A 72,089-nucleotide genomic window follows, 5' to 3' on the forward strand; every position below is an offset into this window, starting at 1 on the left:
ACACTGGGGAAGAGAAATTCTGGCCTCATCAGTGTATCTAAAGTTCTGCTGCATCATGACAGGGTGATATATTCAAAGTTTTTCATGCTTCTAAGTAGCTTAACCTCACTGAGTTGGTGAGCAACTCCACTACAATTCATGTTAATTATATATCCATATGTTTTGCCAATTTTAAAACAGTTATTACATTTTATTTGTCCCTGTGCCATGCATTTGTCTTCAAAATGTTGTACAAACTCCTAAAAAAACGCAAGTGCATATGTGAATATAACGTTTTCATAGTTCAATTAAAAAAAAATACTGCATGCATGATAAATCTGATAATGATTCTTGCTGTTGTGTGGAAAGGAATTTCTGATACTTCTTACATCCATCGCTACGAAAGGTTTGTGAACAGCTTTATCACAGAAGAATTAAGATTATGGTCTGAATGTGCCTTTGCAGATAATCTAAGAAACTGCATTTATCATTCTAAGGCATTTAGAATGATGAAGTCCATAGTAAAACCTATGCAGTTCTTCCTTTTAGTTATTTAATATTCTTTCATTTACCCCACCCTTCCTATGACATCTGGGAGTAACGAAAAAGGAATAGCATATATTTCTTAAAGTAGTCAATGAAGCACATAGTCTATTCAACACACAGAAAACGTTGCTTGACAGATTTGAGTGTAAGTGTTGTAGTTTTATGTGAAGAAACTGTATGAATTTAGACACATATTTATAGTTTATCTTCAAAACGACTCCATAACATAAGGAAGTACCAATCAACATCATTTTATAAATGGAAACTAAGGCACAGAATGTTAGATTGAATAATGGTTGTTTATGTACTTTACATCAAGGAGCCACTGAATAAAAACAGTTTTCTGATCCAAGTTTATGATCATTCAGGGGAGTGTAACCACTGGGTTACAGAGCTGTGCACTTTTCGTGCTTTCTGTGGCCCAATGTTTAGGAAATTATTATCTAGTCTTGCAGTTAGGACACTTTCCATGGATCTAGAGGAACAAGCTGAACCTAGGTCTAAGAACAGACAACAAATACTTTTTGATTTCCAAAACTCAATTTTTTTCAAAGTCTAATTTCAAAAAAAAAAAGCAAAACAAACCCCACCAACTTTAATGTCAACATTTTCAGGTGTACTATGTCATTTCCATGAAATCTAATTTGCTGATTAGGAAAGATGTTTTGGTCAAATGGTTTTGTCTACATCTAGATCAGCGTGCACATATAGCATATAAACAAATAGTGATTGCCCCACCAAAGTCCCTTCCAATTGACTTCACCACGTACTGAGTTTCATGCAAACACGGGAAATGTTTTAGGGCTTTGTGTCTTGATTTGGATTGTTATATAACAATCATTTGAAGTAATTAGTCTGTTTTAGGAGGTTAAATGACAGGTCTTTCTCCAAGTTGAATATAAATCATAACATATTCTCAGGATCATTCAACTTCAGGCAAAATACTGGAAGCTTGATATTACCTTTAAAAATTTTGTTCCATTTGAATGCGCTCTTTTACTGTCTTCTCATTTTTGTTGTCCTCTAACCCTGAATTCATTATCTTAGTGAGTACTCTCCTGCATTTTAAACTTCACTGGATCTGCAATGTTTCCTTTCATCCATGTCAAAAATATTAGTTACACTTCCTGCTACAAGTCATACTTCCTCTGATTTAAATTCATTTTGGCACTTATCTTTTTTGTTTGGCCTGTAATAATTTTAAGTTGTTGTGCACATTTTCATGTGAGATTAAGTTCTGCCAGGCAACACTGGTTATTTAATTTTTCATTCAGGATCAAGCTTTCTACTTTACTGTTGCAAATATTCAACCCTTTCTTATAAGTCAGAAGATTATAACACAAAGGCAGTCTATTTGATGGATAAAATATTAGTATCTTTCTCAGAATTCAAACAAACTTTCATTCTGTATACTAATATATTATAATGAATGAATTGCAATTCCTGGAGATTTAGGTGGTGTTTGCAGTTTTGGGACCGTTTTTCCTCTAAATTTGTTTGAATAGAAGTATCATTTTGGTTCTATTGTTTCTTTTAACAGAGGTGACAATAGTTAACAGTCTTACTATTTGCATATAGATTATCTCATATCAGATACAAAAGCTGTTACACAGAATAAGTTATCTTTCCCACACTACAATATCCCTTGAACATCTACATTTATAATAGCCACACTCAGAGCACTTTATGTGGGTGAAGGAGAAGAAAGAAGTAAAGCTTGACAATTTATATCAGTAAACCTGTTAAGAAGAAGAAGATTGGTCTGCAAATTAAATGTCTGTATGCTTTCTTTCTGGTATAAAGAACTGGAAATAAACCTCCATCTGTTCCTTTTAATGATTATTATAAGAAAATAAGACGGTAGTAGAGAATTAAGATATTTAGGACAATTTTCTTGGTTTTATAGAAAGTACAAATTTTATGAACAACATTTATGACTCTGAACCCTTAAGATGGATCTTCTCTTTCCTACAACACTGCTGCATCCAGGGCAGGAGCATCAATATCAATGGTCTGTGAACATTTTAACATTGGTTTTTTCATACAATTCACCTAAAGCCTTAACGTAGAAAAGCAATTCAGAATGTGCTTAAACCCTACTGAATTCCATGAGATTTATACATGGACTTTAAGAAAAGAACATGCCTAAGTGCATAACTTAGAACTTCAGACCATGTTAGGATTGCATGTGCTATGCCTCTGCTGTTCTCCTCTGAGGGTGGCAAGACAAGAGACAGCACACAATTTATCAAGAATAGCAAATACTATTTTTCACTACGATCAAGGCTGATTCCTGTTGGCATTACTAAGCTGGATACTGAATACCTTCTCATTCAAATTGTTCCTGGGACCTGGGTAAGTTCTCCCTGTCAGTCCAGGTACCCCCTACTCCCATGGTTCAGTGCCTCAGAATGTTCTGGAAGACATACGTTCATCAAGAAGAATTTGATCTTGTCTGGCTTTAGAGTAATCTTTAACTGGTCATTTAACAGGAAGCTCAGACTATAAGCGTATTAAGTCCACAACTTTTTCTTACCCCTAGCTAGTGGCTAAACTGTTAAATGCCAGGAGAGAACATCACCTCTACCATTAATCTTTCTTCAAGCTACATTTTGAAAGGAAGGAGGTAAATTTGCACAGTTGAGAGGTGAATTTGGTCACTTGGTAACCCAAGACTTCCACGTCACAGCAAGGACCACTTAAAGGATACTAACTAGCATGTTAACTCTCTAGGCCTGGAGTGGAGGCTGGATAAGATAAAGAAGCAGAAAAGAGGTCTGTACACTTCAGGTATGTGATTCTTACGCTCATGTGGTTCCCTGAGTAGTACAGTAAATTTAAAAAAAACCAAACAAAACCACACCGCACATATGGCCTTTCCTGCAAAAGTATATTCTCTTTTGTGTCATATAGTTGTCAGGCTATAGCACACAGTCATCTCAATGGTGCTGTGTTGGCATCCTGGAAACGCTGCCACCAGCCCCTAAGTGTGTTCTCCAGCACTTGTTGGGTGCAGTGTGTATGCAGCAATCCCGGGAGAATCTCCAAGGGCTGGGCATGCTCTGCAATGAGCCTCTGGCACACCACTACTTCCCAAGGAGTGTGTTTGGCGTTCAAAACATAAGTTTTTACTGTGAAATGATCTCCACCACGTAGTCAGGTGTGCTGGACATTTCTGCCTTTTCCTCATAAATACATGCCATAAAATTACAGCTTATTTTGACTGAAATGGTAGTACCATTTAGGTGCTGAGCACTCTCAGCTTCTAACTACACAGACCTGCAGTATCAAGTGTCCTCAAGTCATATTATATATTATATATTAAATATAATAATCTTCTTTTGGCTGCCCATAAAACCACTTCACTAAACCTGTCAAATTAGTGTGACTAGAAGGAAAATTCTTTTTATCGTGTGGAGATTTTCTTGTATCATATGTCTGAGATGTATGTTACCAGAAAATATTTTAATAGATAAAAAATACCTTAATATAGCCTAATATCTTTGTACTACATGCTCTTGGACAAGCAAAATTAGAGCTATATATCACTAAGTCTCATTAATTGTAAGCATTTACGGTTTTGGCTTGGGTTTTTTTTGTTGTTTAGCTTATTGCGTCAGGTTGGCAGATCTTTTTTAAGGTTGGCAAAGAGTTTTGAACTCTGGGCTTTTTGAAGAGAAATGTTATTTCCTACTGCAATTATCTGTAGGTAGTATGTTTACCTTGGATGACCTATGCTTATTTTATTGCTTAAGGTTACATTTTCTATCCAGTTCATAAACTAAAGGTATCAGGGCTATTCCCCTCCTCAGGTAAGTTGTTCCGTCTAGACAGAGACATATACAACTTTCACTGAATTTTGATGGCCTGATATCTTTGCTGCCAATAACCTTGTTTGAAAGTGTTTAAGAATTAAGCTGAACTCTGCAACGTACACTGAATAGGAACCAATTGCTCACTCCCGTAAGCAAAGTGAACTTTCATGCTCCATTAGAAAACAGTAGTTACTGCATTCACGTAAGAAGCGCCTCTCTGTAGTGCCTCTGCTGGTCTCTGGAGCCTTATGCCAGGGAGCTGAGGAAAGACAGGGTGGGTGAGCTTAGTCATGGCCAGCAGTTGTCCCCACAATAAATGACATTCTAAGGCAGCTGTGGCCTTTGAACCTTTTGGTTTCAGCCCCGTCTGAGCTTTTAAAGGATTGCAGCAGGGTTTCTGTTAGCAAAAGGAAAAGTGAATTGAGCATGTGCCTCTCAACGCATGCAGTCTGATACCACTTTTTCAATACTGCTCTAGTTCTTCTGTGTAAGATTTGATTGACATCAGAATCAGATGGCTCGTTGTGGAAGACAGCAATTTTTCTTCTTGACATTATGGCAATCTGTAAGCAACCATCATTATCAGCATCAAGGGCAGCAGTAACTACAGTGTAATTATCTGTGCACCGTTGTTTCAGGTGGCTCCAGTTGCCTGCCAAAAGCGTTCAAAAACCTTTTCTTTATAATTCTTGCATAAATGACCATTCAAATACCACCACTACCTTTATGGTCACAGTAGTGCATCCATTTCTGACAAAACAAAGAAAGAAAATAAGCACTGTGGTGATGCAGAGTGTTCAAGCCTTCTTGAAGGTAAAATATTAGTCACTAAAATAGTTCTCTTTCTTCAACAAATTAATTATCACTGGTGAACAGGTAGTTGAAAAATAATATAGAGAATGTTTCTAACACTACATTTGGGAGAAACTATAATGGGAGTGACTTTCTAGTTATCATTTTGTTTCTTTTATATTACCATGCCGCTTTAGATTTCAGTCAGTTTTCAAGGTTCACGCATCGTATGGTCATTAAAAAAGTTTGTTGCACTCCCATGCAAGTTATTCCTTTTCATACTTTTCATAGAAAACATTGATGTACAATTTTGCAATTATTCTCAGATATAAAGAATACCCAGAGGCAAATTTACCTCTTTGTTAACATAACATAACATAACATAACATAACATAACATAACATAACATAACATAACAAACATAACATAACACAACCTCTTTCCCAAAGTAAAATCCAGGCTTTATAGTAACACCATTAAAAACAATAGGCAAAGTGCATTTTTAAGTGTACTGCAGAATTAGAAGAGGAAATCAGTATACATGATACATAAGGAACAATAGAGAACTGAGTTACAACATATTACTAAGAATTATGTAATAAAAAATTGTTTATTTGGATGAGGTAGATTGGCAAGACAAATAATTTCTGCAGTTAAACTTAGTGGCATTATTTGAGAGAATAGAGAGAAGAATAATAGGAATTAATTTCCAATTTCAAATCATTATATAGCTACCAGCATCTTAATAACAGCTGAGCATAGGAACAGCTTAAAATCTAAAATTAACTAAATTGTCCTCAGAACAATGTGATGCTTTAAATAGCAGGATAATAACAGTAGTAGAAATAATTAATGGTTTTAAAGACATAGCAGAGAGTAAAGCTATTGGTCCAGATGGATTCTTGAAAGAAACTTCAAAGTCAATACCACCAAGCTATCCATACTTTTAAACTGGTTATTTAATATTTTTCTATCTAAAATTATATGATGTTGGTAAAATTATATGCAATAGGAAGGACTGTAGCACTGACAAACAGGTCAGCCAAATGCTGTTTTTGTCATCATGCAATTATTGTCAGGTTTCTAGTAAAATTCAAAAAATATTCATTTTTAAAATGTTTACATTCCTTAATAGAATGAAAACAAAAATAAACAAAACAAAACAAACAATTCTTCTAATATTCTCTGCAATGAAATTGTGATAAAGTCAAAAAGAACTTCAGAAATATCTTTTAGTTGCCTCAAAAAATCAGGAAATTAACTGATAGATTGATATCTATTGCTGCACTTGAAGAAGTTCCTACTTCTGTGCAAGTAACCCTCAGGATATAACTTCCTCTCAGGAAATTGGCCTGATGTTGCCCCATATTCTGGGAAATAGAATCACATTTCTATCCCTTATCCCATTCTGCCTTCTATTACACTTGCACTTCACAATCAATGCAGAAAAAGGGCTAATTTGCTTATGTCTTTCTATTGTTTTGTTTTCACGTACTCATTTTGTGTGCCGTGATAAACTATTTTTTTTAAAGCAGAAACACACCTCAGTGTCATCCTTTATTTCAATTTTTTCTTCTGTAATTGTGACCAGAAACTCTCTAAATTTTTGCATAGTACTACGAGACTTTGGGTTCTCCTGTAGTTAAGTTGTACATGGCAGCACACAACACAGTGCGACATCCTAAGTACCAGCAGTGCAACATTTCTTTCTTGCTTATTTCTTTAAGCAACATGGAGAAGCTCCTCAGCTGACTAAGTTTAAAGGACAAAGGCCTACATTTTCACTTCCAGGTGCCTAAATTCAGGTATTTAGGTTCATGTTTAAAAGTCTCTGAAAGTAGTCTCTGAGTGACTTCTTAGATCCGTAAGCATAGTTTCTACACATATATATAGGTACCCACGCATTTAAGCGTGTACATATATAGATGTGCATACACATACATATATGCACATATATATACCCATACATATCTATTTATGATACATGTATTTTATATAACAGGAGTTTTTTATTTTTAATAGCTTAACAATTAATGTGCTAGAAAAAACTGTAATAATGACAAAAGTTATTTAACTTCCCCTTCGTTACCTTTATTTTCCTGTGGGGTTTCCCCCCCTGGAAAATATGTGAGGTACTATAACTTGATAATTCTATGCAAACATGGTTTTTCACAATGATGTTTCTGCTGTATCTTGCAAAACTCGAAGAAACCTTGCATTCTTCTTCAATATGATATGTATCTTAGAAATAAAATAGCAAATAAAATGAAAGATCACAACTAGGTATAATCTTGTCCTTAACTTTCAGATGCCTCTTCAGATCAGACATCACAGAGATTTTGAAGCTGTTCACAAAATCACAGAATGGTTGAGATTGGAAGGGACCTCAGGAGGCCTTGCCAGTGGCCTCACAATAATCACAATTATTATGTTATTCAACAAGGGATACATGTTGTTTCTCTGATGCAAGGCATGGAAGGAGGATTACACAGAATGTTCAATTTCTGGTCTTAAGTGCCATACTTGTTTTGTTTTGTGTTGTTTTTCTTTTTCCTCACCTAATTTTATTTCCCTTTGCTGTCAGTAGCAATATCTCCTGATGCAAAGTAGTGGAGACTAACAGGAATTTTCCTTCTTGGCATTGTCAGGGTTTGTGTTCTGCTAAAGTGAAAAGGGAAATAACATATAAGGGCAGTCTTCTGTCTACCAACAAAGCAGTAGACACAGATTTCCTCTAGTCCTCGGGGAAATAGCAGAATCATCCTTCTTTGCCCTGTTAGCATTGCCAAGGTCAGCTTGTGATCCTGATTGTGTGATGCAGAAGTTATGAAGGTGTACAGCCTTTTCCTCTCTCCCATTGAAACTGGGTTTCATTCGACCCTGAAGCAGTGACTTCTGAGCTAGCATCCTCTGAGCTAATGCTAGAATGGTAACTGTAGATGGGTGAATGCTGAGTCCAGCAATGTGGTAAGTTCGATAGGGGACAACTCCAGAATTTCTGCGCTGCAATCCATTGCGTAGTGTAAACAAGCTGTCAGCAATTCTGGCAAAAGGATGCATTGCTTGTAGAATATATGTTTTCATTTTATTATTGCCTCTATCTGCAGATTTGCATGAGGAGTTTCATTTACAAGAAGTTAGAAAGGGAGAAAGAAAATCAGCTTAGAGCAGTAATACTCTGCATTTTCTTAGATATCCTGAATGTCTGAGAAAACCTGAAACTATCCTAGGTTTTTATAGCATAACTCCCCTATTTTTAACTTGAAAATGTAACACTCAAGTTTAATGATATTTTTTAAAAAACAAATCCTAACCATAAAATCTATTTTTTCTTCCTTTGTAAACTGAAGAAATTGAAAGTATATTCATATAAGACAAAAAAGCTGTAATTAACTTCACCATCTCTCCACACACCTATTCTGATAATTCCGATAAGCAATTTCTTTGAGGACTACAGAGCACTGAAATAGCAACTTCACACATTCGAGGTTTAACAGCCTAAAGTAGAAGACTGAACAATCTGCCAATTCATCTAATTAACACTGTTGATTCAGATTCAATTAGGATTTCCTAGGGGCAGGTGAAGTATTCCACATGTTGCTTGAGTTCACTGTTCCTCACCTCTGATGCCTCTTCTTGATATAATAGCAGGAAAATGCCCTCAAAAAATAATCTGTGTGGAAGTAAAGCCAGGCTAGAAGTAGGTTTGCTGAATATCAAATTATATAAAACAATCAGTCTGTAGTAACTGAATTTCTCAAAAAAAAAAAAAAAAGGTAAAAGTTATGCTGACCACTCCTAGGGATAGGAGTGCACTAGTAAATTAGTCTTGTAAAATCCACCTCAAACCATCTTATATAAAATCTGAAGTTAAAGCTAATGTAAAATGTAACAGTTCACTTGGATGGAGTTTACAGTGATTAAAAACCTCGGGTGTTTTCCCTAACTCTACTGCTTCATTCAGATGTAGTGATGGTTTTGAGCATTTCAGAGTAATGAACATGAAAGCTAAGCTTCTTCTGAAATAATTTGGTTTGCATTTTTATGGTATCGTTTAGATCTTAAGATAAATCTGACAGACAAGAGTCATAATTATCAATCTGCTAAGAGTGTGATTCCTTTGAAGAGTAGATTCATAGCTTCTGATTCAATTAGAATAAATCATAATGAACACATTATACAAGACCAGAGTATGAAAATTAAAAACACACCTTCTGGTTCAGACGTAATTGTTCCCCAAAACCCTCACACGAGAATAAAATAATTTAAACAAACCCAGAAAACAACAAAACATGTCACAGATTCTTATTGAATAGTTGACTATCACTGACGGGAAAGAAAAAAAAAAAGAAAGAAAAGAAACAATTTCACTTGATTCTCCTATCTACACACATCTATATTCCTTTGATGTGCTCATTAAGTTAGAAAAAAATATTTCAGAGGCATGGAGGGCCTTTAAAAATCACTACTTTTCCTCATGAGATCAAAGATATGTTTGCTTTTCTGTAAGTGGTATTTTGTATAACTCTTTTTCTTTATTGTCATAGTTACACTCTGCTGTTTGGAACCCGGCTGGATGCCAGGTGCACACCAAAGCTGCTCTGTCACTACCCACCTCAGTTGGACAGGGGGAGACAATATACAGCAAAAGGCTCATGGGTCAAGATAAGGACAGGGAGATCACCCAGCAATTACTGTCACAGGCAAAACAGACTTGACTTGATGAAAATTAATTGAATTTATTGCCAATTAGAAGTCAGAGTAGGGTAAGCAGAAGTAAACCCCATACCTTAAAACACCTTCCCCCCACCGCTCCCTTCTTCCTGGGCCCAATTTCACTCCTGATTTCTCTGCCTTGTCTCCCTGAGCAGTGCAGGGAGGTGGGAATGGAGGTTGTGGTCAGTTTATCAGGTCTCTGCTTCTCCTTCCTCCTGAGGGGGAGGATTTCTCACACTCTTCCCCTCCTCCAGTGTGAGTCCTTCCCACAGGAGACGGTTCTCCATGAACTTCTCCAGAGTCAGACCTTCTCACAGGGTGCAGTCCTTCAGGAACAGACTGCTCCAGCGCAGGCTCTCCACAGGGTCACAGCTTCCTTCAGGCGCATCCACCTGCTCTGGTGTGGGGTCCTCCAGGGGCTGCAAGTGGATGTCTGCTCCACCATTAATCTCCATGGACTTCAGGGGGACAGCGTGCTTCACCATGGTCTCTAGCATGGGCTGCAGGGGAATCTCTGCTCTGGTGCCTTGAGCATCTCCTCCCCCTCCTTCTTCACCAACCTTAGTGTCTGCAGGATTGCTGCTCTCACATATTCTCACTCCTCTCTCCTGGCTGCTGCCATGCAGTTTTGTTCCCTTCTTAAATATGTTATCGCAGAGGCACTAACACAATCGCTGATGGGCTCAGCCTTGGCCAAGGGTGGGCCCATCTTGGACCGAGCTGGCATTGGCTCTATTGGACATGAGGAATGCTTCTAGCAGCTTTAGCCCCCACTTATACCAACACCTTACCACACAAATGCAATGCATATACAATGCCATTGCGTAAATGGATGATGGGGTGATGTTTTCTCGTTCCTGAAGTGGTGTAACAGATCAGAAATAACTACTAGTTATAGAGATGTTCCTTTCGAGTTTGCATTTCTGTTTGTGAGATTCCAAACTGTCTACCCTGCAGCAAATTGGCAGTGTTGCATTTTATACAGAAAAAATCACCAACGTCTCTACAAAGGAATCAGACCATGGATAGAATGCAGTTTCATTTTTGTCACATATATGAAAGACACAATTAATTAAATTTTGTGAATTCTTGAAGTGGCTAGTCAGCTTTTCATCAAGGTACTATTAACTGTAAATCTGTCTGGAAATCTGTGCAGCTGAACAAGCAACAAATTGCAATCAGTTACAAAGGCATGTAGACTGGAGGGGAGCATGGGGGATGTGCTCACACAAGTATTATTTCAGGAGATGACAGTGTTTGTAGAATTTTAAGGAAAAATGGGAAAACAGCATTTTTGGTATAAAGACATCAGCACATTGATTCTTCAGGTGGGTTTTTGTTTTGTTTTATGAATTAATTTCTACACTAAGAATAAAAATCCCTCCCTCCACTAACACTCTTCTTCCCTCCTGAGCAGTAAAGAAAAAATCAAACAATATTCTTTTTCATTTGTGTTTCAGTACACATAGATAGTAAATAATGAACCCAACTTTGCCATATGCTAAAATTCTGCACTTCCACAGGTATGTAAAAGTTCTGCAGCATTTTCACTTTTTTCCCACCTCTGTTTGCTGCTGTAGGTTGACACACTCCACTGAAGTGGTGATTTTTTGGAAGCAGAATTGGTAAGTGCCACACAGCCCTTTGACTTTTTTGTAGTTTTGAATATGCCTGCCTCACCTCATAAAATAATTTGCAGTCTTCATTTCATATGAGTAAAAGTATATTTTAAATTTTTAGAGAAATATGTCATACAATAAAACCAAAACTGTCTCATGTGGTTACACCACAGGAACAGCCAACAATATATTCCTTGTGCCTAACTGGAAAAAGAGGGCCACGCTAGGTCTTCTTAGGAGGAGGTGCTTAGGAGGGCAGTGCACATTGCTCATATTAATCGGTTTATCTGGCATAGGTACATATTTAAAAGAAAACAACGGACAGGACTGGCATGGTTTTCCTTGTTTTGATGACAATATATTAATCTGCAGGTGTGAAAAAGCAGCTATCTTTATCCCTCCACTCTCCACCACTTGATTCTTAAACTCAATAATTTATTTTAAGCAAGCTGTCAGAAATGTGTGGACATCTCATTGATATTAAGCTTCAACAAGTTTTGTCTATAGAAGTGGCCTGGGAGATGATCTGTATGTTGTCACATATGTGCCCAACTAAAGCAAAGCTTATGGCAGGAGTTCACTTTTTGTGAGAAAGAATCCACACCAGCAGAGTGCTTTAATGTATCCCTGCTGCAAGGAACTCATCAGTCAGGGCTCACAAATCAACCCTGAGACACAAATCTATAGGAAACCAGGGTTCATTAATTCTGGTGCTCATGAAACTGCTTGGCTTGCAAAAGAACTCTAATAAAGCCTACTTGTATCTTCAGTCTTTTAATGACATTTCTTTTTGGGTGTGTATATGTCCATAAACATACCACATTAAAGAATTTTAACTATTGACAGGCCATATTCAATATGATGTTATTGTTAGAACTAACATAATTTTAACTATTTATCATTGTGTTGGTTTTTGGCTGAGATAGAGTTAATTTTCTTCACAGTAGTTAGTATGGCGCTATGGTTTGGATTTCTGCTGGAAACAGTGTTGATCATACAGTGGTGTTTTAGTTACCGCTGAGCAGTGCTCACACAGAGTCAAGGCCTTTTCTGCTCCTCACACCACCCCACGAGTGAGTAGGCTGGGGGTGCACAAGAATCTGGGAGGGGACAAAGCCGGGACAGCTGATCCCAACTCACCAAAGGGATATTCCATACCGTATGATGTCATGTTCAGCAATAAAAAGCTGGAGGAAGAGGAAGGCAGGAGGAGACATTTGGAATGATAGTGTTTGTCTTCACAAGTAATCATTACATGTGATGGAGCCCTGCTTTCCTGGAGATGGCTGAACACCTGCCTGCCCATGGGAAGCAGTGAATGAATTCCTTGTTTTGCTTTGCTTGTGTGCGTTGCTTTTGTTTTAGCTGATAAACTCTTTATCTCAACCCACAAGTTTTCTCACTTTTACTCTTCTGATTCTCTTCCCCATCCTGGTGCGGGGGAGTGAGCATAAGCAAGTGTCTCTGTGGTGCTTAGTTGCTGTCTGGAGTTAAACTAAGACATTCATCATGATATCGTTTGTGTCATTTGACCATTAAAAGCTTCCCACTCCTTGAATCTTCTTATCACAGTAGCGGCTGGCTTTTTCACATAACAGAACCCTAGTCATCAAAATGTTCCCACATCTTCTTCACTTAATATGCTCATTAAAGTGTTAGAGTTGAGTCTGCTCACATACATAAGTCTGAGTACATCCTAACGTCTTTGAATGATTGAGGTCCTCGTATTCCTAAATAAACACTGATAATGTGATGTTGAGACAGCATAGAATTCTCTTTTTCAAACATTACCAATCTGAGAATTTCAAACACAGTGCTTTTTTTTTAATATAATGATTTCTGCATTAAAAAAAAAAATAAGTAAAGACATTGACACAATATTGGATAAGAAATTAGGTTGCTTGCTGTTTGTCCAACACCAAGGTTTTCCCATGACTATTTTATCTTCTCACAAGCTGGCTGGATAAGTAAATGCACATTGTAATCTCTGCATTAGTAAAGTGATGAATCAGATTTCTGGATGGATCAATTTGTTGTCCTTGCGATTTGATCCATCTCAATTACTGATGAACAAGTTTCATTCTGTGTTTTAGATAATAATTACTGAAACAAAGCATGAAGCACTGAAGAAACATTGCCACAGGAAAAAAAAAACCCTCCCAGCTGGTTCCCCCTCCCTCCTTAGAAAGGTGACCAAGAAGGGAGTGGAGTAAGTCCCTAAAAAATGAACAGAAATTAAACATGTTTTATTGCAGGGCTGAGGCTGCTGAAATTGCACTAAAACAAGTTGCCATTGATCTTGATTCTTCCAGTCTGAGTCTGCAAGATGCAGGATCAAGGCCATTTTCTAAACTTCTTAGACTTGCCCCAGCTTTCTAATATTGTGCACAGTACACTCAAAACACTCAGGGATTGCTACACTTGTACATTAAAACCACTACTAAACCAGTCCCTAAGCACCATGTCTACCTGTCTTTAAATACGCCCAAGGTTGGCGACTCCACCATTTCCCTGGGCAGGCTGTTCCAATGCTTGATAACCATTTCTGTGAAGAAATTTTTCATAATATCCATCCTAAATCTCCCCTGGTGCAGTTTGAGGCCATTTCCTCTTGTCCTATCACTTGTTACCAGTGATAGGTAAGAGACCCAGCCCCACTTTGTTACAACCTCCTTTCAGGTAGCTGTAGAGGGCGATAAAGCCCTCAGCCTCCTTTTCTCCAGATTAACCAACCCTACTTCCCTCAGACGCTCCTCATAAGGCTTGTTTTCTAGACCCCTCACCAGCTTCATTGCCCTTCTCTGGACATGCTCCAGCACCTCAATGTCTTTCTTGTAGTGAGGGGCCCAAAACTGGACACAGTACTCGAGGTGGTGCCTCACCAGTGCCGAATACGGCGAGACAATCATTCCCTTGTCCTGCTCACCACGCTATTCCTGATACAGGCCAGGATGCTGATGCTGTTGGCCTTCTTGGCCACCTGGGCACACTGCTGGCTCATATTCAGATGACAGTCAACCGACATCCCCAGGTGCTTTTCTGCCAGGCAGCTCTCCAGCCATTCCTCCCCAAGCTTTTAACGCTGCATGGGGTTATTTTGGCCCAAGTGCAGGACCCGGCACTTGGTCTTGCTGAACCACTGGCCTCAGCCCATCGATGCAGCCTATCCAGATCCCTCTGCAATGCCCTTCTACCATCAAGTAGGTTGACACTCTCACCCAATTTGGTGTCATCTGCAAATTTACTGAAAGTGCACTTGGTCCCCTTGTCCAGGTTGTTGATAAAGATATGAAACAGAATTGTCCCCAATACTGAGCCCTGGGGAACACCACTTGTGATCGGCTGCTGACTGGATTTAACCCCATTCTCCACAACTCTCTGGCCCCGGCCATCCAGCCAGTTTTTTACCCAGGGAAGAGTGTGCCTGTTCAAGTCATGAGCAGCCAGTTTCTCCAGGAAAATGCCGTGGGAAACAGTGTCAAAGGCTCTACTAAAGCCCACATAAACAACATCCACAGCCTTTTCCTCATCCACTAAGTGGGTCACCTTGTCATAGAAGGAGATCAGGTTTGTCAAGCAGAACCTGCCTTTCATAAACCCATGCTGACTGGGCCTGATCACTTGGTTGTCCTTTATGTGCTGCATAATGGCACTCAGGATGATCTGTTCTATAACCTTCTCAGGCACTGAGGTCAGACTGACAGGCCTGGAGTTCCCTGGATCCTCCTTCTGGCCCTTCTTGTGGATAGGCTTCACATTTGCTAGACGACAGCCAATTGGGACCTCCTTGGTTAACCAGGACTGCTAATAAATGATGGAAAGTGGCTTGGTGAACACTTTTGCCAGCTCCCTCAATACCCTCGGATGGATCCCATCCGGCCCCATAGGCTTGTGTGTGTTTAAGTGTTGTAGCAAGTCATTCACCATTTCCCCTTGGATTATGGGGGCTTTTATTTTGTAAACATGTTTGAGAAATTATTTAAACAACTTTTTTTGTTTAATAGAAATAGATAATACTAGTTACCTAGACATTAAGATCCTAGTTGACCTTGGGAACAACAGTGCATGTTGATGCAAACACAGATCCACAATCAGTGAAAGAAGAATTGGTATGTGAACTATTACAGGAGCTTGACCCCTAGAAATCGATGGGCCCTGACACTATCCACCCGAGGGTGTTAAGAGAGCTGGCTGACGTTATTGCAAGACTGCTCTCCACAATCTTTGAGAAGTCATGGAGACCAGGTGATGTCCCAGAAAACTGGAAGAAGGCTAATGTCACCCCCATCTACAAGAAGGGCTTAAAGGAGGATCCAGGAAATTAAAGGCCTATCAGTCTTACTTCAGTCCCTGGGAAAGTTATGGAATGAATCCTGGGGGCTCTCACAAGTCAAATGACACATATGATTTGGAAAAGTCAGCATGGATTCACCAAAGGCAAATTGTGCTTGACAAACCTGATCACCTTCTACAACAAAGTAACCTGCTTGGTTGATGTGGGTCAAGTGGTGGACATTGTCTGCCTGGATTTCTCCAAGGTTTTCAACACCGTTCTCTAGAGCCTCCTCCCAGAGAAACTGATGCGCTATGTTTGATACAAGTGGTCTGTGTGGTGGGTTGGGAACTGGCTGGCAGGCTGCACCCTGGTGGTAAAGAGCTCTTTTTCAAACTGGCAACCTGTCATGAGTGGGGTCTCCCAGGGATCAATACTGGGCCAAATGCTGTTTAATATCTTCATTAAGTGATCTGGATGATGGGACCAGGTGTACCCTGGTGAAGTTTGCTCATGATATCAAACTGAATGGGGAAGTGGACACTTCAGAAGGGAGAGCCACCCTTCAGGAAGACCTGGACAGGCTGGAAAAGTGGGCTAACAAGAACCTTATGAAGTTAAACAAGGACAAGTGTAAGGTCTCGCACCTGCGAAAACATAATCCAGGAGCGCAGCACAGGCTGGGATCTACGTGGCTGGAGAGCAGTTCTGTGGAAAGGGATCTGGGGGTCCTGGTGCACAACCAGGAAGAGTGTGCTGCAGTGGCTAAGCAAGCCAACAGGATGCTGGGTTGCATCAATAAGGGCATCAGCAGCAGAGATAAAAAAGTAATTACCCCAATTTACTCAGTGCTTGTCAGGCCACAACTGGAACTCTGTGTTCAGTTTTGGTCCCCGCTATACAAAAAAGATGTGGACAGGCTGGAGAGGATCCAAAGAAGGGCCACAAAGGCTGAGAGAATGAGATTTGTTCAGCCTTGAGAAAAGAAGGCTTAGGAGAGAGCTTATCACCATGTTCCAGTATTTAAAGGGTGGCTATAAAGAAGATGGAGACGCCCTTTTTACAAGGAGTCACATGGAAAAAATGAGCAGTAATGGGTACAAATTACTCCTGGGAAGATTCAGATTGGACACAAGAGGAAAATTTTTCACAAAGAGAACAATCAGCCATTGAAATAATCTCCCCAGGGAAGTGGTGAATTCCCCCCAACATTGGACCCTTTTATGATTCAGCTGGACAGGGTGCTGGGCCATCTTGTCTAGACTGTGTTTTTGCCAAGAAAGTTTGTACTAGATGATCCTTGATGTCCCTTACAACTTGGTGTTCTATGATTCTATGATTCTATTATTTGGGGAATTTCTGTGTTCTTACGTTGGACTCCAAAACTACTGGTGTTTGATATGCCACATTACCCTCAGTTTCCAGGTGTCTCCATTTATTTTTAATAGCTAAGAGGAAAAATATCCAACTTTTGGATTCACTGCTACTATATGCATTGAAAACCAAACAGTCCCAGTTTCACTAGTACAATAAAAGGTAAAAAACCCCAAAAAGCAGCAACCAAAAGGACAGTAAAAAGTAAATTTGCAGTCAGATTGGCACATATCTTCTATGTACCCAGCTGAAGATATGTTGGGTTTTAAATTAAAGGTGGATCTTATTTGGGGCTTAATACCTTTAAATTAAGAAGTCGTTCCCTTAATGCAATTCTAAAATGACACATTAAATCATTGAAAGTAATCATTGCTTTGCTTCTCCTGTCTAGAACAAGGATTAGAATACTTAGATATAATCCTGTCTAAAATAAGTAATTGAAGCCTGATCAATATCTTCACGACTGTCCTGGGTTGAAGTAAAACAGAACTAACTTTCTGTTCAGTAATTTTACTTTTCAGTTAAGTATCTTCTATCTAACTGTTGCATGAAAAGGGGCAAAGCGGTTTTGGCAGAAGATGAACCCCCTTGCGTTCTAACACTCCTCACCGAGGTGGGAGGCTAGGTGCGGATAGGCTTAAATTCTGAATGATGCCAATCCACCACTATCAGTCCAGTCGCATTTAATATGTATTAAACTGTTATGATTTGGATACACTAATAGTGGACTGCACCTTCAGTCTAGTCGTGCTCCTGAACTAGCACGGCCACTCTCGAATCTTTGGTCACATTCAGTGAGAAACCAAAACGGCTAGCTACTTAAACAGTGCAGTTTATTTAAACAACAGATATATAGGTTCTTAGGATTGCCGGTGATAAATACACTGTCTGCAAAGAACGTGCAAATAAAGACATTGTTGAGTATACAAAACGCGTGACAAAAGTATAAACTATACAGGGTAGAGATTCTCTAGAGAAATTTCTAAGTCCTGGAGAAAGCACCTGGTGTAATCGAGGTCTTACCCAAAGGTGTCCCTATGGGGGGGAAGAAAGGCTCAGCCCGTCGACTGATCCCGGAAATCAGCGATGGAATTCTTCACGATGGTGTCTTCCCTGGCATCCCCTCTCTCTTGGGCTATTTTTATACTATTTTTTATCTTCAAAGTGGAGTTTGAGTGAGTTTAGTCATACGTACTTTTATTATGATTAACGTACTCAAGGAGGAGTGTTCTCACCTCGGGGGCGGATAGTCTCCGGGATGGAGATGTGTTTTGGTACATTGTAGTGAGCAAAGTTCGCACAAAGGACAGCATTTCATCAACATTTGACGAAATGTTGGCTCGGGTAGCGTGTAGGCCGCTTATCAGTTCCATAGTACCATCTCGTCCCCATATCTGCTATTCATCACAAGGGAAGGCCACGGAACAAGCGTGTTCTGTTCCATCCCTCCTGTAGTTTTGCAAACAACCTTGTACAGGGAATCGCAGATGTTGCATTCTTCGCGTGCCAGCTGTGGCTGTATTCTACCTCAGAAGCCTCTTGATTTTATGACTTTCCTTAATGTGTGAACAGTGCTGTACTTTTGTATTCTTGGCCAATTTAGTAACTATTCCACACTAACTAAACTCTGAAATTAATTGCATATATTTTTCAGACATTGTCTGCTTCCAGAGTGATAAGACCTGATTGTTTATAATTTATACCAAGGAATAGTATACACAGAGGCTCTTGCTTATACTTATTGCTATAAGAACCAAGGTCAGCCAACTCGTTATTTGCCCCATTGGAGAGTTAGAAATGAAAAGCATACAGGGGTCGCAACTACAGGGAGGAGCAGACAGGACAGGTGAACCAAAACTGACCAACAGGGTATTCCATCCCACCTGCCCCATGCTCAGTATAAAAGCTGAGGGATCAAAGGGTCAGTCTCTTTCTTCAGTGGCTGGTGCCTGAGGAGGACTTGGTCTGTTTGTTTGCCTTTGATCCCAATCCATGCATTCCTGAATCCAGTTCCAGAATACAGTTCACATTTATTGCTGACTCCAGTCTGGGACTTTGCAGTGCCTGCTGGTGACATGATCATCATCCCAGGAGCTTGATGCTGGTTTTGTATATTGTATATATTTCATTATTTTCTTTTTATTATTTTATTAATATTTCATTAAAGTAGTTTAGTTTCTTTTAAAGTCATAAATCTTTCTCTCTCTTCCTCCTCTTCCTGAAGGGAGAGGTTGGGGGAGAGCATCTGTCATTCATTTCAGTGGCCTGTCCAGCCCAAACCTTGACAAACACATTAAATGAAAGTATAAAAAAGCATACCAGCCTACTTCCAAGCATCCTATGGAAGCAAATGTGTTTCACATGGGTGGATTAATAAGGATTGCCTTCTGGACTGACTCTTTGGTCTTCTTCAAGCACATGGACAGACCTGCAGTGGGAAGGGAGCAGGCTGTACATTCCAGTAACCCCAAGGACAGCCAAGGAAGAGGAGGAAGAACCCCCCCCCAGGAACATCACATGCCTCCTAGTGAAGAACTCAGGAAGCTGATGACTTGTTGATGACTTCCCCAACCCATTTTCCTAAAAAGATGACTGAAACCAAGTGCATTGGAAGACTAAGCATAGCACCAGAGAATAGGAGTAGATGATAAGAAGGGATTTTTGTCTAACAATTTTAGCCATATTGCTAATGAGACTTTTCTACATTAATTAGATAATTTGGACTCTTAGACTGTTAAAACAGTACTTGAACAAACAATGCATTCTTGACTCCATATACATGGTGTGTTCCCTTTTGCCACTTACAAGACTTTGAGTAACAGGACCAGAACTGTGTGCACTGTTCAAGAAGTCAGCATACCAAAGCTTTATATAGCAATAAAATAACACCTTCTGTCTTGTTCTCAATATCCTTCCTGATGATACTCAACATTTTGTTAGCTCTTTTGGCTGCCACTGAACACTGAGCAGATTATTTCAGAAAACTGACAGATCACTTTCCAGAGCTGAGACTTCCAGTTCTGAGTTCAGCATCACATAGCCCTGGTTTAGATTATTTTTGCTGTATGTGTTACCTTACACTCATCTACATTGTAGCTCAGTTGGCAGCGTTTTGCTCCCACATTCCGTTCAGTGAGATCGTTCTGCCATTTGACACCACTGGTTTGGCGTGTAAGTCTATGGGACTTGATGAGATGCATCCCAGAGTCCTGAGGGAATTGTCTGATGTAGTTGCCAAGCCACTCTTCACAGTATTTGGAAAGTTGTGGCAGCCAGGTGAAGTCCCTGGTGACTGGAAAAAGGGAAATGTTGCACCCATTTTTAAAAAGAGTAGAAAGGAGAACCCTGTGAACTACCAACCCATCAGCCTCACCTCTGTGCCTGGGAAGATCATGGACCATGAAGATCATGGATCATCAGCTCTGGACACTCTGTCATGGATCTTGGAACAATTTATTTCATGCAAAGATCAACATTACACCAGCCATTTGTGAAGGCAATCCTACTGGACAACATGCTGTAAGGCTTGCAAAAAGTCTTCAAACTCAAACATTTAACAGAAAACGCTTTGACAGCATCTACTGGAAACTGTGATTTGAATGATGCATCAATCATCAAAGTAGTTGAACTGTAAACATAGATTCATGTACAAGTGAACAGGACATGTTGTAATGTACAAATAACTGTATAATTGTAATGGCAGGAGCATGATTTTAATAGCACAAAGTTCAGGAGTTCAAATTGGGGAACAAATACGTAATGCATCTGTGTGGTTAGTAATGCAGAAAAACAGGACTCTTACATCATACAGGGTAAGAGTCAGTGAACACCCAAAGAAAGCACACATCTGACAAAAGGTCACATCTTTTATCTAGGAGACAGAAGAATAAACTGTGATCATGACTAGAAGTGAGCTCTTATTCTTCCTGTAGAATATTATTTGGTAAGACTGAGGAGAGACAGAATGAACCAAATCCAATGTATGCAAGGAAAAATTAATGAGGTCACCCTTCATAAGGTGAATGGAGAAAACTGCTGGTGGTATAAAGGATTACTTTTCTGCCCTGTAGCTCCAAAAAGAAACTTATGTATCAAACACAAAGTTGAAAATGGTTAATGAGCCTTTAAATGTAATTTTTGAAGATTCTCTAGTTTACATTCTCTAGTTTAGTAATTTCTCAGCTCCTAAAATACAGACAAGGCATTTTTAAGGTTCTACCTCCTTCATAGATGATCAAAGGCCGGATAGTTGGAGATTGCATTAAGAAAGAGGGAAAAGCAGACATATTTATTAAGAAGAAAGTCTTAAAGCTAACCGACCTACTTCTTGCCCCACTGAAAATGGCAGTATTCCAAAAGGAGAACACAAGCTCCATGTAATGATGAAAAACATTTCATGATGTTATCTTTAGAACTGTCATCTTTGAACTTAGCTTTAAATTAAAATAATAATTGCACCATCTTCCCCTTATCTGTTCTCTAAGGAATATCTAACTAGGTAGATTGCCAACACTTTACAACACACAGAGAATTGAATGGAACATTAAGAATATGGTATGAGAAGTTATGCAAATCTATTAATCTGTGAAAATTTTTTTGACCTTTGTACTGCTATAGAAGTCTTGGAAATGCTTCCTCACTGAGGTTAATGGAGTTGTGTGGGAAAATTAAAAAAAAAAAAAAAAAGTCGTCTTTTAATATGTTGTGCCCCAGAGTTCAGTGTGCCTCTGCATTGAACAAGAAAGAGTGATAAGCTGTTTGTCTGTCCTAAATGCTATGTTGCTGCTCATTAGCACCTCTGTATTATTGCGGGGTAAATATTTAGAGGTTGAGTTGCTTTGGTAAGCCACTTGGTAGTTAGTGTCACATTAAAAAATTCGAGTTTTCCACTGTATCAGCAGCATCCAAAAAGGTAAAAATTAGCTGAAATTGTCTGCTAGAACAAGAGCAAAAGTTCTGTTGTTTATCTGAGTGGTCTGTAGTTTGGTTGTGAGTTTGGTAGTTCTTTTTAATGGAAAGGTAATTTTCCTGGTTTTATTCTGTACCCTAGAGAGTTGTAAATTGGACCAACAATGAGACTGAAAATCTTGACGTTCAAAGGCTTGTGTATATAGCAGGAATGTTAAAATGAAATGAAGAAATATCAATGTTCTATTCTGAAATGTCTGACTCGACTAAAGAACATGTATGAGAGAACTCATCAGAAGAACCGATTTGCATGTTCTTATTTAAGAGGTTCTTTTAAAAACCTTACAGAAATCAGTGTTTAATTGGTTAGCTATGTACCTTCAGCCTTAAAAAAATGTTTTCACTGTGTTATATAACAACTTTCAAAAAGCATCTCACCAAACAAATTGGTGTAGGGGGTTGCATCCTTCTGCATCTTCTCTGACTTCCCTTCACTCTACCTCCCCAGAAACACAGAAGTGATTTTCATATGTCATAAGTTGTGCTCTGATATTTTTGATCCCTAAATTGAGCAAATCAAATCAAGCTGTTAATTGCTTATTCAGATTCATGTATAATTTATCTAGAGATGCTTATGCATTTTTCTGATTGCATGTGTGTGTTCTCAATAGGAATCCCAGTGGGTGAGACTTTTTCAGCTTCAGCTCCTACCTAAGTATTCTTTCTGAAATGAGCATAACTAGGAGTTATTAAATGTATGCCTTTTCCAATTTATTGTGAGTGTCTGAACATCTATTCGAATAGACAGGTTTTCTTTTCAGTCTTGTTCCTGTGTGTATTTTTTAAGTCTCAAATTCTTGCAAGGCCCTTCATATTACAGTACATACACATTCATGTATTACAAATACCTACTTCATAACATTGAGATAAGGATTATAAAACAACATATTATTCTCTTTTGCTAACACCATCTAAAGATTACTAATCTTATCAAGATTTACTGAGAAATTTAAAGTCTCTCAGCAGCAATAAACAGCTGTAATTTGGGAAAATGTCCTATAAGAAAATAGATTTCTTTCTTTCATAATAAGAAATTTCTTCCTGATTTTTTCCCCTTACAAAAAAGAAACAGCTTGCCTCAGAACAAGTTATGCTCCAGACACAGAAGTGTTGAGACTCAAAGATTTTCCACTAAGATGCACCTAATCAATTTCTGCAGGATAAGCACAATGTGGACCACTTGGAAAAGGGAGCACTTTGGAAGCTAATTGCTGCTGACTTTATCTTGTAAATCTTTCTCAAGAAAATTTCTTATAGGGATTAAAGAGTTTTAAATGATGAACAGCATTGACTGGTTGCTTTATTGGCCTTTTAAACCCCTGAGAGATTTCCTTGCACTCTGCTAGGGTAAAAAAAAAAAAAAAATTGTGCAGAGGTAGGAAAGCAAAAACAAGGCAAGGAGATATGCATAATAACGTGAAACAAAAATACAAGCACAAATAGTCTTTAAGTAATTGAAATGGAGCAGGATTGCCCTATTTGCCTGCCAAATTTGTTTTCTTCTTTTCCGTTTAAGTGAGATTTGCTTTTTCTTTCTTTCTTGATGTAATTTACTTAGCATAAGTACAAATTGAAGCAATAAATAGCTCTGTGCCTGCTGTGCATTTTGCATGGATTTTGGAAGTGACATTGCAAAGACTTTGGATCCATCCGCAGTTGCAGTTTGAATCCCTGTTTCCACTGGGCTTTAATTTAGACAGGATTTTGACATTAGATTTTGCATGGAATAGGTAGAAAATAATAATTTAAGTATTTCTGACTGAGTGCAAATAGCAGTTTGCACTCATTGAAAAGCGTCTCTTTTCAGTATCACATATTCAGGCATGAGGGTAAGATGATATGACTTTCAAGAGAAGACTGTGAGTCTGTGTGCACAGAGGCTCCACTCTGACTAGTGCTAAACGAGTCTGAAGCATGAAGACTAATGGCAACATAGGACACCACGTAAATTGCCTGTGTGGCCTGTCACATTTCATTTCCTTTTACGTGGCAGTGAGGCTAGACTCTTTTTTTACTTCCAGAGGAGGAAAAGCAATGTGTGGATTCTGCTTTTCCGAGCACCAGCAATAGTATTTTTCTCCATTTAGATGACATGGTAGCAAAAGGGGTTGTCTCTTCTCCTCTACTCATACGCTACCGAGAGAGATGAAAATGTATGTTACGTTTTTATGTTACTGAATTTTTATATCACATAATCAAGTGTAACACAATATGGTAACTCAGAAATATGATTCTGTATATTCAATGTATAAAATCAATGCTACTGAAGATCTGGTGACAGCTTTCTGCATTTAATTTTGTAATGACTTTCAGATGTTATCTCAAGTAATGCAGTGGTGCTTTTGCTTTGTAATGAAGGACATATTACAGTAGTTCCTTTGATATTCCTCACAGAATAACTTGTTAATTTTTTTTTTTTTTTTACTTTTTAAGATTAACAAAAAGGATCTTGAAAGAGAAGATAATTAGCAAATATCCTTATGGTGACGCTAATTCACAGGAAAAAGCAACATTCAGCAAACATGATTATACAATTCTAAAAACAAATATCTTGGGTTTGGCCTTTTTAATAATAAGATTTTGAATCTCAATATGGAGTCAGCTTTGTTTTCTAGACAGTTTTAAAGCATTACAACTGTTTTTTTCAATAACAACTTGTAGATCATAAATTATATGAATAGGTTTTTCTGCTTTATCCACTTTTTCACAGTACTTTCAGAGTGTTGTAAGAGCTTAGCAATACAGTTTTCTCTCACAACAATTGTACTGAACAAGCTCAACATACCTTACTTTTCCAACTTAAGTTTTTTTCATTCTTTTTCACTTTATTTTAGTCTGCTAAAGAAAAATGCTAAGTAACTTGCTAGGCACATATGGGGCAACTAGCTGTCTCGATTTTCCAAAATAATCCCAAAAGCCCTTAAAAAAAGAGATAGCATTGGGTACCTTCTTTTCTTATGGAATAGAAACTGTTTTCAAAGAGTTATTGTATGTTGTTACTACATCAGCCACTTCATATTTAAGCTCTCTAAATAGTTTAGAATGTCAAGTCCAGTTGCATTATCGTAATTCTATTTTTTATTACAGCAGTTTTGGATGCACCTCACTTCTACTAACCCACTTCTACTACTTTATTGGCTTGATGTATTGCATAAAGGAACAGATACAAAGGCAGCTCAACAGGGAGATAGAAAGATTATATTTTCTAGGGAGAAACAGGTAACGTGCAAAGTTTTCAGCAACCTAGAAAGTAACTGAGCTCATTGTATGAAACTAAGCCTGAAAGAAAAGATCTATTTGTGAGTACACAGAGGGTGGGGATATATTTCTTTATAATGTCTTTTATATTGTGAAAATCTTCTATTAAAAAAGTTGTTTCAAATGTTTGGTTCAAAGTTGATTGTCCAATAAAACTGACCTTACAGTTCAAAGGCGTTTTGGGACCTATTTAGACTCATCTGGAATCTCTGGCTAATGTAGGCTACACCAAATGAACCTTGAAGAGCTGCATGGAGCTTGATGCATATTAGAAAATTACCATGTTTCTGTATCATCGTGAGGAACAAACACAGGTTAGACAAGTCTTTCTGTCTCTATAGAAATACTACCAAACACAATTCTTCTCTTCTTTACTTGTAATTACATGACTGGACCCAGGTGCAGAGAGCTACTGCCTGCGTGCAGAGCACACTGCCTGTCAGCTGCTGTGAGGGGACACAGGGCTGCAGCTTCAGCAGGATGTCCCACTGTCGTGAGTCATCAGAGACCTGCCAGGGCTCACCCCCTCTTGGAGGTTGTCCTGGTTTGGTATTACTTACTGTCCTGGTTTGGGGTGGAGCAGGGACAACTTCCTGTTCCCTGAGAGAGGCTCTTGCGTACGCTTGTTGCTGTGGCAACCAGGGTCAGCTGACTCGGGTGTTTACCCGGTGGGGGGCTCCCACCTGTGGGGAGGCGTGGACAGGTCAGGTGACCCAAACTGACCAATCGGATATTCAATCCCATCTGCCGCGTTCGGTATAAAAACTGAGGGGTCAAAGGGATCAGGCTTGCTCTTTGGCTCTTCTTGAGGGGGCTGCTTCTTTGATGTCTCTCTTTTTTCTTTGATTACTGATGTCTGAAGAGGACCCCAGGAACTCATCTGCCTTTTGGTCCTGCTCAGTGTGTTCCAGTTCCCGTTTGTCACTGAGTCCAGTCTGGAACTTTTCCAGTGCCTGCCAGTGACATCATCCTGGGAACCTGATCTGGTTTTGTATATATTTATTTATGTTGTATCTGTTTCATTATATCCTTTTTAATTTTATTATTAATTTATTATTGAACTAGTTTGGTTATTTTCTAAACTCATAACTCTTTATATCTCTTCTTCCTCTCCTTGGAGTAGGAGGTGAGGGAGAGCATCTGTAGTTTTGTCACTGGCCAGACTGGCCCAAACCACAATACTTACAGAACTTCAAGTTTGTGCATATAACTTAAAGCATGTGACTCAAAATTCTTAGTGGTTTAGGGGATCTACTAAAAACTTTACTTGCACTTGTGTTTTACAGGAAAATAAATATCTTTTGTCAATGATATTCAAGGTCAGGTAGAACCCAGGGAGAAAGGGTACCAGGCTCAGGAAAGGAGATGAAGGAGTAGAGTTGGATATGCATCAGTTTTTATGTATGTACAAATCAGCCTTGTAAGGTGTGCATGCAAAGAGATTTTACTGTTGTTTTCTTCTTTAAATTAAGCTTCCTTTTCAATATATGATTTAATATACACAAATTACTCATCTAATGTATTGGGTTTTCATGGCAAGGTTGTGCTAGTGGGAGGGCTACAGGGGTGGCTTCTGTGAGAAGCTGTTAGAAGCTTCCCCTGTGTCTGATAGAGCCAATGCCAGCTGCTCCAAGAGGGACCTGCCCTTGGCCAAGGCTGAGACAATCAGTAATGGTTGTAGTGCCTCAGTGTTAAAATATTTAAATAGGGGGGGAAAAAAGTGCTGTGCAGCAGCAGCTGGAGAGAGGAGTCAGAATACGTGAGAGCAACAACTCTGCAGGCACCCAGATCAGTAAATAAGGAGGGGGAAGAGGTGCTCCAGGAGTGGAGATTCCCCTGCAGCCCATGCTGAAGACCATAGTGAGTCAGCCTGTCCCCCTGCAGCCCATACATGTTAACTGTAGAGCAGATATCCATCTGCAGACCCTGGAGGACCCCACACCAGAGCAAGTGGATGCACCCAAAGGAGACTGTAACCCCAGGGGAAGCAAACGCTGGGGCAGGCTTCTGGCAGGACCTGTGACCCCTTGGAGAGAGGAGCCCACGCAAACCACAGCAGGTTTGCTGGCAGGACCTGTGACCGTGCGGGGGACCCATGATGGAGCAGTTTGTGAAAAACTGCAGCCTGTGGGAAGAAATCATGTTGGAGAAGTTCATGGAGAAGTGTCTCCCATGGAAGGGACCCTACACTGGAGCTGTTGAAGAGAGTGAGGATGAAGGAATGGCAGAGACAAAAAGTGGACTGATAGCAACCCCCATTCCCTGTCCCCACATGCTGCTGGTGGTGGAGGAGGTAGAGAATTCAGGAGTAAAGTTGAGCCCAGGAAGAAGGGAGCAGTGGGGGGAAGGTGGTTTAGTTTTTATTTCTCATTACCCTACTCTGATTTCATTGGTAATAAATTAAGCTGATTTGCCTGAGTTGAGTCTGTGATTGCTCAGTGATCTCTCCCTGTCCTTATCTCAACCCATGAACATTTCATTGTATTTTCTCTCCCCCTGTCCAGTTGAGGAGGGGGAGTGATAGAGCAGCTTTGGTGGACACCTGGTATTCATCCAAGGTCAACCCATCACAGCTAGTAATTAGAAAAGTTGGGATGATGAACTGATTTGATTTCATGACATTCTCATCAACATCTCATTTGGGTTTTGTCTGGTTTGCAGTACAATTGGAAATCTGGATTATCTAGATCATATCTTACTTATTTCTTGCGTGTAACTTCTGCTTCGTCCTTCACTGCATCTAGAGATACCAAAGAAATAATTTTGGCAAAAACATTTCCAGTTTTTGGAAGTTATTTTCTCTTGCTTCTCTCTCAAATATATCCAAAAGAACTGCTCATTTTGTACAGTCGCTAGCTAGTATACAGTTTTGTGTGCTGTTTGAGAGAAAGAGTATCACCTTAATGCATCAGCTTAAAAAGAAAGTATACCTGCATCTAGTGTTAGCAACCTCTAGTTACTTTTTTGATGTTGTTGAAGGCAATTATAAAATGAAACATTAGAATTTATAAATGTAGATCTTATTTCTAAATTACTTATAAAGCTTTCACTTATTTTTCAATTATATTTTTATATATGAAACATTGGATTGTTCATGCTTCAGTTCTTAGAATTAAATTACATAATTTGAAAAAAAAACCTGTCTATCTTTTTAAACAACAATACCATAAAGTATGGGGGCATTTAAAATTATGAGGACAGGAGGCTTATTCACATCTTTTTATTGTTAACTCTTACTGGGAGTATTTCTTGGCCATCAAGAAACTCAGGATATATTAATTGACAGCAAATAACAATTTAATGAATTGATGAAACCTGAAAATTACGTGTTTTCTAACTAGATATTAAGGAAAGTGATATCCATGTCAACTACAAATAATTTTGATTTAAATAACCAAACTCTTTTCAACTTTAATTTCTTCTTAACTTTAGCAATAAATTCTCCTGAGAGATATTAAATAATAATTACTACATATGTTCTTAGGCTGTCACAACATTATGAAATGAAAATGTATTTCACTGTCTGGCTTGATGAATTTCTTCAATGTCTTTAGTCTCTGATGAAGGGCTGTGTTCTTATGCTTTACGTTGATTATTGTATACTTTGATTATTATCTGCTACTGAAAAATCTTAATTTCAAATGGAACAACTTACATAGTAAATTACTAAGCAACCTACGAATAAGGATATTACAGAGTTGCTGTCAGTAGAAAGAGTTAAAATTATGTTTTGCTATTTTTGCCAAACTCCAGTTTTGTTTGAATTTTTTCAGCATGACTTTTCGTATAATCATACAAAGTATTTCTTAGAATCATAGAATCATTTAGGTTGAAAAAGACCCTTGGACTAGGTTGGATTGTCAAGTCCAACCGCAAACCGAACACTGCCAATCCACTGCTAAAGCATGTCCCTAAGTGCCACATCTATATGTTTTTTTAAATATCTCCAGGGATAGTGGATCAACCATCTAACCTAATGGGTTTCATTAATTTGGAATGAAAATGACTGATAACATAAAATTATGTTCAGAGCTAAATATAGTTCTTGGTATAGAGAGAAGCCATATTTTTCCAATAACAAAGGCCTTGCATCATTTTCTATCATAAGACTCTGTTTTCCAGTTCCTCCAGTTAGTCAAATCATAACTCTTTAGCTGAATTTTTCAGATCTTTAATTTCTGATTTGATGTTTGCCCTAGCTTAAATTTTTTTGAAAGATTAATTTTAAAAATTAAACCACAACTCTTTCCAAGAATCAGATCAGAGGAACATATAAATTTTATAATGGACACAAAACAGAATATCTATTTCATTGAGAATTTTTAACCTCTGTGTTTTGAAGCAGGGACTTACAATTTAATTGGAAGGTGGACAGGTGATTTTTACTAGCTTTGCTCTGCCAAATTAAGTTGTTTGGAGGGTATTAATGTCAATGGCTGGACATGGCATCTGTAGTGGAAGATAGGATTGATAGTAACAGACAGACTGAAAGAGGCTAAAGAGCCATGAGGATTGGGAGAGGAAAATAATACCAGAAAAAAAAAAAATCTTGTAAGAGTGGAACCTGGGAGTAATAACCAAGAAGGAGACAATGAGGTAGAAGAAGAGTGGGAGAAGGTCAGTCTAAAGGGTGATACAGAGGAATTGTTTTCAGTTACAAGAAATCCCTCCAAAATAAAATCCCCCCCCAAAAAACATCCAAACAGAAATGAACTCCATAACTGCCATATGCCTGCTGTCAGAAAACATCTGCAGAACAGTCAAGATACATCTTATTCTGCAGAATTTTTTTCAGCTCAGAAACATCTATCAGAGTAACACGTTTTAAGTCTATCTGGACAGGTGGCTTGTACTATGCAGCTAAAACCTGACACTAGTTGTTAGGTTCTATAAGATACTTATTTCTTAAGTTATGTTTTAAACATTTAAATTCTACCAAAGAGTAATTGCAAGACTATCAACTTGAGATTGCATTCACGCATTTTTCTGATTTCTGAATGTTTATCTTAGCATAGTTACCATAGAATCATAGAATATTTTGACTTGGAAGGAACCGACTCCCTGCTTCTCAAAGGACTACTTAAAATTAAACCATATAACTAAGAGTGTTGTCCAGACACTCCTTGAACTCTGACAGGCTGGGTGTTGTGACGACTTCCCTGGGAAGCCTGTTCCAGTGACTGACCACCCTCTCAGTGAAAAACCTTTTCCTAAGGTCCAGTCCTAACTTCCCCTAACACAGCTTCATTCCATTTCCTTCTGTCCTATCACTGGTCACCAGATCAGCACCTCCCCCTCCACTGCTCCCCTTGAGGAAGTTGTAGACTGTGATGAGGTCACCCCACAGCCTTCTCTTCTCCAAGCTCAATAAACCAAGTCACCTCAGCTGCTCTTCCCAAGTTTTGCCCTCAAGACCTGTCACTAAATTGGTCGCCCTCTTCTGGACACACTACTCTTTGGTTTTTTGGTATGAATTTATACTATAACATCATAGTTCATATTTTAAAAATGAGCACAAGGAATATTGAAAAAAGTTTGTTTTCAGAAGAACTAAAGGTAAAGGTGGACAGAATACAGAAGTGTTAAACTAAGGGCAGAATACTGAGGGAATGAGGAGGAAAAAAAAATAGGCACAAGCTTGGGTATGCAAGATTTAAAGGGCAAGTGAAATAACTAGACTCATCTTCAGTGCTGTTTAAATCAGATTTTAATCAGCTGCAGAGTTGGAGACAAGTTTCAGAACAGCGAAATTGGGTACCAGTGCCCAATCTAGCCACAGCAGGATGGAAGGCAGTGTGGGTTCTGGATTTGGCTGAGATGTCGACACAGTTTTTTGACAAGACATATCAACAACACTCTATGCCTACTTGGCAATCAGATGCACTTCTGATTAGCATATCCATATCTTCTGAGAAACAGTTAGAGCAGGGTAATGTGACTGTATCATGGTGCTTAGACCTGAAAGAAAAGAGTACTGTCATGTCTAATAAATAATACAATGCAGAGAAATGGAGTATTCCATTTTTAGATGGAATATTAACCTAGTATTTATATTTCTTAAGTCAAGAATAGCTGTAAAATTCATGCTTGATTTGAACGTGTTGCCTTGAATGAATGAAGTCTTGTATGAAATGTTTGGTGCTATACTACCTAAGAGGTCAAATGAAATATTCAGGAAGGTTTGTTCCTCTGATACCTAGATTACTATGGTAATTTGCAAGTGATGCTCAGATCAAAAATTTCATAAATACTCTTCTGGATGGACTACAGTTAGGCATAAACATAGGGGGGTTTTTTGTCCTCATATTGACTATTTTTTTTCAGTCTTGTTTCCTTGAACTGAACCCAAGAACAACCGTTCTGGTTTGAAATGAGTCTCCATCTAGCCCTGTGTTCCGCTTCCAACTGTGGCCATCAGCAGACATTTAGAAAAGTATGAAAACAGATCAAGTATCTTCAGCTACAGATTGTATCTGTGATATGTTTTGGCAAGTTCCTTAAGGATGCTGCTACCTGTTCTGTGAAAAAAACCCATCCTTTTACTTGTTTAGAAACTCCTATTAGGTTCTTTTCATGGTCCTTTTTTCTTCTATTAGAAGGAGCGTATGATGGATTATCTTAGCTCTTCCTGATTTTGTAGAACTTGATTATATGCAATTAAAGCTTTTCTTCCAAGCTGAGGAGCTTTGGATACTCATTTTTTTCTCATATGGAATCAGTTTCATACTTCAGTTTTTCTCTGAACATACTACAGTTTTCATATATCTCTTTTGAAACGAATCACTGTGGTTTGTACTGTTATTTTATATATTCATCTTCAAACCTCACCTCTGAAGAAAAATTCAAAGTGTTTGCAGAGCATTACTGAATCAGAAAGCCTTGTGAGCAGATAGCAAGAAACGTAAGAGCTCTCAGTTTACAAAAATATTCCTTTAAGAACACAAGTATCAATGTGCAAAGCTAGCAGTTCAGGCCAATACTCAGGGATTGTCAAAGCTTTATATTGCTGATGTTGATGGAAGGGGCACAGAGATCAGAGATTGTCAGAAGAGCGTGGATCCAGTAAACCTCTTTGGAAAATTCCTGTTTATTTTAAGGGATACAAGAAGCATCTTTGCTTTTGAAGATTAAAAAAAAAAGCCTTAGATATTTTTTTTTTCCTGGTACATTTGCAAAGATTTAAATTATTCCATATGCTATCAAATTTTGGTCTAGATATAGAAATAAATAACAATGTCAGATTTTGCACTTCAAATTGTATAGACGATATGAAGAAAGACTTCAATTTCAGCTGTAAACAAGACAACGTAAGGAAAATCTAGCTTTTTTCAACCCAACTGTTACAACATTAATAATATTTCTTTTTTTCTTCTCTATTTTACTAATCTTCAGTTTAATATCTTTCATTAATATATTTCCAGATTAGATCATACTTATCTGTATGAAGTAAGGAATGTATTTATTCAAAACCATTCCTTCCTATTCTGGCATTCAGAATATAGCAGAACTTTTAATATTAAAAATTAATTTCCTGTTTACACCAAAACATAGCTTCAGATAATCTTATTGTACCTTCATATCAGATTCTATTTTCTTTTGTACACTTTGATTTCTTGAAAGCTTCTTCACATCTTAGAAAAATAAGAAGCAAAGCATGTGTAAGCTTCACTTTCAAATCATTACACCTGTTTTTTTCTTATACTAAAAACAGTTTTTATGATTGTCTTTCCAAGATGGGCAAATGTATGCATTTGACTACTAGCACAATATTTCAGTCTCAGGGATGACTTAATCATACCAAAGCATGCTCTTCATGTACTTTCATCCACAAAAAGCATGAATTAATGGATAGATATTGGTTCTGCATGAAGCTGACCTTATAGTGAATACTTTAACTTTCAGAAAACTTTCTCTAAACAAATGTCAGACTTAAACAATTATTCTCAGTTGTGTATAATCAATGTTAAAAGACAACTTATTTAGTTGAAAGCTCTTCCTCTCCTTTGCCTTTTGGGGGTAAAAAGGAGCATGTTTTTCAAATAGCATACATCTAAACTTCATATCACATACTGAAGAACATTTCTAATTTGTTTCTTCCTTAATAATCAAAGAAAAAGAAAGTTTTTACATGGCAACTTGAAACTGTCTTCATGTAGAAGACTGAGACTGTTGAACTTCATAGCAAAATCGTCTTACTGGAGTTGTAGTTCACTTTACTTTGTTTTCATGAATGGAGAAGAATAATATTCCCTTTATCTGTCTTTGAGTAGACCTATCTTTGTATCACTGTTCCATTTTCGGAGAAGACTTACTGATTGCCTGCTTTGAGATGCAATTTCAAAAATGTCATATTGGTTCTTCTCTCTCACTGAGGACATCACATTACAATGAAAAACACTTGCATAATCCAATGCAAGGTATCTCAAGGAAAAGCTCACATATCTTCTAAGTGATATTTAGATAAAAATCCTGAAAATGTGAACAGTGGGGCAGTGTATTAGTACTCATATAGAACAAAACAAAGACTTTGTTTAACAGTGTTATTTATCAGCTGCCTGAAATGTGTTGTTAGAAATAACACACTTTGAACTTTAGGTATGCTCTTTATAGCTTTGCTGATTTCAAGCTTTAGTGGAGATAATGAATTGGATTATTGAAGATACAGTAGTTAATGTGATGGCAGATGCAAAATCAAAGTTAGTGGAAAATTTATAAGTGTTTACTATTAGCTGCAAAGATACCCTGACTTATAACAGTTTACGCAGCAGACCTGGATTGTCATAAAATTTATTAAATTCCATTTTGTTTGGAACCCTAGCATAAATTTTTTACATTTCATATAATAACCAATTTTTAAATGTTCAGCCAAGGATTGCTCAGCCCCTTATTGAACTACTTCTATAGTGGACAGTGGTAGATTTTTTTGCTCCTGTGGAAATACCTGGCAAATAAACAATAGGTTCATTTCTAGGATTAGTCAATCAATAGAAAGAATATAAAATCCTATATAAAATTAGACTTATGTTATAGCATAACTTGTTGTACTCCTCACATAAAAGTGTATGGAATTTCAGGAAATGCAATTCTGCTAACCAGTTTCAAAACCATTCTATACCATTTGAATATTCACCACTTCTGCACACTACGTGTTTCATTTTGTATGATAAATTAGACCTACTTTCATAATACCACAAAATTTTATTTCCAGTTCCTTGCATTTGCTGTTGAATTAATTGTAGAAGAATAGATTGAGCATAAACATGCCTTGTTTAAACTTGTCAAAGTAATAGCAAGAGGGGTTTTTTTTTTTGACCTTGGTGACTTTTTCAGAGGCAGTTTTGGTATTGACCTATTAGTTGCTAGTGATACACTTATGAATGACCTAAAGAAAGTGAATGAGTACATTAATTATTTTTCATGGAAAAAGCAGATGAATCAGGAAAGAATGTGTGAATTCTGCAATACAGGAAAGGAGACTGCTACTTCTTGACAGTGAGACTTTATATGTGATTCCATATATATAGTACAACTATAGGTGAGCTCTGGCATTGCCCTTACCCAAGTTTTTAATAAAAGTCAAGATTTCAAGTGTCTAAGAGAATACAGAGCTGCAATACTGCTACAGCAGTGTGTCTGTCATTCCTTCGTCTATTAGGCATGTAACATCAATTCCTGGAGTCACTTTTTACAGAAACTGTTAAATACTTAAAAAAAATAGTACATAGAATTTAATTAATGTCTGAAGTATAGTAAGAAACTCTTAGCATTGGTTTCAGTTGAATTTAGGCTGAATAAGGCTGTGAATACTTTCTTGTGTAGCTCTCCCAGTATGGAGGATAAATTCAATGTCAGCTAGACACAGAGAACAGGGTTTCCAAAACGATTCCTCTGTTTGCTGACTTGTATCCCTGTCAAGTATTGTGGGATCTGTCCATCATGTTCCTCCCCCCTCCTCAGGTAAACCTCTCTGGTTAAGTGCCTATACTTGCAGGATAGTTCCATCTAAAGTAGCCCAGAAGTGCTGAGGATAGAGGTGTCCCCCAAGTCCTGTTTCTTGCTAACAGCTCTGTAGTATAAATAGGGAGCAAAGTCTCTTTGGTATGCAGAGGTCTGAACCCTTCAGGGCTCAGAAACTTGATCTTTTTTTCTGAAAAACTGGAAAACAATCAGACTGTATTTTAAGACACAGCAAAGTCCCATCCTACTCAATAACACACTCTGTGTAGCCCTCTCCAGCAGTATGGTAAATCTCAGTAAATCCCTCTTATCTCTTGGGAGAGCTGTGTAGTCACTGGAGTAAAGACTAGACAGCTGTAGCCACACTCAGTTTCTATTACAGTCACTGTTTTACATGGCAGCAAATACCTAGGGATTCACTGGGATTCACAGGCAGAGAGCAACTCTCTAAAACATGAGTTAGGGCAATCGCAGGACTAAGAGTCACTGTAGTTTCTGGTACACATCCAAAAGACTATTGTGTGTTTTCTCTTGGGAATGTCTCATATGAAGATTATTTTAAAATATGCAAATAGGTCTTCAAGGAGCAGGAATTTCTTACCTTTTTTTTTTAAGACTAAAGCTGTAAAAATTTAACCATTCCATTTTTAAGAATTCCAGATAAAGCATATACCTGACACTTCGAAGACAGATATGAAGGATATTTTACTTAAACGTCTATGTAATACTTTAAGTATAGTTTATAAAAACTTCAGCAGCTGTGGAAAAGAAGGTATCATGCAGCTTCCTGTGTGGAACCAGAAAACTTTACCAGAGTAAAGCAGACCCTAGCCATTCCCTTTGAGGACACTGAGAAGAGACTTCTGTTAATAAATTGAGAAACTGGAAATTTGAAATAAAGGAAATAAGTTTTTGAAGAACAGCTTCTTATAAGCACATGGAGGGCAAGGCTGACTGATCAAAAGTTTTGTCAAGATCTCTGTCCTTGTGAAAATCCAAATTGGAAGATATTTCAAGAAAAACGACAGTACTGGAAACCTAGACTGGGGGCTTACGTCAGTTGCCCAATTGAAAAAAAAAATAGATCTGCCAGGACAGTGTGACTAGATGCTGGAGCTCCAAAGTATCAGTCAAGCCGTCAGCCTACTGATACTATGGGAAAATATTGGATGGCATTTCAGATTTCCAATATAAGAACAATTGTCATCTTTCCTGATTCAGTAGGTGTCATTCTACCTAGCAGCAGCCCAAAGTGATCTCATATAACATTTGTAAAGCCAAGAGACAAGTGGATGTATATTCCATATAATTTGAAAAGGAACCAGTGCTAGGTTTCAAGATGAAACCTGCTGGCTTTTTGTGACTGAACAGTAAGATTTATTATTCTTTCTGTGATGGGTGCAAAAGATACCCATTTGAGATGCCACACTCACTGTTTTTGCAATGAAAAATGTGTATGTCAACACACAGGGAGCTTTATAGATGCACAGAATGTAGTTGGGTTGCTTAGAAGATACTACCTTAAGTGCAGAGGAAAGGGAAGCATTTAGAAAGTAAGGTCATACTGACTTTGGGTTGACAATATAGAAATAGGGAAGGATTACAAATGATCAGTTGTTTCTCCTCAGATGCCTCTGTCTAGGAAACATGTGCTGCTACAAAAATCATTTAAATCAAAGAAAGGAAGGAGCAATGTTTGTAGCATCAAAACACAAAGTAGTAGCAGTAAAAATGAAATTAAAAAGTACTGGCAGAATGATATTTGTCTGGAAGAAATGAAAAACGGTGTTCACACACAGTGATTCCTCAAAATGCAGAGAAACAAATTATACAGGTAAGTCTCTTTTCCAGATGCTAAGGAACCAAGTATTTTCAGCTGGAAACAAAACATGTCAAGCAGGAGTTTTTCTGTAGATATTTACTTTCCTTTCTAGAGGAAAAGCGGAGAAGCTCCCTCTTCTGCAAGAGAGGTAAAACCAAGGAAGCAGGCTGCCGTCTCATTTTCTTCATGTGAAAAACAGCCTAAGCAATTCTGAGTCAGTCACAGAGATAAATTTTATAGGCACCTGTTCTGACCTGTGCAGCATGGGGAGTATGACTATGCTATCTTTGCCATCTTCATCTCAGTGTGGGCCTGAAACACTTATATATTCAAATGAAATATCTGCTCTAGCTCACCTATTTGCTTTAATTGTATCCATACTTCACTTGAGCAGCGTGCCCTGCTGACCCCTTGTCCACACTATTGCATACAGTTTTATTCCTAACCTGCTAGCACTCATGCTTCACCCAGCATGGTTGACCTCACGTGGGGTCTGCTTTTGAATTGAAGTAATGAGGGTGAGATCACTGCCTTGAATTATGAGCAGGAGGCACTCTGTCCCGCTTATCAGGTCCTTGCAGAAATCATACGTGTTCAAGCAAGTCACTCTCCCCTCTCTGCTACACCTGGACTATGAGTTTTCCTCTGGGCTGGCCAACCCCAAATGGATACCTGTAATGAGTTCAGCATGCTCACATGAGATCACAGCACTGAGCAGTGAAGGGTCAGGATTCGGATTTAAACCTGAGCCTCCACGTTGATGCTGGGCATGTCATTCATATACTCCTTTGCACCAGAGTGAGTTTTCACTTGAAGTAGAACTTGCTCTATTTATGGTACATTTTTATTAAGATATAAGCAGAACAACATCATATGCAGAATAAATTGCCTTACCTCATTAAAATATTTGGGAAGTACCACCAGAGAGACAGCAGGTGCTGAACTTTAATATATTATTTTATTGTTTTTTCTGGTTTATCAGGATAAAGAATTGGCAATTTTTATGTGAAAAATATAATAAGGAAAATTTTCACTTCTTTCCTGACTTTGCTTTTTCCTTACCGTAACAGACAATACTTGTTGTTGAAGATAGAGTGGTCTTGCTATCTCTTAGACTGCCAGAGTCCTCTGAATCTCCTGAATGGGGTATGGATGCTAGCCACAATTGCTCTTGCTACTGAAAACAGCTCACCCTGTTTCAGAGAAGATCCTTTCCAGTCTGCAGTAAGAATTTGAATTAATAGAGTAGTTATGGATTTGGAGGTGTGTTTTGTTTTGGAACTGTGGAAGAGCAAGTATCATCAGCTGATTTGTAAAACTTTACTGGATTTGCAGCAAACTCTATATGTAATTTAAATAGGCACTAATCTCATAGACATACATACTTTAAAATTTGTCCTACAACTGTAGCTCTATAATCAGTTTCTGTCCCATCTAAATGAAAAGGGAAAAAATATGATAAAAATAAGAGTCTCTGATAACTGGGTACAACTCATGTGTTTGTCATTGGGCTTTAAAGGATATATTTTTCAAATGGTGCATAAGAACGCTTCCTTGCTCTTATGATTTTCTTTCTTCACTGCTCAAACAGTTAAAGATAAAAAAGAGAAGACAGAGAAGGAAAGAGACATACAGTACTCTGACATTACTAAGGCTCTGTCTGCTTTTTTATTTAGCCCCAATACCAGGACATGGAAAGCACAGGGCTTCAGATCTATTTTTAGGAACGGAAAGGACTTAGATAAAGCTTCCCTTATGAGCGGTTGCTTTGAATCCCTTTTGGAAGTTTGGTGCAGCTGTGAGGTTAACTCTATGGCAGGAGACTTTCTGATACAATCATTGATTTCTTAATTGCCTTAGAAGTGATAAAAAAATGTGATATTTTGTATACATCCCTTACAAGAATTGGAAAGGCATACATTAATTCTTTGACTTAAACATTAGGCTAACCCTTGTTGGAGTTAACCCTTTTGTTATTTATTTTATCACAAGGGACAATGGCTTAAAAATAATCTTAAATCTCCTCATTCCATGTTTAGACACTGCTGGATGGGAACTTAAAAAAGTTGTTAATCACTGCCTAGTTATGTTTTTTTTGTGTTTTTGGTTTGTTTGTTTTTATTATTAAGGGACTCGATATATCCTCCTTGGAGCAGTCTTGGAAGCCATTTCTCGCTTTCAATTACAGGCAATGATTTTCTTCCCCAACAGGTGTCATAAATTCAAATATATTGAATGTGAGACACTCAGATAATGTTATAATAACTGCCAAGGAACTATTTTAGGTAAGATGCTACTCCTATTATAGTTATTAAATAATGATTTAAAATTTGATAGCATCTGCATCATGATTTTCAGTCAGCATTGCAGTCATCAATGTTGGTGGCATTGCACTGCATTAGCACAAAAAAAAAAAAGGCTTAAAGCTAATAGAAAGGATTTGAAGTGTATTCACAAATATCTTCTTTAATCTAAATCTTTAGCTTTCAGTGAGAAAATTTCACCTGCAATTTCCCCATCATATTAGTGTATATATTTTGTCATCTATTGTTATATGTTTTAATTTCCCACTGCAAGAAAATAAAAAGTAATAACAACAAAAACTACACAACAGGAATCTCTGCTTAAGTGTACCTGAATATGAGGTTCAGGACGGGGGGTTGTCTTTGAGTATATTTGAATTTATGAGGGTTTGTTGGTTTTGTTTCTATCATACGTGGAAAGTATGTGAAGAATTCTTCAGGAAAAGATGATGGAGTTCTAATATAATCCTTATTGGGGTTTTTGTGGTATTTCTGAAGTTTTACTGATGTCAGCAAAAAGAAGCTGAACCCTGCTTCTTTTCATACCATAAAGCATATTAGCTTCCATTATTTTTATTTTATTTTTTTCTGAGGCTGGAGGGGGAGGGGTGGGGAGAGTCTGTGGAAGAGAAGAGGAGGGTATAATGCGTGGAAGTTCAAGAAGTCTATAATTTATGTGGAAAAAAACCCAACAATTGCTTCCAAACTTTAGTTGAGAATGCTAAGTCTTGGCAACAGTTAAGGAATCACTTTATAAAAAAGATGTCATGTGGTTCCTTTAGAAACATTGTTAGGAAGGATTTCATTTATTCAGAACATTATTTTTACATGCTTTTCTATGCAAATCTTCTCAAATTCACAGCGTTAATTTCTTTTTTATAAGCTAGGCATCAGCTAGTTCCTGCATGGCTTAAAGAGGAAAGGGTCCTTTTCTCTAGTCCTTTTCTTCATACAATTTTAAATTGAAAACCCTTTCATGGACCAGTACCTGGATAAAGGATCCATCTTGTCAGCGAAAATAAAGTATTCCATGCTCTTCAAATAATTTATACCAAATTATTCATTATTTTTAATTAAAATATATTGAATCATTAATATTAATATTGAACTGCTTCTAAGTACATCCATAGATTCAAAAAAGCTAGCAAAAACCCTGTAATAAATTTAACTAATAAAGAAACTTCAATGAAAGAGAAACCTTTTCTGAGGCATTCTCTGAGTAGAAAAACAAGCCAAATTAATTCAATACGGTATGTCTTGATTTATTCAATTCACCTGAAAGGCCAAGGTTTCTAAAAATTATTTGCTTTTTAGGTGATTCAGTCTGAAAAACTTTTATCTCATGAAAGTCATGTTCATTTTAATTTTATATCATCTGTCCAGAAACTTAATTAATGGAATATTAGTTGCATTTGCAAATCTTATCTGTCCTACTAGGTTATCAATCCATCTTTCATTCCTGTATACTAATGAGAAAAAAAAAAAGGTAGATAATTAATAGATTTTGAGCATTATCCAAGAAGAAATTAAATATTTCCAAGCCAATACAATTGTGTTAATATGGGTTCATATGTTTCTTCTTTAAAACAAAGTAAAACAAGCAAGCTCCCACCCTCAACTAGAAGCTATCAAGTAAAGTCCTTTGTCATCCTAGGAGAAAGCAAAACTTTCTCTTTCATAATGTGCAGCAAAAGATGTGATATAAATGCAAATTCTGCTACAATTCACAGATGAGGATTTTCTTTTACTCCTTTGAGTGACTCAATCAACAGGACAGGTTCTTTCAGCTATTCCAGTTTCTGGACTTGGTGTTCTAATGCAGGACAGGACACTCGCTGCACCTGCACAGCTACAGCACAGTTCAAGGGTTTGTTTATTTGGTGAGAATCTCAGCTACAGCACTTATTGCCAGGCTTGTGATCTTGACAAAACTGCACAAGAAGATAACACTTGTTGAAGCTGTGGGTGCCAGAGGGAGATGAAATAGAAGTTAATAAGTGATGCACACCGCTGAAAAATATGATTACATTTTGAAGATCTGCTGTTGTTCCTGCTGCTGCAATCAAATCTCAACCTAAAGGCAGTAAAAGCTACAAAGGCCAACTATTTAGGAATGCAACTTCGGTATTTGGTAGCTGGATACCTGTAAATCAATTAGTGCCATCTATTTGCAAGACACTACCAAAACATTTCTGAACATAAAAATTGTATTGCACTGGAAGTGCATCTGTAAGAAACATTATGTTTCCTCAGCAAGAGTGAATCAACAAAGTGTTGTAGTGTAACGGTATAAAACACTTGTATGGGTCATGTATACGTTTATAGAGGAAAGACATCTTACATACTATACATCTGTAATCTAGGCTTTGCTTTTCAGGGTTTTTTTTGGTTTCTGTTCTGAAATTGTTTCTTCTTTGAAATTAAATGTACATGCAAGTGTTTAAACAGGTGACATAAACTGAGAGTTTGGTAAATGTTCATTTACATCCTTTCCTTCTGAAACTTAAATTGCTTGTATAAGAGACTTTAGTTTATCTTTGGAGGTTATGAGAGATTAACTCTTATCGTTGTTTTAATAATTCTCTACATGTGTCGTTCTTGGCATGTCACTAGCTGAACAAAGCTTTGAGATCTTCAGTATTAGCAAAAATATCTTGGGATATTGTGAGATGCTGTGAGAAATTTAGTGCCTCTGGCACAACGTGCACATTCTGTTCTGTGTTTTTCAGAAACCCATTGGTGGTAAACTCAGCATACATTAGGAACTAACGGCAACAGCAGCCTTGACAGAAAAACTGTATCTTTAAATAGGTGATTATATTGTTTTAGGAATATCTGGTAATATCTTTTTGTCATTTAAATAAAATATTTTCTCTGCTTTTGTACTCTCCTAACCTGCCATGGAATTGCATAGCAATGGTTAAAATACACTGACATATTTTGTGCCGAGTAGGAATATATTATTGATAAGTTTCATGACTGGAAATGGATTCTATTTGTTTTCAAATTTTCCATCAATAGGTAGTTAAAAGATATGTGTAAACCACAATTGTCTACATATTTTCAAGGAGTAAATAGTCACTTTAGGCATTTAATGGTATACTTGCCAAGAGTAATGGAGGTATTATAGGGGAAAAGCATTGCTTTTTAATAATGTCTCATGAAGAATTCTCACTTGCAATTGATACAAAATTATTATTAGTCTGTTATTGACAGATTATTGTATATCTATTCTGATGTACTTTAATTTACAGTGCTTAATAGAAAGATAAATGACTTAACAGGGCCATAAATGGTTAAGTTCTCGCTTCCAGAGAATTTGAAACGCCAGCAGCTGATGCACAGTACCATAGCAATAGTAGGAATCATGCCTGTGTTACCATCCAAAAAAACAGGTCCCATATTCATTTGCAGGAATTATTTTTGAGTGACATTAAAAAATGTGTCAAATCCAGTATTTGGATTTTATTTGTATGTTTACCTTTATATGAGATTCCTCATAGAGATTTCCTCAATCTCTAAAGCATAAAGAGTGAATCTTCAATAAAATACCAAGTAAAGGACTACTATTTCACGTTTTGAATAAAGCTATTGAAAGAAAATGTGCACAACTTTTGCATGTGACAGTGATACAGTAGTCTCATCTTTCAAGTTAGATGTTTGAAATTAGCAAAATTATTTTGTTACTCTCTGTTTTCATAACCAGAGTATATTTTGCAGTGCAGTCTTGATGTTTGCTCTTCCTTTATGACTGCTACTAATTCTATTTTGCAAAACAAATGTTGACTCTCTCTTCCTGAGTTTTTGTTGTGGAATAATTATTATGGTTTTGTAGTTCACTTGTCCAACTGCTCATTTCAAAATTTGATTTTTTAATTAGCATTTTAGTGCATTTTTTTCACTTGCAGTCATTAAGTATATAAACATATAAGAAATTTGGCCATTTCACTAGAAATCACAGAGAAACATACTCTTGCCTGTAAGTGGTAGGAAAATGACAGCCTCTTTAATATCCTAGGCTTGATTTAAATTCCTTTTTTTACTGAAGCCATTTTGCATATCTTTAACAATATAGAAAAGGAAAAAAAAAAGATCAACAATGCAATGATTGTATTTACCTGTCCAAAATATTTTCATTCTTACATTGAAATACTATGCAATTTGGACAAGTTAGAATCACCAATATTAACAGTGGTAGCTTTCTAAGGTTTCAAAGATTTCAAAATGCACTGCAAACACTGGCATATGTTGCTTTGCTATCCATGGTGCCGCAATTGATTTTCCTAGAATGACACTGACTGTATTAACTTCGGTTTGTTTCTTACTTCTAGTTTACCAAATATACTGCATTTATTCTCATTTTCAAAGCACTTTACGGACTAACGTCTAACAATCTGTCAAGTTATGAGTTATTTACGTTCAACAAACTAACACAATTCAGTAGCTGTTAATTTTTTAGCTCTTAGCCTATAATAAATGCAAACTTGATATTATTTTAAGCTCTTTGTTAAAGCATACTTTTAAGAACTGTAACAAGAGAATCCACTTAATCATCCCGTAAGAGTGAATATTATTCACTTGATAGATTTTCAGCTTTCCCAGATATGTGACACATAATGGAAATGTCTGTAGAGTTTTGTGAATATTCTTTCTAAAATTCCTTCTTTGTCTTGTAATAAAATAAATTGCTATTGCCTTGCAGATTTTGAAAAGCAAGCTTCAATAATATTGTCAGCGGTTTTGCTGTGTCGGTGAGCTTCATGATTTGAGGATTGTTTGTTGATGGATGTTTTACTTTTATGATGAGTTGACTTTCTGCTTGTCACTATTAAATTGGAGATATTTAATTCCATATTAATAACACCTTGCTAATTAGCTGTATTTTCTCCAGTCAATTCCAGTCAATTCAGGTTTGCACAACTCCCATTTGAAGTTGCTTGGTGATTGCTTTTTTGAAATCTGTGTTGCTACAGCAGCCAGTTTAGGAAGGGCTGATTCTGAAAAGTGGGAATGTATGAGCTAACAGAAGGCTTAATCTTTTAAGATATCTATCTCCAAACACAGTTAATTTCTTGACTTGTTTGCTGCTCTGGAAGCCTACAATAAAGCACAAGTTGTATTTGCTACCTTGCCACCACAGTGTTGCAGAGACAGTGCAGGAAATCACAGATACCATTGATAAACATAGATGATTACTAGCTGGCCTTGGGTGAACTTATTTGGTGGGTCCCTTGTTGGTTGTCCTCGGTATCAGGCATTTCGCTGAGGACTTGTAGACAAAATGTTGGGAAGTTATTTAATTTCTGCTATGTGTTTCTGAGCCTGCAATGATGAATTCAGCAGGAGTCTTACCACTCATTTAGCAGGAATCTCCATCTACTTTCAGTGTGCACACACAGAGAGGCCACACACACTCTGGTCCCCAGCAGACAAACCGGTCCCTGTAGACAAACGTATTTCTCTACTGTAAAATGTGTCACAGTGGTCTATACCTTTGTTGCTGTGAGAGACCTTGTAGAAGGTTATCTGTTAAGGTGATCCCAAATCTTATTCAGGTCAATGCGATTTTTTCTCTTTTGGGCAGCTCGGTTGTGCTTAGCTGTTGGGTTTTTTGTATTCCCTCTGAGTTCCTGAAGAGACATTCCACTGTTCCTCTGTACCCAGGAACAATTTTATTTTACATATATGTAAATATAAAAAAACTTTAGAATGTAAATTTCATAGGGTATAAGGATTTGTCAGTAAATTGAAATTCACACTAACTTATATCTTCAAATAAACCAATACTAACTATGATAGTTCAAATATCTCTAATCTTACAGAAAATACACAAGAATTACTTCTGTAGGCTTGACTTAGATTTTAAATTTGTTAAGTGCTTTGTTCTGGTGTTTGAATTGCATGCGTAATGGTACTATTTTCGAATAAATAGGAATTTTTATGCATCAAATAATTTAATTGAAACTCTACTCATATGGCCTAGCCTGGGTTAATACTGTTTGGTAGTCTCTTACTATTGCTACTATTATAAAATTCAAGGGGAGAGTTTTGTTTGGTTACTGGAAAGATTTGAAACATTGGCATTGTTTCTGGAACATGCCTCAGGCCTAACCTTCACTCAAGTAAAGCAGACACGTTCAACGAAGTCATACTTGCAGGAAAAAAAGTCTCTGCAATGGGACAGACATTATCAAATCATTTTGGAAAAAATGATTAGCTGCTTCTTCACCGATGATCTCAAATGAAGTTGGCTAAATCTTTTAGGTATGAGATATACTAAGGATTACTCCTTACATCCCAACTGAAGTTCGTCTCTGACTATGTCTTTCCCTATATGTGAAAGGTGGCAATGACTTGCTGTTGTTAACAAAAGTAAAAATCTTTTAAATTTTAAAATACCCACAAATACTATTCCTTATCACCTCTTCAACACAGACTATACTTAGAAAAGGGAATACACTGTAGATGGAGTTTGTGGGCAGAGTAATGATCAACTAACAAAATGTGATTAAGTCTTAATTCTTAGGTCTCTTCTCATAATCAGACATCACCTAAATGCTGAATGAGAAATACGAAATTCAACAGTTCGTAAACCAGATGCTGTGTGATATGAGTATTGCCAGCTTCATCTGTCATCTCTCAGAAGCTGGAGAGGTGAAATTTGTTGTGCAGCCCCAGCTCTGATGGGCAAAATCAACATCAGCTGTGGGAAGAAATTTGCTGGCTGGACTCAAGAGATGCATCTGGCATGCAGGGTGGGAACAGCAGAGATGATCTGCTCTGCTTTGCTTGAACTGTCCTGGGCAATGGTCACAGTCAGTCAGCCAACCAAAAAAAACCTCCATGGAGCCCAGAGAAAAGCTGCAATGGGGAAGAGGAGTCCTGTTGAGCACCCTCCTGTTTTTCTGTACCAGAGGTGTTCTGGCAGTAACTTCTATATTTTTCCTACAAGCTTCATGGGAAGTTAGATGGAGTATGTCACTGCTCTCAGGGATTTAATGCATTTGAATGTGCCTCACCATTTGCTAAATAATCAGTAACTCAGATAACTTGGTTGGAAGTTAAAATATGTGTGATAATGTTCTAGCCTGAAGTATATACTAGTTTTTATTTTCTTTTTTCTCATAGTAGTTTTTCTTCCCTCACATAGCGATAAGCAATGATAAAATTGAATTATTAAGTTGGGAGCACTATTGTAAGAAAAGATAAGACTAGCTTGTTTCTAAATGTTTTGTCCTTTTACAAGGCAATTGAATTTTGACAGTGAAAAATAGACATTTTATGAAATAGAGGTTTAGCCAGATCTGATATGCTCACTGAATGAGATGGAAGAAATGCATTTAATGCATTAACTGTTAGATAGTTTATTTTCTTTAATATTTATCAGCAAATACTTATTTAACTGTGAGTAACAGGTGGGCGGCTAGGTTTTTGGGAAGTTTAATGTGTACTAAGGTTGCATTTTAAAGTTATACTGAAAACTATATTTAACATTTTGAATGTAAAGGAAATCCAAAAATTATAGGTATGGATTAAAACATATATTATGTATAATATAATATGGTTATAATTATGTATGTTGCATCATGCTAAAAGGCTGCGTATACAGACATTAATTGTATAGCTTGCTAGTCTTTTAAAATGAAGGCAAATACTAGAACCTGGTAAAAAAAAAAAAAAAGACTGAACAGATTCCAGTATCGATCTTGACTATTCAGACCTTCTGGATCTGAAAATCTGGGCAGCAAATACTGTGAGAACTGCCTGTGATGTTTTGGTTTTGGCATCTTGTGTCTGGTCTTAGCTGGGTGATGGCAGAACCAAGACACAAAGAATTTACAACATAAATAAAAATAAAGTGATAACAAAATCTAGCTTTTTCCTATTTACCAAGATTGAATAGTTTCCAAGTCAGTTCAAGTACAAGGAGAAAGGAAATATATACCTTTGTTTTACCAGAATCATCCAATTAGCTCACAGGAAGATAAATTTGGGTTCTAATGTCTGCTGGTACATTGCCATTTTTAGCAAATGCCTACTTATGCCTACGGAAAAGGCAACAACACAGCAGTGGTATTGTTTTATATGTCTCTCATAATCTGAACGCAGCAGAATGTCCAACAGCAGAAAAGCAATAATGGATTTTGCAATAGTCGAAATTTCAGCAAGTCAGTTCATAAATTTGTCATGTCCTGATAATTTTATTTCATGCAGTTTATAGACTATATAATACATATGCTTCAAAGCTAGGACATCTGTTGCAAATTTACAAATGCGAGGAAGTAGTTTGCCAAACTACCCAACAGAGACAGGAGCACACCTGCTCAAACAAGTTGGAAGCTTTACAAATGTACGAACTTGACCTAGGCTTTATGAAACAGCAACACTGATTCCATAATGTTAAAAAAAATAAGCGAAATGTCATCTACGTGTTCTGCAATTTATTGATTGATGAACGCATCTGCTCATTTAATATTCATAGCCAATGCCAAGTAAATTATGCTTCTTTACAGAAGCCCATTTCCCAAAATGGAAAATTTATAAAAAGTCCCTCATGTTTTGATTTTCGAACAAAAATTCCAGTACTACATAGCATATTCCAATGAATTTGTTGAATAGGATTGCATTGTAGGAGAGAAAAATAGTGAGACAAGCTTAATGAACTAGAAAATATCGGCTGAAGCCAACAGGATTCAGTGCTGGCTGAATTCCCACTGGATCAGTCTCTGTGTGAAGGAACAGCCACAGTGGGGAATAGGATCTCATATCTAATCTAGTCTCTCATAATGGGACATCTATTATCTGCTATAATGAAAGATACGTCTATACAGTATTTTGCAGGCAGATGTGAATTTGCCCTGCCAGTTTGCTAACCTGCCTGGAAGCTGTGTGTGTCAGACAATGAACCTTAGCTAGCGCACGTTGTTTCTCATCGCGGCTTATTAGCTCAGATTTGACGTTATCTAGTGTATCTACTTTGTTTCTGATTTGGAAGTGGCTGGCTTCCAGCTGGCTTCAAGTGTGGGCAGTTGCCACCACTGTGTTCAGCTGCATCTGAGCTTGAAATGCAACGGAGACGTATCTTATTTCAGAAAAACAGGTAGATGGTGTTACCATGAAAAATCAAGTCTGATGCCTTACCATTCAAGAAATTTTATTCGGGTGATGAACACAACACATGATAGGTATTTCCAAATAAGAAAAACTTTACAAGAATAGATTCTCAAGGAGGAAGAATCGGAACTTCAATATTCTTTTAGATTTGGAAGTGAGATGACAGGAACAACAACACATTATAAAACAGAGTGCTGTTTCTTGAGTAGGATAAGGACTATTGTTTCACTGAGTGCTAGCAGGCTGGGTCTCTGGATCTTCTGCATGAAGAATTTATTATGGTGATGTTAAAGGAGAATGTTTGATTCTCATGCAGACACCTGGGTGAAAGGTCATAGATTTTTCTCTACCAAATCAATTTCTATGACAAAATTAGAGAATATATGTAAGGACTCACAACTATACTTTACAGATTTTCCTATTGATGAGCTAGGCCATGAGGATATGGCAATCTGGTGTATCATGCTGTTCAGGCACCTCAAATCTCTGGGGAGGAATCCACAAGATGAGGCATTGGTGCAGCTTAGTTGTCACTACATGACAAAGAGATAGTGCAATGTTTTTGTTTAGCATGAAGTGAAAAACAATAATATTCAGTAAAAATAATAAGTAAGTTAATGGCACTGATAAGACTTTGCAAAGCAGCAGAATAAACACAGCTCACCATTCCTACTACTTCCCACTTTTTCAATGTTTGTATGTATGTGGGAATTTCAAGTAAAAGTAAACTCTTCTTTTCCCACAGGATTGCATCCTGCCTCCTTGTGCATAGAGCTAATGGCCAGTCATGCCACTCTGAGTTCACAGACGCACACACACACTCAAAGAACCCCAACCCTCCAGTCTACAGTCTACAGCTGGCCTGCATCAGAGATTAAATATCTTTTTAATTTCCATTTTTACTTTAAAAACATTCTAGTCTCATGTTGTCACAGAATGAGCAGATGGAATGATACAGTACAGAAAAGCAGTAGTAAACTCAGACAAAATAATCCAAGAAAGTGATAAAAAGTTGAAAAATATCATAACTCAGAGTTCACAATTAAGGTATTTCACAATTAAGGTAAGTTCACAATTAAGGTATTTCAGAAACCTTTTAAGAATTTCCTCATTTTCCTATTCTTGGTGTCCCTTTTGTGAAAGATAAAATGTTTCAATCATTTATCATAAGGTAACCTTGATTACTCGTCATTTTACATTACACAGTGGCCTCCAATCAGCCACTGAGTGTAGGATGGATATATGAGAGAGAAGGGGGAATGGGGGAATACAGGAAGGCAAACGGACAAAACGAGGAAAAAAAAAAAAAAGTATATTGTTGTATGCATTCCTATGGTAATGACAAGAAAGAAGGAACTGGAGCTTTTAATTTCCTTTTCTTATTAGAGGAAAAGATCATGTTAACAATCAGAAAATATTAGAAGAAAAAAATCTTTCTTCCCTCTGTGTCATGTGAATGCAGATTGGAATCCTCAGGGTGTGCAAATTTTTACAGAAGAGGATAAAAATAGAGATTATTTTTCTTGTAATTCATCAAATAGCAAGGAAGCAAGGTAGATAGCAGGTTCACCTGTTTCCAAGGACAGCTAGCAATATAAGGAATATTCCTTGGCATTCATATTGTTGGTCATAAGCGCAGTCCTAGTTTATTGTAAAATGTCTTCTAATACACCAGAGTCTGGCTATATATAATCTTTTTGTGCTTTTACATTCCCTCTAGGAAGTAAATTTTGGGAATGATTTGTTTTTTTGTAATTTCTGAAAGTGATTTAAGAACTGTATCTGTATTATATGTCTGTGTCAGGTTTATTTTTTCTTTCTTCAGTCTAATCAGGGTGTTGTGATTGAAATATGAAAAAATGAAGAAAATTGTCTTTACTGAACTAATGTTGCTGCTCCCTTATCATTGGAATCCCCTGATTTTAAGCAGATTTTGTGACTCTATCAGTGCATTAGCATCATTCTTTTTTTTCCTGTTTGTCTACCAATTTGGTTTCTAAGGCTTTCAATTTTTCAGGAAGCATTCACAAAGCCCATTAAAGACAAGATATAGAAGTCAGTTTTGTTGCTACATTGCTACTAGTTCTCTCTGCTTTAAAGTCTTTATTCTTTCCTTTCTGGCTTTTTAAATTGTGTCTTCCTTTTCTCAGAACCTTGAAGGAAACAAATGTTTTTAAAGGGTTGAGTTCTTTCTCTAAAGAAAAGAATTAAACAAGTGGCTGACTTGGAGTTCTATTCATAAATTTCGTCTGTTTTGCAAGTTACAAACTGTTTTTTTCTCATTTCTCTGATTTATCACAGTTTTCACTGTAATGAATTGTAAATATTTTTGTTGCATTTAGGTGATGCTGCTGCTTATCTGGGTTTTGATTTTCTGTGGTGATGGCTCAGTGGAACCTTAAATCTGTTCAGTGCATGAATCTTATTTCTTGCTTTTAGTTTCAGTTAATGACTACGTGAGAGACTTTTAGTTAGACTTTTGTGCTCTTAGGACATCAGATGTGTGGCAAAACCTCAAAACAGACAACCCGTTTCTTATTGTTAGGTGTTTAAATTATAGGGGTAAACAACTTTTAAGTAATCCAGTCTTTTGAGATGTAAAATTTGTTCTGACAGTGAAATATTAAATCAGTAATCAACTAATTTAAATGAGTCTCTTACCTGTGAGACAGCGATAAAGTACTTTTTTGTGTATTGGCTAGACAACCATAACAATTTTATGCACTATATTTCACATAACACATGCTCCTTTACACTTTGGCACTCTTAAATACTACAGCTATAGAGGTTAATATAACATAAAACCCCAAAGTAGCTGAATGAAGAGGAGAAAAGAAGCTTTCAATTGAGAACTGAATATAAATTTGAATTTACTGTAGGCTTTACTCAGTTTAGAGGGAGGAGATGTTGAGGACTCCTCTCTCCTGTTGTGTGGTGACAGAGGTACTGCATTTCTTGTTAGCACCAGGACTCCCTGTGGGCTGCAGAAACACTACATTACTGAGGAAAAGGGGAACTCTGAAGCGTCTCCCAAACCGAGACATTGGTCCGAGCCACCCCAGCATGTGAGGCCCTTCGGGGGGATGGAAAGAAGTGCTTCTACATCCCATTATGTGGAGGATCGAAGTCTGGAGAGGATGGGCATTCAATGACCTCGTTGAAAGAAAGGGTTATAGTATGAGTGAAAACATCTTACCTGGTAAATGACATCATAAAATTGAGAGTAAATATGACACAAGAGTGAATGGAAGATGAAAGATAAGATGATGAAAGTAGCTTGAATTATCATAACCTGTTTCCCAGAGTGTTACAGTGCCCTGACTACAGTGATAAAGGATGAGTTGCAGCTCTTATTTTGTACCTATTATGCTGACAGTGTTGCATTTGTAGACAGTATAGGGATAGCCACTGGTACAAGGGCTGGGAGCCATCCCATTTCTTAGCCCTTAGCTCCACATTGCTGAGTCAGGCAGACTGAAGTTATCTTCATTAATGGTGTAAATATATTGTGTTCTTAACAACAGGGTTAGTACTAGGCTGAAATATGAACTGGAAACTGAGAAGTACAATGAGGACTCACCACGATGTCAAGCTAATCAAGTTTACGGTTTTGTTTGGTAAGAGAGCTAGTGAATGGAAAATAACTCTGGTGTGATCTAGACAAATTCTTTGTCATGGCAGAATTGTTCCCTGTTATCCAGTGATGTGTCCATGTACTAATAGGAACAGAATAGAAAAAAACCCAGACAAACAAATTGTTTGTGCTTACCTCCACTGCAGATCGTCAGTGTCCACTGAATGCTATCAAAAAACATAGTTCCCTGCAATGCTGCTTTCTGGGCGCATTTCTGAAGAAGAGCACACCCATCACTCTGCTGTCCATGGAGGACATGGAACATGTATTACTCAGGGCTTCTGAGTATCTTCAGATTTCTTATTAATGTTCGTCTTACATAGAAGTTGGTAATCTGTGAAATAGAGTGATGATGGCATAATTTATTTGCTTGACATACTTTTAGTTCAGTTTAAAGTTGTTTCTAAATTTAGCTGTTGAACGTTTAAACAAGTATAGTTAAAGGTATAAGATGCACTAATAAGCCTGAAATTTCAGCAGTGTCTTGATTTAATAGCTAAATAGTCTAAGCATAGTATGGTATGAAGTGCACCTGATGTATTTTTGCTTTCTAGAGACACCTGCTGAGTTTGCTTTGTTTTACCTTTAGTCTGAGAAAGAACAATTGTTCGGCACCTCATCTTATAATGTCAGAAATCTTCTGTTATTATCTGTCAGTCTTTTTCTCCATGTTAAGAGCTAATGATTTCTGAGAGGTATTTGTCCAGTTTCTACTTTAAAAAATGTGGCGGATTTGATCTTGGCTGGCTGCCAGATGTTCACCCAGCTGCCCTCTCACTTCCCCTCCTCAACTGGACAAAGGCAGAAAATAAGATGAAAAAGCTTATGGATCAAGATAAAGATAGAGAGACTGCTTACCTATTACCATCACAGGCAAAACGGACTCACCTTGGGGAAGATTAATTTATTTTTTTTTTGCTGATAAAAAATAGACTAGAACAGTGAGAAACAAATACAAAAGTGAAACCACCTGCCCCCTCCCACCCACCCACCTTTTTCCCAGGCTCAACTTCACTCCTTCGTCCCTGACTGTTCCACCTCCTCACTCTGCCCTGAGCAGTGCAGGCTGATGGGGAATGGAGACTGGGGACTGTGGTCAGTTCAAGTCAGTTCCTCTGCTACTCCTTCTTCACACCTTTCCTTCCACGTGTTATAGTCCTTCAGGATAAACCTGCTCCATTGTGAGTCTTTTCCAGCTCCTCAAGAACTCCTCCAGCATGGGCTTCTCTCCAAGGGCTCCAGCTTCCTTCAAGGAATAAGCACATGCTTTAGCATGGGGTCCTCCATGGGCTGCAGTGATGATACCTGCTGCACCTTGGGCTCTTCCATGGCCTGCAGGAAAATACCTTCTCCAGCGTGGTCTCTCCATATGCTGCAGGGGAATCTCTGCTCAGGCGCCTGGAACACCTTCTACTCTCACCTTAGTGCTCTGCTTGGTGCAGGACCGTTTCTCACACTTTTTCCCTCACTCCTGGTCAGCATTTTGCCTTTTCTCGCACATGCTTTCCCAGAGGTGACACCATCTAATAAACTAATAAACATTAATAAAGTGATGCTTACTTAACTTAAGTATTAGTTTATTAATGGCTAATACAGAGGGTCTTTATAAGCTCTACTGTTTACAATTTAAAGGGTCAAAATAATTCTTTCAAAGCTTCATTTGCTGGCTTGTGTTAAAAAAATTCAAGTAATCTGAACATGGGACGATTACTACTCATTTGGTTATTGATCACTAGCCTTTTTTCCTTCTCTGTCTGTATAATTTTTCTGTAACTATTTCAGTGAAGCTAGATGCTCAGATGGCTTCACACCATGATCTTTTCTTTTACTTGTCATTGAGAACTTCGAAAACTAAATAATGAGAGTTACCACTGCTGCATATAAGAACAGATATATTGTTACTGATGTCTAACCAATATTTTTGACAGTCACAAAAGTTATGTAAAGATAAACTTCCCTCTGGGACTAATATTTTTAATACCATCACCTTAAGAACATTCTAGAATCCCATAAGGAAATGTCATTAAGACTTTTAACCAAGATGCCAAGGTACCAGTTCAATCTAATGAATTACTTTTGTTTTTCAAAAGGCATCACAACATATCTGCCAGCTCACATGCACAAACTGCCATGGTTGCTAACCTTGTTACTCAGAATAATTTCTACTTCCCAGAATGTGAACGCCTCCAGCATCTCCCTCTGGAGGAATTACTGTCTCCAAAAGAAAAGGAAACGGAGGTAAGATTTCTGTTTTTCTTTATATGTAAGTTGTATCAGAATATTTCACTACTTTGTTTTAAGTTGACCGACATTTTTATAAGCAATTTTAAGATCTTTATATTTTCAGTAATTTTTTTGGGACTTACATGTACACAAAAAAATATTAATTAAAATATATGTATATAGCCTTTTCTTTCCCCAGCTAGCTATTCGTATCACTGGACAATGCCTGTGGATCTTCTCAAAGCATTGTCCAAGTACAACTGGCATGGGATAGTGGACAGGTACTGTGAGTGGATTAGAATATACATTGGCTACAGAATTGCCAATCCCACACGTGCATGAGTCAGAATATCAAATTATGAATTTCCTGTAACACCAGGATTCTTTTAATATTACCACTTTGTAGACATAATGATGGAGTAAGTAAAAGGTCAGACTTTTCATGAAACAGTAAGTATAGGACTGGAAAAAAAAATCATCAACAGCTTGTTACACTGACAATACATTGATTGTTGACTTAATTATGGAAGAATTTACTACCATTCAGTAAATGTTAATCAAGCATCATTCAGTTTTTTTCTGATATGTCTGTTAATCTAAATATTTTATTGTACAATCATTCTAGTGTTGGTATTTAAGTTGCCTAAAGAGATTTTTTCAAACTGTTTTATTTGCAATGTATCTCTGCTATGCCTTGCAGCTGTCTGTAGCTTGCTTGGGGGGGTTTGTTTATTTATTTGTTTTTTTCAGGATAACTTCTTCCTGAAAAATATCAGCAGTCATTCCAAGACCCAAGACTTATTCTACTTTATTGTTCTCTTTCTTCTTTATGGATGCTTCTCTGTTTTAATTTGTTCTGACTTATTCTCATTTTCTTCCTGAGATTTTGAGAAGCCATGTGTACATTATGAATCTGAATGCTTGGAGCTTACCCAGCAAGACTCTGGCAAAGTTATTTGCCTTCAGAATCCCACCTTCCATATGGTCTTGACAATAAAGGGTTTTTTTCATTATTTTTGTTATAGCTTCTACAGTTTACGACACTGGAGGTAAGGAATGCCCTGAACTACTCCCTACGCTGTTCCCTGAAGTATGGCAGAATGAGGCACCAGTAGAGACTGATTGTCTTCTCGAGGAGTAGAGTGTTCATTTTGACTTCACCACATTTTCTCTGAGAGCTGTCTAGACCTCTGTCCAGCAGCTGTTAATATATGCATATTCTATTTTTCCATAATGGAAAAGAATTATTTTGTCAGATGAAACACCAACTCCCAAACATTCATTTAGAGAGATTTGTATGTATTTCTTGTGAACATTTCTGTAATCTTGAACTCCAGATACTGTTTTATGCCTTTTTGCACACCTCTCACATTAAACTTAATAGATACCTTTAAAGGAGAGTGCATTTTCTTACTGAATTAGATTGTTCCATCCACATGGTTAATTTAAATGATGGACACAGTAGATGGTAAAACCTATTCCAACTTTTAGTCCTAATAACTTGATAGCTAGCAGATGCCTCACATGTAAAATCGTTAGGTGTCTGTATATTTGTAAATTTACACGCCAAGTTACTTCAACATTATGTTGATTAGGGACGTTCTGGAGGGACTTTACTCCTTTAAAAAAAAAAAAAAAAAAAGAAAACTCACCTGGCAGTTCAGGGCAGATAATTCAGATGCCATATTCTTCATGCTGGTTTAAAGAGAAATCACATCTGTTTCCTTCAGACACTGAGATCTCATAAGCTAACAAGCACTTCCAAGGACATATAAATAGAAATATACATGGTGAATTTCTCTTATAGTGAATGCTGTATATCAAAATTTAGCTTCTTTGACTAGAGATGAAGACTCATATGGTAAAATTTCATAAAAACTTCTGACCTCATTTATGTTTTGTTTGAGCAGAAGAAGAAATAGTTAAGGTTTCAGAGAGACAAGTGAAATAGTATGTAAACTTAAGTTTTACCCTAGGCTTTGAAATATTACTGAAATAACATAATTTTGTCCATGTAAGTGTTTTAATTTACAATTCTTCTGCATAAACAAGTGTATATAAAACATGTTAATCCAATTTGTGTCTGAAGGTTATTCTGTGAGACTCTGGAGACTGTTTAGGTCTTGCTGTGCATTAAGGAAAAGTTTCATTATGGTTCTACAGTTGCAAATTTAACCAATGCAAGGAAGTCTTCCTCCATATGATGTAACTAGCTCTCATGTCTGTGTCCTCTACTATCCTTGAAAAACAGAAGCTAGAGTGAATTGTGTTTCATTAGAAGGTTTAGCCAAAGTAGGTTGCAGCCTGGCCATCTCCCTTCTGCAAGTGGTCTTGGAAAGTCATAATCATAGAAATGTTGGTTGACAGGGTTTTCAAGAGACCATTTAGTCCTACCTTCAAAGAAAGTCCAAAGAAAGACTGTTGCCAATACTAGATTGAGTCAGCCACAGCTTTGTCTACTCTAGTGTGGAAAACCACGGACAGAGATTCCTCAGTTTGTTGATGTAACCTGTTCCATTGCAGCAGCACCCTCCTCGTGATGAAGCTTTGCCTAATCCCATCTGCACCTCTCCCATTTCAGTTTGTGGCTATTTGCCCTTATTACATGAGGTATCACTTTGAGAAGCATTTGGTTCCATCATCTTTGTGACCCCCTTCAGGTGGCTGTAGTCTACCCTTAAATCAGTCTTTAACCTCCTCTTTGCTGCATTATACAAACCCTGTGCGCTGAGCCTACATGCACCAGGCCTGTGCTCTAGGCCTTCTAAAATTTTGTTCAATGCTTTTACACAATGTTAAGAACTTCCGTGAGCCTTTTAACTCCAGGTTTTAGTATGTATGTAATAGGTAAGCCCCACAGAAATGTTATCTGATTTATGTTAGTGTATTTATGCCACAGAGTGCCATAAAAAAGCCACAGGACACAAAGACCCAGGTTGCAGTCCAGGAAGATGTTCTCATCTATTGCATGATAATTGCTGGGGCATTAAAAAAAAAAATCTCTTAATGATCAATTTGTGAAAATAGTTATAAATTGTATACAGAAACATGTCAAAACAGAAATTTATTTATCACTGAAAAGTTGTTCTTAACCAGTTAGACAAGCTCACAGACTGACCTATTGATACATAAGGTTATATCTATATTAAAAAAACTATGAGTATTCAAAATGTTTATTGTCTGTGAATTAAAAAGGAAAAATATGCAAGATGTAAAATGATGAGAGGTCAAAAAATGATATTTTTTCAAAGAATGATTCATAATCCATATCTTCTTTATTTCAGAAAATTAATAGTTTGGATTGATGATACGTTTTGAATCAAATAAATGCTTCTGGAGATTTTATGCATACTGTGCTAAAGAAAGCAAAGAAAACAATTATATAGACACTTCAATAGGAGTATAGATTACAACTGTTTTCATAGTTATATGAGAGAGTCATGATTTTAAGGTATTAACTGTTTTTAAGGATTATCATAGCTAATCAAATTAGTGAAAATGGTAGTAAGCCAGCTCAGAGGTAGTTGCAGTTCTTAGGAGTCAAGCAGTCAAGTGTAAGTGATATGAAATCCTTTTCAGCTAATGGGATCAAAGTTTTAACAAATGGGAACTCAATCGTTTCCATAAAGTAGAACTAGTTAAGCTATTTTGAAGAAACAGTTTTTGACTGATTTCATCCACTTTCCTCTTTGTGATCAAACCTATTCCTATGAATGTAACTATTGTTCATGATGGCTTGAACAAACCTACTTTTGAATACAGATTGTCTGTTTATTCATTATTACTTCATTTCTTTTGTGTTTGATGTGTTGAAATCATGTGGTCCTGTTTATGCCTGGCAATTTGCTGAAACATTTGAAATGAGAAAAAGTATTTATGAATACCAAATATCCTCATTTGCATGCCAGTGTGGTTATTTGTACAGAATAGAGCTATTCTCCACACGCTTGGGATGAAAAACACTGTACCCAGCAGTGTCTTGAGTATACCTGCCAACATATAAATGACTCAGCAAGTACAGAAAACTGCATTACCCTTTAATCAACAACTAGTCGAGAAGCAGGATAAGGGTGCCTGAAACTTCTCCTCCCCCTAGTTTCCTTTTTGCCATTATTTCCATGTTCGAGACCAAGCAGTTCAAAGAGGAGCAGAAATAACCTGCCAAGATCAGATCAGAAATGGCCATTTCTGAGCCTCTTTGTAGTTCTCCCATCTCCCCTGCTCAGTCACCTGAGGTGTCCCTTTTTGAGGGTTGTGGATAGGAGTGATAACTTGGGCAATCTGTGGCAGTGGAAACCCTGGGATCAGGGCTGTGCTGCAGAGAATCAAGTATAAAAGCTGTCTGTGAACTGGCTGTTACTTTAAGTTCAGTAGAACTGAGCTAGAATTAGCTTCCAGCACGGCTTGCACATACAGAAATAGAATGAGTATTCACTTGTGTGAAATATTTTTTTTTGTTATACCTTGCAAGTACTGCACTTAAGGACTATGTAAAAGAATGAGCTACATCTGGTCCACGCTTGGGAGCTGTTTTGCCTGATATTGGTATTGGACAGTGATGGATATGATGCCTCCCTGGAGACAGAAAGGCTGGCTCATTTGTGAGCTGCAGGCTTTCTGAGGAAGAAGAAATTCTCATGAGATTATCCTTCCCTCATTCAAGTCTCTATCTAGAATGAGGCAAGGATAATCTTACCAGAAAATCTTACCTCTTATTTTTGTTGTATATCCCTTTTTAATGTCATAAGTGTAAACATTTACAGGTGTGGTGGGTTGACCCTGTCTGGGCACCAGGTACCCACCAAAGCTGCTCTATCACTCCTGCTCCTCAGCTGGACAGGGGAGAGAAAAAAGCTCACGGGTCAAGATAAGGAGGGTGAGAGATAACTCACCAGTTACCATCACAGGCAAAATAGACTCAACTTGGGGAAATGAGTTTAATTTATTACCAATCAAATCAGAGTAGGGTAATGAGAAATAAAAACTAATCTTAAACCATCTTCCCCCCACTGCTCCCTTCTTCCTGGGCTCAACTTTACTCCTGAATTCTCTACTTCCTCCACCACCAGCATCATGGGGTGACAGGGCATGGGGACTGTGGTCAGTTCATCACACTTTCTCTCTGCTGCTCCTTCCTCCTGAGGAGGAGGACTCCTCACACTCTTCCCTTGCTCCAGCATGGGGTCCCTCCCACAGGAGACAGTGCTCCATGAACTTCTCCAACATTAGTCCTTCCCATGAGCTGCAGTTCTTCACAAACTGCTCCAGTATGGGTACCTCCATGGGGTGCAGTCCTTCAGGAATAGATGGCTCCAGCATGGGTTCCCCACAGGATCACAAGTCCTTTCAGAAAACCTGCTCCAGCATGGGCTCCTCTCTCCAAGGGACAAGAAGCCTTGCCAGGATCCTGCTCCAGCATGGGCTTCCCATGGGGTCATAGCCTCCTTTGGGTGCATCCACCTGCTCTGGTGTAGGGTCCTCCACAGGCTACAGATGGATATCTACTCCATCGTTAACCTCCATGGGCAGCAAGGGGACAGCCTGCCTCACCATGGTCACCAGTATGGGCTGCTCTGTTCCAGTGCCTGGACCATCTCTCCCCCTCCTCCTTCACTGACCTTGGTGTCTGCAGAGTTGTTGCTCTCACATATTCTTACTCCTCTCTTCTGATTGCTGCTGCTGTTGTGCAGGGTTTTTCCCCCCCTCCCCCCTTAAATATGTTATCCCAGAGGTGCTACCACCAATGCTGATTGGTTCAGTGTTGGCCAGCGTTGGGTCCATCTTGGAGCTGGCTGACATTGGCTCTGTTGGATATGGCGGGGAGCTTCTAGCAGCTTTTCACACAAGCCACCCCTGTAGCCTCCTGCTACCAAAACCTTGCCACACAAACCCAATAAAACAGGCATAGCACCTATGAGGAAAGAAAAAATACATGATATCTGTGGAGTTACTGTCTTGGTACATAACAAGGAATCTCTTTTGGCAGTGAACCTGCCACACTGTATTTCAAAGAACTCAGGTTTACACATGCTCATTTCCTCATACAATTATTTACAGGGGTTGTGTATTCAGAAAACCCTTTCTATTCGTAGGTATATGTTTCCATATAGCAGATAATTAGGATATATAAAGGAGATAGTAATGAGCTTTGAATGTTCATATTTCTTTATAAAGACTGTAAAATTTCAAATAATGTGGCCTTCAAATGCTACAAATTAATACCAATGGGAAAATAAACTTAGCAGAAATAACACTTGTTCTCTCACCTAAAAATCAATTTCTTATTTAATAAGCTAAAATAGGAGACATTACTTTAAAAATATGGTGTGAATAAAAGTACACTAAGAGTGACTTTAAGTGCTTTTCAATTTACTCTACAAATTGCCATGGTGGAGTTCATAAAAGATGAAGTTCTATTTCTAGTAACCTTTACTCTTAGTAAACCAGCCTAGAAATAAAAAAGCCTTTATACAGTTAATATGGATGCTTAGGGTCTTGAAAAGCTTACTCCATAATTGCTAAGCTTAGGAATCATGCAGTAAGTTTGCCTTCAATAGTATGGCTTTTTTATCATTGCTTTGAATAATGCCATATATTTTGTATTAAAAGCAATTTAGCTGTATAATATTAATACTATACAAAAAGTAACAAACAGTATACGTGTGCTCATGTATATGAACACACATGCACACTATGAAATGTATGTAGCATATATATACTAGTTATCAACCCTGCTTTAATTTCAAAAATACAACATTCAAGACAAAGCCAGTATGAATTCTAATAGTCCCTTTCACTAGCTGGAGACTGGGAAAATACTTTGGAAAATGGAAGAAAACAGAATCTGTGTAATAGTAGATTGGTTTTCTGGAGGACACTTCTTTTAGAGGAACTTGGACTATACATTGATTACCTTTATGCTATCTTCAAGGACCTTAGAAGTTTGAAGTCATGAGCTGGTTCTCCAGTTGGTGCAGTTTATTTTTCTCTTTACTCTTTCAAAAGTGAAACTCAATCCGAGGTCTAGAACTTACCTTTTCCCATTTAACACTTTTTCCCTTTATAGAAAAACATCTTTTGATCTGATTATTTCTAGGCTGTTTAGGCTCTATCGCCCACCTAGTTTTTGAAGTTCTAGCTTGGGTATTTTTGAGATCTTCAGATCTCAGTGTCTCACTTCTTGAACTATGTAATGCCCCTTTTCTGGAAGATGCTCTCTCTTGCCTGTTCTTTGCTCATTTTCAGTAGCTGCCTAGATATTTCCCATGTTATAAAGATGAATTCTTACCAGTGAAGCTTTAATTTCTGTTATGTTTAAGGAATTTGCTCTATTGCCCCAATGAGATCTCACTGGACTGCAGAAAACAGCCCTCTGTTGCACTGCTCAATTTATTCTCTCATTTCTTAAGCCCAAGTGTTATGGGGAGAGCTACTAAAGACTAGTCTTACGTCTTCAGTTTTTAAGGAGACAGAATACTGTGATTCAAATGGACTGTACAGTAATTAGTTTAAACCTGTGGGTGAGAAGTACAGAAACACCATAGATGGTTTAAACTAAAATATTTAATTACAAGAATAAGCTAAGAATACATGCAGAGCCATTCACCATGGCTTAGCTGACAAGTGGATTTTGATTAACCTGTAGATATTTGGATATTTTGGTTTGGTGTCCATCAGCTTGAGCTAAATTAATATAGGGAAATATACACATGGTTCAGCTCTTCTGGAAACACTCTTATTTTGAAGAAAGTGTGGGTTTTCTTCTGTTTACTTTCTGTAAGCTTTTGTTAGTTATCAGTAAAGATATTTCTGAAAATGTTATTTTCTTGGGCCAGGAGAGAAAAAACTAAACTCATTTTTACACCAGAATGGGTGGATTCATCTGTATGTTTACAGTATTTGTACAGCAATATTAAAGCTTTCCAGACCATCCCAGAATGTTGGACAAAAAACCAGAAAAGTGGCTAAAATATGTAATCCTTGCAGTGGGAAAAAGCAATAGAGGAAGACCATAGGGATGCTGGGAATCACTGCAAACAGTAGCAAAGAACCAGTCTGTACTATAAGAGAAACAAGAAGAACCACAAAACTCCATTGAATTGTGACAAAATCATGACAAGGATATAAGTTACAATATGTTACAAATACTGTAACAGGTGATTACTGCATACAATAATTATTAATGTATTTTTTCTACTAAAAGCACAGATGAGCTAGTACAGTGATATCCAGCTACATAATGTTAAAATATCAAAATCAGTATAAGAAGAGTGTGAGAATAATAAAAAATATTGCTTTGTAAGTAAATAAAATAAACCCATGCAGAGGTTCCATTTAGAAAGTTGTAAAAGGGAGGAGGTAAATCAAATTTGCATACTGCACAGGACCAAATGTTGATATGCTACAGTCATCTGAATGGAATGTGGTTAACATCAAAAACACATAAGATAGCATTAAAACATGCATTTAGACAGATTTCTTTCTCTCTTTAGAGGCACCACTTTGTAGAGACAAAAGCTGCATCATCATTAATTGAACGCATTTAGAAAGGGCAATGGGAGAGAAACAAGTTTTCTAAACCGTGAGTAACACAATTCTTCCTGTAACCTATATCCTATTAATTTTAAAAAAAGGTATTTTTTTAGTTTTCAGGGATGCACAGAATACTAGAAAATATATTCTGTTCAACTAAGCATAACAGAAGATCGTTCAGGAATGACCAACTCTGGTCCCATCATGCTATCTAAAATGTTTATAGAAGTAGAGCTAGTCAGAACACTGCTTTAATTTATACAATTAATAAATTAGAAAAATCTACAGTTCTGTGAGACACTTAAGGTAATTTGTTTTCTATACTTTATATAATATGCATTGTATGCTTCTATTTATCACCTATCATACAACTAATCAAGGCATACAAATATCAAAGAAGGAAAAGTGGTTTTATTTTCGCTGGGTACATCGTAAATCTGTTTCTGTGCAATAGGTTTTGTATTTGTGATTTCAGAAATTTCAGGATTTCTGGATTTCTGTATTTCTGGATTCCATTCCATTGGGTTTTATGCAAATCCTTTTTGTCATTCAGCAGTTCCTGCTCCTACTTTTGAAATGTGTTTCTTCCTGTCCAGGGGTCTGGTAAACAAGAAATTTTTCTTACATCAATATATAATCAGATCTTGAAAAGCCTAACTTCTAGGTATGTGGGATGAGATTCTGAACTGATATCTTCAGTGCTTAAAAAGGAATTTAAAAGACTTCAAGCTCTGAGACAGGGAGGCAAACAGTCTGCAGCAAACATGATCTGTTTAAACATAAAAATTTAATAGACATGTACATGAGCAGTCTGAATGTTCCACAGAAATAAGAGCCAGCTTCAGAAAACAGTGGGGATTATGTCACAAGTGCAACTTGTCAAAAACTTGCAAGCTTTTGTGTCACTTTGAGAAAACAGAGAAACCACCAAGGTTTAGTACTAGGTACAGTGACTTCCACTGATTGGACCAGTTCCCAGCCTCAAACAGCGGCACGCCAAATGGGGAAGTTCATTCAAGTATCAGTTTTCACAGGTTTAAAAGAATTCAAATAAGCCCAGTCAGTCTGCTAAGAATTTATCTGCAAATATGGTGAAGCTTAAGTAAAATACAAAGTGGTGCAGAATACATCATTAAATTTTACTCGCAAATTTATTGTCTTATGCATTCATAAGAGGCATTGAATGTCCAAAATTTTGGGCCTTAAACGTCTATTTATTGCAGCCCATATGCTTCAAAACTTGTATAGCATAGTAGAAATAGTGAACCCTTTGATAGGTTTTCTATTTTTTTTAAGTAACAGAAAGGGCCTACTAGGAATAGCAGAAGAGATGGAGACATTAGCTTCTAAGAAGTGCCTGTCGTGCCTCTATAATGTAAGAGCAAAGCTGGCCAGCAGGCACAGCCAAGGCACAGTGAGGCACCACTACTGTGGCTATCCAACCCCGACCAATGTTTAAGAAAGTTCCCCCTGAAAGCCCATGCCAGATTTAAAATGCTTGCAAATTAGGGACCTTTGTTATATAGACTTTTATGAGCAGTTTTGCACATTAAGCCTAGTAACATGAAGATGAAGAAGATATAACTTGTGTTATATCAAGTTATATCAAGACATATCAAGACTGAGGGATTAATGCAAGGGAGAGAAATGGGTTATATCTCATAAAAGACAAAAGGCACAAAAAGAAATGGGTAAACATTGGCTATTGATACATTCAGAATTGAAATCCATGAAAGAATTTCTGCAACACCTTCACAGTTAGAGTCCTCTTTTCTCTCTCTCTCTCACAGATGCTGTAGGTAGACAGTCATATACAATGAGCCACTCACTCCTTTCTAATGCTCCTGATGCCTCAGCACATACCATGTTGGTGTGCTTCACCATTCAATGGCACAGTGTACTTGTGGGTTGCCAGGTGGCTTACTGTCTTCAGCTTGATTGGTCTGGAAAAGGCACTTTTACAAGTCTGTTCAATGAACAAGAAAGAATTTAAGCTTTATTGACCTGGGAAAACCTTATTGACTTGACCCATATTTTGATCAACTTATATCTGATATAATTTTGCTAGTCAATGTGGTAAAGTACTCAGAACACTGAGTTCCAAAGGCCAGTGATCTTCCTTTTATCAGCTGTTTCAAAACACGTATGTTCTCATAAGGAGCAAGGAAGAAAATCTTGTGTTCAGAAGTCTGATTTCTGCACAAAAAAAGTCACTTTAACCTCCAGATCAGCTGCAGATAGTTCAGGCCTCACCATTATCCACTTAGGACCTCCTTAGATCAGTCATTGTCCTTATCTCCCAGTAGACGAAGCTATCCATTTTGCTCTTCCTGGTTCCGTCTACCTCAGCATTTCTGCTTTTCTCCTGTCCTGTCCTGACAAACAGCTTGAGTCATTTACCAGTTCTGAAGACAGCTTAGGCTTAACTCTTCATGCTGTCATTTCAAGACTGATGGTGTCAGCAAATGCAGGCTGTTGATATCCCTGCCATACACCTTTGCCTTGAGGCACTGGGGCATCGTAACTTCACTAGGTGTTTTGAAGAAGTGGAGGTTAAAAGGGGCACAGGATTGGGACAAATTCTTGGCTACTTTAAACTGGAGCTTTCAGGTGAATGACTGAAGAAAGTTATTACGTGAAGTGATGATCTGTGACATCAGGAGGCAGGTATACACAGTCCAGTCTTTGCAGAGTTCTCTTTTTGTAGGGGATAAAAACAACAAAAAGAAGAAACACACACACACACAAAAACCAAACCACAAACCAAAAGCAGACCTGCAAACTTGCTTGCAAAAATTTTTGATTGTTTTTTTCCCTCCTACAGATTCTTTCATGTCTATATGAAATTATGAGGAATATAGTTATCTGTAATACATATTCCATAGCTACCCCTTCATTTTTGCTGTTTTCCAATTTTGAATGCACATTAAAGCTTACAGCTTCAGTTCTCTCTCTCTCTGAGCAGTTTTGCATCTAACATAAACTTGAACCTGAAATTACAGGAAGATCTGTCAAGTTTATTGTTTTTTCTTTGCTCCAGCTTATGCCAATGTTAAGTATAAAATGAGAATTGCCCACACTAAATGTAAAATGAGAATTAAGATAATTTAATTCAATGAAAAAATGCCAACGAACTCGTAACAGGGTATTTGCGTTGTCTAAGAAAATAGATTAGTTGAAGTACTTTCTTCTCTTTTACTTCCTAGTATTTTAAAAGACTAATTTGTCAGCAGTAAAGATCAATATACCCTAGTAAATGAATTTACTAATCCTTCTCGTGATACTGATGTAGCTATCTGTGTTATATATGGTGGTATCTTTTAAAAAGTATCTGTTTATCTTTTATTGAAGTGAGAAGGGTTTTAGCTCTCTTTATCCTAGCTGATAGGTATATTCTGAATCATAACAAAGGGCTCTAGGTTATTCTCAGTTATGATCTACAGTAATACCATAAATCTTACCAGTATTGATTAGTCTCACAGAGCTGGATTTAGCTTCAGTGGAAACGTGAGCTGTGAAAGGAGTTAGGAGTTGTCTTCAAGATAGTGCTGTAATTACTGTGTATGTAATCAGATTCTGTATACTTTTCAAATCAAATGGACTACAAAGAAACATATTAAAAAGGGGGACTCTATGGACAAGAGAGGCTGTCTTAAGTATAGGATGAACACAAATGTAATTGTTGCTACAAATAATACTGTATACCTTCAGCATAGCAGCCAAATACACAAGTATAATTATCCTTCAATATATAGATCTTCTTCAATATAAAGTAAGTTATTTGCCTGTTTTGCCTGATTTTTTTTTTAATTTTTTTTTCTTATTTCAGATTCTTTCTGCACAAATTAGGTTATGCCTGTACAGCATCCTAGTAAAAAATTCCAGAAATCTGCGTCTGGAGAACAATAACCTCTGCAACCTCACCTAAGAATATTGATCTAAATATATCTTGCTGTTAGATTGTTTTCTTTGCCTTACATGTTTTACATGTAATACTGTTTATAATTAACCAAAGCCTGTCTGGTCTTTTAATTCTCAAGCTAACAGTGAAATGAAGTGTAGAATTCACCAGGGACAAAAAAATACTAAACTTCTTTGTAACCAGTTTGGTCCATATAGACAGTCAGATTCAACTCCCTACTGGCAGAAGTATATTATGGTGCCCAGATCTTCTGAGCAGATTCTGTGTAGGTGAAGGGGTGATGCTATGTTTTCTTACTTTCAAAGACTGACTAAGAAAAAAACAGGTGAAGATGGCTAGGGGGAGAACAGAGCTGTTCACTTCTGCTATAGGACATTTAGTGGATTCCAATGGGAAGTAAACCACAATCTTTTGTGATTTAATGTAAAAAAAAATTCAATCACAGGGCAGCTGAGAGACAGTATTGTGATGCCTTCTCTTGCAAGTATGAGGCAGCACACTGTAAATGGCAATGTAGGAAACCCCAGACTAGTTGTATACCATGAATACCTTTCTATAATGTGAACACCTCCTGCTTGTTGAATATTGAGCATCATCACCAACATAATAACCATTCAAGTAGAATCCATGCTTTCAAATTGAAATATTAGATACGGCAGAACACAAACACCTGCTGTGCATTGTTGGCACTCAAAGATCTGGTGACTGTATCAGTGCTGGAACCCAAATGAGTGTGACAGAGCTTTACGGGAAACAAAAAGAAAACAAAAAGCAGAAAAAAGACTAGGAAATTTCAACAGTCCCCAAATGCTATTTTTACTTCTGTGGGACAATCATTCTGTGTCTGCCAGGTTCTGGATACTTGTCAAAAATATCCTGTATTTTAATGGATACTCTGGAGATCAGATCCCAAGCTGGTCTGAAACAGCAGCTCTCTAATGATGTAACCCATTTTTGCTAACAAGCATCTGGTATGATACATGAGTCCTCATGAATGCGAGTTTATCATTTTAAGAATTAAATTATTTATTCTGCTTGAAATAAGCTTGGGAAACATTTTACGTAGCCTTCTGACTAGACATTTCTTTATATCTAATGAAACATTATTTTGCATACCAGTAATAAGAAAATTAATGTGATAGATGATAAATTGATATTCATCCAATTAAAAAAGAAAGTGGGGGGGACAAAACTGAAAAGGGCATTTCCTAGTCTGTCAATAAAAATATATATAGACATACCTTCAGATTCAACAGAATGAAAACTTGGTTAGGAAATCATTATTAAAGCTACCTTTGTTATTAGTGTATTATAGCTCTCTAATAATGCATGTAGAGTTAACTCTTTAAGTGATTCTCAGAATTATTGAGATGTCTTGCTGAAACGGGACTATTTTAATGTACTTCAGTTGTGCAGATTTGGTCAGCAGTAGAAATCTAAGCGCTATGTCAGCAATGACATAATATGCTGCTAATAATAATGGCTAATATGTCCTAATAATAATGATTACAATTCAGTTTTCAAGTCTCATCATAATGGGCAGTCTACAAAAAACTGAAAGTGGATGTCTCCTCTGCAATGTTTACTATTAGACAAGAGCAAAACAGAGAAAGAAAAAAAATGACAAAAATCCAGATTGTGTCTTCCTTCAGAGGAAGGAACTGGGTTGTATAAACTGTCTGCTAAAGTGACTCAAACTGTGAAAGACTAGAAAAAAATAACCTCTTTCTCCTGAGGGAGACCTAACTAATATGCCAAACACTGTAATATTTTATAAACTGACTCATTAAAATAGTGCCAGCATTAAGGATGAATTTCTACAGTAAAATGCAGTGTCCTTCAACAAAGCAACAAATCCCCCTGCTGCTATTCTGCGGAAAAGAAGAAATTTTGAGTAAAAGAGACCGTTCTAATGAACTATAAGAGACATTGTAGTCTAATGCATGGCTTTGTTAGGAGATGATTACCAGACTCTGTCAGTGTGTAGCTAAGAGGAGTAAATTTTTAACTAACTAGATTTTAGCTCTTATAAAAGTATTCAAAACTGAATTGTAATGGATCTTAAATATTTATTGGCTGAATTTATTTCTCTCTCTAGAGATAACAGTGCCTAAGTTTTACCTTTTTTATTAATTTATATATGATGATCTTTGTGAAGGACTGTTTTCTCACTGTATCACTACTCTCTCATGGAAATAACAGGATGAAAAGCAGCTAGGTTATAACCTATGAGTTATACATCCCTGGCATTCTTAGAAATGGGGTCAGAAATTAATCCCTACAATTGGCTTTGCTGAGACTTAGTCCCAGAAAACATATTCCTATCAAGACTGCTAGACCCTAGAAGAATATCATTGCCATATCTTCAATCTTCCACCAATAATCATCTGTGCCCTGTACCACGCTCCTACCCACAGTATAACCTTTTTTGAGGCCTTTGAATATATTAATTTACCACTCCATCATTACCTATCAAAACAAATCAGTTTAAAGGTTTCCTGTCTGTGACATGGACTTCCCAGTTAATACATTCCTAAATCCTGATTAGATTAATTCTGTATATGTACCAAAATGGGATTTCAGGTATTCATCTAGCCATAGCTTTTACCTTGCCTTTTCCTTTGCCTGAAATCATACCTTTCTCTATTCAAACCAAGAACTTCTGCACTATCCTATTGAAATCTTTACCTTCTTGTGAAATAAACTAGTTCTGATCTTTCCTCCTGCCTTTGAATTAGTGAATTGATAGCTCCTCTGAATTTTCACCATCTCTGACACAGAGATACACATTTAAAGATAGTAAACTGAGTTCTTTAATGGCATATAGCAAAGAATTATCAAAATGGAAATTTACTCATGTGTCTACTTGCATATATTAGTTTTTCTTTACAAGCGCATCACAGTGCCTCATACACAGGACTGAATTTCTTTCTTGAGAGTTTTTATTCCAACGCGTTACTCATTGGAAATGGTTAAAGAAGAGATGCTGTCCTGTCATAAAACCAATCTAAGAATTTGAAAGCTGCTTTTTTTCTATGCCCACTGGTTTTAATTTTGGACTTTATTGAATGTCTTGTCAAAAAATCTGTGGGGGCGAAGAAGGGGAAGAGGTGCCACACGAATAAGTAATCAGGTCAAATGTAAATTTGGGCAATATTTGATATAAGTACGTACGTCTTACAAAGGAAAGCAAAATTCATTTTCTCTTTTCTTGGTTGATAACTATGACCCTCCCTCATAAGCATTTCTATTAGCCCAAGGATTGTTTAAGAGCTGCTTCAGAGTTTAGTATTTGCTTAGTTTCCTTCTGGGTGACAGCCAAAGCTGTAAAAAAGATTCAGAATACGGCGCTCAGGAACTGTGCAAGTTTTATTCAAATGCAAACTTTAAACTAGGCAATTTTTTTTTGTTATTTTAGCTAGAGATACCTTTTCTAAACTGAAAATTTTCAAAAGGTCACTGTGGTTACAATGACACTGTCACTTACATGGCTGGTGTATTAGGAATTTTGTTGTAAATATGTTTAAAAGAGAGAGAGAGAGACTGTGTCACACTGGAATCTGAAAGGAGAGAAGTTAGGTATTCTGGCACATTCATGAATTCCCAGTTTCGCTTCAAGTGTTATATTGCAATTGTTCTGTGTACTGGTGTGAAAGAAAGAAAAAAAAGGGTAAAATATGGGGTTGAACTACAATTCTAAAACACTGAATGAACACTAGTGTCATGTCTACATTACGCAATCTAGCACCATATAAAAACTCTAGACTGCTTCTGAATATTTTCTCACTTTTAGGACTAGTTTAACTTCCCTGGAGCTGGCTTCATGGTGCTCTGTGGAAGACACATCATAACAAACCTTCCCACCACTCTTAAAAGGCAGTTGCAACAACCATAACTGATGCCACGCTACACTTCTAAATCGTTTACCTTTTTATCATTTACATTCTTTACAAGGCCCTGAATTATAATTAAAATAGCTTATACCAAACTGTACTTCAGAAGATAATATTTCTGTATTCTTGCCACAAGTTCATTGAGGTGATTGTTTTTTTTTCCTTACAAAACCCTCCTCAAAGAAGACAACAGTTTACATTGTATTTTGTGATAATCTTGTTTTCATAGTCATGCCCTAACGATGCCTACTAAAGGGCAGCCAAGAAAAGGCATGTCAACTTAAACATTCTTGGGTGCAAGCTATATATTGGGCAGCTTAGCCTTTTCAAGACTGAGATGTGTAGTTATAAGCTTAACAAAGACTTCATCTTAGAAACCTTGGTGTTGAAAGCTGGAGTCATATTTAATGATATGAAATGCTGTGCAACAGTACTAGCTTTGGAGTATTACCTCCATACTGGTTTCACTGCTCATTCCCATCCTTTTGTTTTGCACTTTCTTCACAGATTCTTTCACACTGCCAACAGCATCTAAGAAATGATCTGAAGAAAATTAAACAGCTACCAAAAAATTTTTTTGCTCAATTTTATCTTTTTAAGCTGTCATTTTTCTCTAATCAGGTTCATAGCCCAGCTATACGAATAGCTGTGGTGGTGATCTGCAGTGTATAGATGGCAATGAGCACTTGAGATGAATGAGAGTGCTTTCAACCAGTCTTGCTCCTGAATAGTTTGTGTGCTGAAATCACAGCCATGGGGAAATTTGCAAACTGTAATCTCTGGATTTAGATGGCTGAATCCATTTTGGGCCCTTTGCTTTCTGTGTCCAACATGAGCATAATACTTCCCATACAATCAGAGAGGTATTATGTGTTATAGAGAACTGTGATGTATCCAGCTTCAGTGATCTTGTAGGCCACATTGTAGCCTGTGATAGGCTGTCAAAAAACCCAACACTAAAAAAAGCTCCAAACCCCAAATAGTAAACCAAATAGTACTGATCATTCAGTCATTACTGATTTTCACTCTACTCTGAAGACCACTGAGATTGATAAGAATCTTAGACAATTTCTATTATGGGATGTTAGGGGGTGGGGATGTTTGTTTGTTGGGTGGGGGTTTATGCTAAAAAACAGGGAGATGAACTCACATGAATATGACTCTGAAAAAAAGCAAAAATCTGAAGAAGGAGTTTGCCTATGAAGTATGAAAGCGGATAACAGAAAAACTGACTGAAAGGAACAAAGTAAAGTATCTCTTACCTGAAACTCAAACTTTCTAAGGAGATCAGGATAGGGCAAAACCAACCCCCAAACAAAAACACTTCACTTATTTTTATTTCAGTGAGT

Source organism: Chroicocephalus ridibundus, chromosome 1 (assembly GCF_963924245.1).
Source record: "Chroicocephalus ridibundus chromosome 1, bChrRid1.1, whole genome shotgun sequence".
NCBI lineage: Eukaryota > Metazoa > Chordata > Aves > Charadriiformes > Laridae > Chroicocephalus > Chroicocephalus ridibundus.